The 72,089-nt window shown below is 36.3% G+C and overlaps 3 protein-coding genes and 2 pseudogenes across 9 annotated transcripts; 2 read left to right on the top strand and 3 right to left on the bottom strand.

Annotated features, from left to right (window-relative positions):
* Nucleotides 1-19,578: 19,578 nt before the first annotated feature.
* LOC110269425 (protein FAR1-RELATED SEQUENCE 5-like) lies at nucleotides 19,579-23,370 on the bottom strand (annotated as a pseudogene).
* A 3,821-nt stretch (nucleotides 23,371-27,191) lies between these two features.
* Nucleotides 27,192-28,000, top strand: LOC148570233 (E3 ubiquitin-protein ligase RING1-like; annotated as a pseudogene).
* A 4,228-nt stretch (nucleotides 28,001-32,228) lies between these two features.
* LOC148570232 (putative lipid-transfer protein DIR1) lies at nucleotides 32,229-32,871 on the bottom strand. The gene has a single exon (XM_088508981.1). The coding sequence runs from the start codon at nucleotides 32,771-32,773 to the stop codon at nucleotides 32,459-32,461; it is 315 nt and encodes a 104-aa protein (XP_088365107.1). The 5' UTR covers nucleotides 32,774-32,871; the 3' UTR covers nucleotides 32,229-32,458.
* A 2,842-nt stretch (nucleotides 32,872-35,713) lies between these two features.
* On the bottom strand, nucleotides 35,714-40,774 carry LOC107630232 (proton pump-interactor 1). Of its 6 annotated transcripts, none has more exons than XM_016333319.3 (8): nucleotides 40,550-40,774; nucleotides 39,313-39,726; nucleotides 38,271-38,459; nucleotides 37,993-38,172; nucleotides 37,688-37,882; nucleotides 37,350-37,448; nucleotides 36,702-37,205; nucleotides 35,714-36,214 (listed from the first exon to the last, which is right to left on the bottom strand). In XM_016333319.3, exons 2-8 carry the CDS (start codon nucleotides 39,688-39,690, stop codon nucleotides 35,903-35,905), a joined length of 1,857 nt encoding a protein of 618 aa, XP_016188805.1. In that variant the 5' UTR covers nucleotides 39,691-39,726; nucleotides 40,550-40,774; the 3' UTR covers nucleotides 35,714-35,902. The 6 variants fall into 6 exon arrangements, with proteins under 6 accessions (XP_016188805.1, XP_016188806.1, XP_088364446.1 ...); XM_016333320.3 differs by having other exon boundaries at nucleotides 40,637-40,772; XM_088508320.1 differs by having other exon boundaries at nucleotides 40,655-40,710.
* A 14,403-nt stretch (nucleotides 40,775-55,177) lies between these two features.
* On the top strand, nucleotides 55,178-69,473 carry PFT1 (phytochrome and flowering time regulatory protein (PFT1)). Of its 2 annotated transcripts, none has more exons than XM_016333323.3 (15): nucleotides 55,178-55,688; nucleotides 58,043-58,073; nucleotides 58,589-58,652; nucleotides 59,028-59,158; nucleotides 60,203-60,412; nucleotides 60,557-60,622; nucleotides 61,023-61,230; nucleotides 61,735-61,802; nucleotides 61,915-62,766; nucleotides 63,711-63,764; nucleotides 63,881-63,909; nucleotides 67,863-67,931; nucleotides 68,043-68,127; nucleotides 68,458-68,544; nucleotides 68,632-69,473. In XM_016333323.3, the coding sequence occupies exons 1-15, from the start codon at nucleotides 55,591-55,593 to the stop codon at nucleotides 69,190-69,192; spliced, it is 2,613 nt and encodes an 870-aa protein (XP_016188809.1). In that variant the 5' UTR covers nucleotides 55,178-55,590; the 3' UTR covers nucleotides 69,193-69,473. The 2 variants fall into 2 exon arrangements, with proteins under 2 accessions (XP_016188809.1, XP_020974299.1); XM_021118640.2 differs by having other exon boundaries at nucleotides 55,222-55,688; nucleotides 58,592-58,652.
* The last annotated feature ends 2,616 nt before the right edge of the window (nucleotides 69,474-72,089 follow it).

Below are 72,089 nucleotides of genomic sequence, written 5' to 3'. Positions count from 1 at the left end.
TAAGAGTTAAATGTTGTTATAATTTAAAAATTAAAAAATTACAAACATAATCAAATAACTTATAAATACGTTTTTTAATTATTTCACTAATGCAACAATATTAAATTCCTTATCTATCGCAATACATAAAGCCAATACATATAGTTGACCATGACTAAATCTGCATCATTTTTTTTTGTATATTAACCCAACGATAACCTATTTAGTAAAGCAAACTATATGGACAAAACATAGATAAAATTTGTTTTAAAAAATCAAATAAATTCCCACTTAAATGAAAACAGTGTTGTTAATTCTATTAACTTTCCACTAACATGCAAAACCGCTTTGTAACTTCTATAACCATAATAACACATCTTCCATTATCTCCATACACAGCAGTTTCGAATTTACTTTTCTATGTTTTTCTTGCTGTTCTGTTCTTCTCGTATCTTCAATTCTCTCGCATGCCTCCTCTTCCATTGGAATCATCCATTGCATTTGCAAATTTCTTATAGTAACTAATTTTACGCATATCATTCAAGTATATCTCTTCTTCTCTTTACTTTACTTGTCTAAAATAAAAGGAAATTAATTAGAAGCTAACATATGTTTAACTGGTGATGATAAATAATTTTCCTAATAGATCTTATTAGGATATGATGTATTCATTTACTATATACTTTGTTTAATTTTAGTTTTGGTCTCTGTTTGTATGTTGTTGTTTTGCGTATGTCTGTTAATACTGTACTCAGGTGGTCTGTCAAGCAGCCTAGCCTTATTTTAATCATTCATTTTAACAAATTTCATTGAGTTTAACTGCAGTTGCTACATCCACGTATATATGAAACCTACGCTTTTTCCTCTTTAATTAACTTACCCAATTAATAGTTTCATCATTATTTTTAGCTTTTTAATTTTTTCCCCACTATTTCACGTAGAAAGATAATGTTCTATATTTTTCTCTTACCAAGGATGACCTTATTTTCTAATCTCGAATGTATTATTTATTTTCTTAAATATCTAAGTACCTATCAACTAGTAATTTATTAAAGATGTTCGATATAAGATTAAAAAAAATCATTTTATATTTATTAGCATTGTGTATCTTCCAAAAGAGGGTTTTGAATATGAAAATAAATTTATAAATTTATTCCAAATTAAAAATTATTGCAAATATAAGTACACTTATTATATAAATAACTAATTTAATAATAAATATTAGTACGTCTTTATCTTGATTGTGTTATACATAATAACGACGTAATTATTTAATTTTTTTATGTTAATTTCTTTATTTCATATTTTTTACATATATTCAATCACCTAAAATTTTGTTTTTTTTTATAACCTATTCCTTAATTATTAATATTAAATTTAGACTTTAAAAAATATAAATTTATAAGTATTATTTAAACCGCATTTCAAAATTCAGAAAAAATTGTTACCATATGCAAATAATAATTTGAAATTGATCAATTACACTTAAAAAATCTGACTTGCAACACCTGGATAAAGATTTGTGGCCCATGCGGCACGAAACCGATTGGCTTCTAATAGAAGACTTCAATGAAGGCTGAAGGCACATTCTTTCAGGCACTGCATCTCGTAGTACGTTACCTCACTTAATGAATTAGATAAGATTCACAGAAGACATCCGCTGGTTTCGCACGCTATCCACTCTGTACGGGTTCTTGTTCCTCAGAATATCCCCTTCTTCGTCTGTGTTGGTGCCCTGACGAACAAATGGCCGAAACTTCCGCCAAAGGTGATTGATTGCCTTAGGGTTATCAAAGCGGCAGGAGAGCCGTCGCGGCCCATGGTAGGTTAACGATTCCGATTCTTTTATTGCGATTATTTGTCACTCTACTCTCCCCATCTTGTTTTAACTCTTACGCCGGCGCCTCCTGTGCCCTTATTTGCAGCGTTTGCCATTACCCAATGGGCTCCTCCCCAAAGATAGCAACCATCTGTATGTTACGGTCGCCGATGGGTCAAACCATACTTACAAGATTGCATGCAGCCCCAGGGGGTGGAAAGAGATCACTCTCGGTAGGGGATGGCAAAGGTTCTACCATGAAAACAAGCTACAACCATCTAACATTCTTCTGTTCAAGCACAAGGGCAGAGACGACTTCAGCGTTCGGATATTTCAGTCACCCGGTGTGGAAAGGACGTATGATACGTCCTGTGATGACTCCGGCACCGTCACACCCCCCAGAGTGCCAAGGAAACGTACACCCGCTACTCAAGCGCCCCGGCGTCGATCCGGCTGTATTAATGTCCCTAGGAGCGCAGCTGCAGCTGAGGTGGAGCAGACATTTCAGTCCGACCACCCCTTCTTCATCATGCACATCACAAAAAGGCTCTTGGGCATCCACTTCCTGGTAATGGCTTTCCCCCTCCACGATATATACACCTGTTTCATTGTCGAGCCTTCGGGACCACATTATCTGTTTTGTTTCCCTGCTGTTCCCTCAATTGAAAGTGAATTGGCGGCCAACCAGGTCTGCATCAAATGTGTCTCTTTCGTGAGTACTTACTTTGTTTGCCAATGTCGGTTTTTACGTGGGCCATAGGTTGTGTCTTGTGCTGTGTCTTTGTTGTCAATGGTTGGCTATCTGCTGGGGCAGTTTTTGTCTTCAAATTCATTACTGAAATATGCTAATAAATGTCTGTTTTTGTCAAATAGTTATATTCATTACAGAAATTTGTTGGTAATGTTTGTTGTTGTTAAAATCGTAAATTGCATTGTTTAGGGATATAGGCAGCGCAATGCATACTAATTGTTCATAATGCCATCTTCAGTAGTTGTGTTTGAATTGTGTTTGACTTCATGCACATTGCAACAAATTGTGACACATCCCCTTAACCCCGTATCATTCTCCATTTTGGTTTGCGCAGCCGAATGTGCCGCACTTTGGAGACGACGTCAACGACGATGTCATGGTCACTCTGAGATTGGGGGAGATCTCCGTCCGGGCCGTCTACAGAAGATACGTTGGCCAAAGAAGGCGCAATTGTGGCAGCATTAGCCAAGGGTGGGCGGAATTTTTGAGAAAGTGCAACATAACTGTGCCCAAGCTGGCCGTGTTTGAGATCTCCAGTACCCAGCCAGACGTGGAGCTGTTAGTCCAATTTGTTGATTTTGAATGAATCCCGCTGGGTCGAATGACATGCTTCATTTGTTACTTTGGATTGGCTATTTCGATTTGTCAAAAACTTTATGTCCTGTGTTGTGAATGCTGATCTGTTGCTACAGCTACACTTAACCCATTTTGTGCATGATCCAATGTTCTGTCCGTTAAGTAGGTAGTTTTGACACAGTCTATGTTCCGTAGATTAGTTTACAATTTCAATTCGCACAGCACCACTGTTTAATCTCTACAGTTATTTGCCTTTTCAATTCACACAGCACAATGCATGGTCTCCAGACTCATTGAATTTAACGTCACTGTCCTTTTCACTAGATTGTGTAGATTGTTGTTGCCCTTTTTATTTTTTAATCTTTTTCTGTTTTGTTAATTTGCACTGCAACCTTTAGTTGCGTTCCAGGAATGTTGTATCTGTCTGCATTATTTTTTGTTTGGTCCTTCACTTTGCGTATGTCAAATACGTCAAAGAGGAAAGTTTTAACTTTTTTACACTGGGACCTTGTCCTTTATCGTTACTCGAAGGTGCAAATTCGGATATTTCTTGTGATTCTGTCACCACTTTTTCACTAGAGAACAGAACATGTGTTTTGCGAGTTGTTTACTAGAAGAGAAACAGATGGTTTGCTAGGTTGGCTGGAAGCAATGCTTCTCTTCAAGTATTTGTTGTTAATCGTTTTTTTTTATTTCATTTTATTATGCAGAAAATCATCTCTGCTTGTTAGTTGTATGGTTTCAAAGAGTAGGTTCCCCTATCGAGTTGTTGAGAAACCATAGATGCATCGCTGCATTTAGTTGTTTATTGGTTGATTATCATACATCGCCACAACTTGCTTCCTCTATCAACGTAAAACTGCACTGTGCTATAAATTAATTAGATTTTCTGCGAAAGAAAGAAACTTACCTGTAAATAAGGTTTCAAAGAATGATCGTCTCGCCATTGCATCACACGATATCATTATCGAATTAACCATCTCTTTTGGCTGTTTCCCACGTATATTTGATCAGGGCATAGATGATATATACGTTTAGGTGTGGGTAGTTGTCATGATCTTTACTTCAAACCATGGGAGACTGCAATCAATCAAGCCGAATGTCGCAAATGGATTCAAGCATGTGTAACTTCGAGTCCAGCCTAGTTATCTCTTCCAGAAGATGCGCGCTTTTCCATCTGCAAAGCCTTAGCACGAAGGAAACAAGGGGTGGGTATTTAGGTGGGTATTTGGACGCTCCAACTTAGGTCGCATTAATTGAACGATTTCCTTTCTTTGGTGTGTAATGAGGTGTAGTTTTGTTCGAATTTCCCAGTAAGTGGTTTTGATTTCATTGTTTTTGAATTTTTTCATTTCTTTCAATTTGTTATTTTACGTTGTTTCGAATATCTGATAATTTGTGATTATCAGTGACATGTCCATGTTTCAGGTTGCAGCGGATAAAACATTCGGAGTGGCCAAGTTTGTGTCTGGGCCAAGTTGTGGGTTATTTCAAGTTTGGGCCAGACTGGTGTTATTGGATTATGCCAATGCTTAGTCTCCCTTTGTTTAGGATATGGTCTTATTGCTTTATGAGGCAATGTGAAGCTCAACACGTGAAATCCACTGGGAGGTTGTGGTTCGTGTTCACAGTGGTGTGATTCGGTGGCTAGGGTTGTGATTCAGGATAAGATTGCGTTATCTTATCCGAAGACAGAAAGATCCTAATGGGTGAATGTAGAAGGTTCCAAGCCACGATCAGGAATAATAAATAGCCTAACCCCAATTCAAGATAATTCAGAATCAATGGCGTCCTCTGCATCTGTTGTATCATCCGTTGGGGTTTGCTACCTAAGTCGTGGGGCCTATCTTCTGTCTACAATCAGGTGTGTGATATTTATGTTTGTTGCTGTCAAACTTCGTTTAAATTTGGTTATTCCGAAATCTTTTTGATAGAGGCTGAGAGAGATGCAGTCCGACACCTTAAAAGAAAGATAGTTACTTTGTCAGACCTGGTTCTTGAAGATGATTGTAACTTGTTGTGAATGTCTTAGAGAAAGCTAGCAACATCAAATTTAAGTATTCATTTTTTTGACGTCAAAGTGAGGAACCTGATTATATTTAGGCGCATTTGGATTGGTCGATGCAAAACCAAATAAAAAAAAATCTAATTGTTTTACCAACTTTTAATCAAGGCATGCATTTTAATTGTGTTCCTGTACTGTGTATGTCTGTTAGGTTGTTAAAAAAAAAAACAAAAGTCGTTTCTATACAGCTATGTCGTGTTGACTGTTGTTTTTGACATTCATACATCAATATAATCACTCATACATTCATTACATCACCAGGCACTTCCTGCTGCATGCCTTACCAGTTCAAAGCCTTATTTGAAGGGAAGGATAAATTAGTAGCTTGGTGGGAGTAAATAGAGCTTTATCTATAAGCAGGTGATGTTACACTTTGTATTCTACCTACTACATTGGTTATAATATGTTGGCATGGGTTTTGTTCCTGTCGCGGTCTCCTTTCTGAGAGTTTAAGTCGAAGCAAACAATTCAAACTTGTTGCATCTGGGATTTGTAAACTTGAATATTATTGGACCTACCATCCGGGGATAAAATAGAAGTAAAATGGAGGAAGATAGAAGATTTTAGCGTTTGTTTGAATGAAGGACGATACGGAGCTGTATTGTTATCGGAGTGAAAGCAAGACTATTTCGTTGTTTTTGAGTACAACGGGGAATTTAAATTTAAATTCACGGTGATTCATTTGAGTGACTCCGAACTTGATTATTCAAGTTTGATAAGTTTCCATGAAGATCACCACCGTGTGGGAAATAATTTTCCAATTCATATGATGGTGATCATAATGGAAACCTTTGAAACTCGAGTAATCAATTTCGGAAGCAGTCGAACGGATCTCAGCGGCTTTAAATTTGGATTCTCCTTTGTACTTAAAAACCACGAGAAACTCTTGCTTTGGTTCCGATAACTCTACAGCTCTGTCTCAGGCCTCGTTCATTCAAACACTATAATTTTCGTTCTTGCTCCATTTTACTTCTATTTTATCCCAGTTGGTAGCTCCAATAATATTCGTTTCCGCATGCTTTTCGTAAGTCTTTGTTTATAAACTTTCGATGCAACCTCGTGATGTGGCCAACACGGTCTAACACGATTGTTGTTTGCACGATATCCAAGTCGACTGCATGAAATTAGAAGTTATATGATTTATAACCTTTTATCCCGTCGACCGGTTACGCCATAGATATTAACAACGCAGTAACTCTTTTTAACGTGAACGTCTTTGTTACTGCCTTTATGAGGAGGAGGCATATAGGTGGGTCCAACAAACCGCTGCGTGCGCACCAAACGTATATGGAATGGACCAGGAAGAATATGAATGTCATGCCTCCATGTCGGTTGGTATTTGGGTTGGAATCTTGTTTTCGTCAGGCATGAACGACACGTTTTGCAATTTGAAGTGGCCAAATTTGACATTCTGGAGAGACATTCTGCGCAACATGAAAAAGGGGATTTTGTTGTAGAGGTACATATTTTCGCTGACCACAGGAGGCTACCCATATACAGCTTTTTTCCTCTGGTCTGTTGTGTTATTTGCACCTCTTTGCACAGTGGTCTTCCGTTTATACAATTTTTATCTCAAATGTGTGATTTGCATGACAGGTTGCCATTGAACGAATTTCTCCATTCATCAGAGAATGGTGGATCTATAGAGGAAATGTGGGTCTGCTACATATGTAACAACCCTGTTGAACTGAATTTATCTCATCCCCAGTGTTCGCTCCAAGGAAGAAATACATTCTCCATCGGATGCATGAATGTTGGCAATCTATCCAGCAATCAACTATGCTTGGAATTTTACTTGTACATTTCGTGTCAAGTTGTCAACCATGCCATTCCTTTTCATCATCACGATTTCATCAAGTCTCGTTTTCGACTTCCTAGCAGGGCTGAGAGATGAATTCAACTACTTATTGTACTACGTCCTCCACATTTGCACGTCTCGTTTAGCATCTGAAGCAATTATGCCTCTCCTTGTAGTTGTTTATCGTTTCCCTGTTTGCATTTAATTATGTAGAAAATCTTCTCTGCTTGTCACTTGTAGTTCTCAACCAGAGGGAACCAAATTTAGTGATTGATTTGGCTGACGTGCTTCATTGCATTTTGAAGTTAAATCCTTATTGATGCCTTTTGCATTTCATATATCCGTTTTGAGGTCATCGTGTATTTTTTAGGTGGCAGGGTATTTGTTGTCAAAATCTTCGTCATTTTTTGAAGTTTGGCTCATTCACAGTCCACGATTGCACCACATCTGAAGGTGCTGGTGGTTATCTTTTGTTAATTTCTACGACCTTCCCACATCATCTTAGGTAATGATATCACGATAAAGGCTACAGTGGAGTTCCCACACACTTACACATCTAATTATTGGATGCTTTTCGTTTCAACGATCAGTTAGTACGCATTACCCTGTTTACTTCAGGCTGAAGGTGAGTAAAAATCAAATACGTGGTAGCAGCTGAAATTTGGGAGCATTTCTCGCACATTCCTGTCATATTCTTAGGATATCAGACATCAGCAAAAATAGGTCTTTTTTGCTGCCCCGACAATTTAATTTTCGAACTTTTAATAGATTATTAGGCCGAACTACAAAAGATGTCAGTTAATCATGCTTGACAACACAATCGTTTGATTATTAATGCTCACGAGAGTATTTTCAAACCAACCACCCCTCTGAGCAGTTTCCCAGACTCATTTTATCAGGACAAGTTAAGATGTTGGCTGAGGGACAAAATACTTCAAACATAGCATTGACCTTCTTTACTAGGACCAAGACACACATACTACCAAGGGACAAAGAGTTGTGAACCTTACTAAGTTGCAACCACGAAACTCGTAGGCCTGGGTAGTTGCCATGCTTTTACGTTCAATCTACGGGGTGATGCATTCAAGGCTATTGTCGCAGATAGATTCCAGCATGTGAATCTTAGACTCTAGCCTTGCTCTCTCGTCGTGAAGATGCGCGTTTTCCCGCTGCAAGGACTTAGCAAGAAGGTAGTTGAAGTCTCTGATCTCATTATCACTGTTTGCCAAAAGGACCCTCAACATGCTGAAAGCAGCGTCCTCCCGCGCGTCATCCTCCAGGAACGTGTACCGACCCTTCGCCCGGACGTCTGGCCCAAAGGGGTTTCCAGGGATTATAACATTGAATGCATAAATGGGTCCCAGCTGGCGGTGAAATTTTTCCTCACGGAAGAAAGAAGGGCTTGGGATTTTAGCGTCGTAGCAATACATCAATAGCCAGAGCTCCATGCTGTTGCTAAGGGCGAAGTGATGCGACGCACACTCATCTGCTGGAATCAATGGTGCTCCTGGTGATCAAAACAAAACACGAAGAAGCTAAGGTGGTGTTTGATCCCTCATAAATCTATGGGAACGTTGTTACGAAGCTGTTAAATGGTTATTATGTATACATTCATGGAAAGGTATATCAAAGACTTACCACCAACAACAGATGCAACGCGTCCGTCGGACGTTGGGATCGTTCGGGGTGGCAGCGGCGGCGATTCCGCTGTGCCTGTCTCCGCCATAATTTCCATAGTTACCTCATCGTCCGCCCGCAGCGCTTCCATCCTTACTTCATAGGCGTGAAGTGCGAGGACGTAACTATTGAACCCGGTGTACTCCGGTTCGGGGTGGTTGACGATCTGCCTGTTGGCTTCTTCAAAGGAGACGTATACCCCCGTGTTGTGTCCCTTCGTTACAATGAAATATGTGAACTGCTGCATGCTTCGCTCCATTGGGGCCGGACAAGCGTTGCTCAGTTAGTATTTCTGGGGTTTTGGGGGTAGGATGATGTAGGGAATGAAATTTTGAGCGTTTTTTCCTACTCTCCCACTCAGCACAAATAATGCCCTTGTATGGTTATCGAGACTTCCTGAGGAAGCTTTGAAAGTGTTATTTTCGATAACAACACCCAAAAAGGCAGGAAGACAGCGTAATGTCTCTTCAAACGCGTCACATCAAATTTTTGGGGATGAATGATACGTCTGCCGTTATTCGACAAGCTTGCCCTTTCCGGATCATCTAGGATTAGGCGAGGAAATACTTGTGTACCCACGCAGTTTGCTTGCAAAGACATGAGCATTGGTGGCCCACGGAGTCTAGCTAGGGGGAAAGGGGATGTGGGTTCAAGTCCCGTTAATGGAAAGACGTCAGGAACCACCTCATCGTTGGTAATATAAGGATGTGACATGAGGTGATCGCACTCGTGTGTTCACTTGAACACGAATACAGTAAAACCTTTGACCAACGATTTTCCTATAGTGCATAAAGAAAACCTGTGTACAAGCATGTTGGTGTCGATCGATTTTTTTTGTAGGAGTTGTTTGTTATAGAGTTTTTTATAGCCTTTTATCTTATTACATAGAAGATTCATATTTATTTTTAGTGAGACTATTAGGAGGGTTAGGTGTAATTTAATTGAATCAGACTTTATATTAATTATTCGAATGTAAGCAAATTTAAAGTGTTACCACTTTAGGCTAAAATGTAAAATCTTAATCATATTTGAGCATTTAAAAAATAAATAAATAGTTGTTGTATCGAAATTAACATCATTTAAAGTAAATTGAGTGGATAATCTACAGGGCAATAGAGAAAATATTTTTTCTAGGGAAGATAGTTAATATACCATGTTAACAACAACGACCAAAATGATTTTTTTAATATTAACATTTTTAATGTGCGCCTAACAATCTTAGTTAGCTTATGGCGGAAAGTAAAAGTAATCACGGACAATATAACTTCCCATCATTCACGCTGTTCTATAAAGATTACTTTTATGCAGCACTCGAAAGCACTTTATTTAACCACGCTATATGAACTCTATTATGTAATGGGAAATACTCCAAACTTAAAAAACTCTTTTTTTTTTCCCTTCTTTCTTCACTGTTGTGTTTTTTGGCTTTTTTAGCGGAATTTGTTGAAGCGACACCGTTTGATCAGAACTACCGGAACAACATAATATCAACAACAATGAAGAATTTGCAGGAGTTATAGACGACATCGTTCATTCTTTAACGTGCCGTAGCAAAGACTATTATAATGGCCCCTTAATTATGAAATTCAACGGTATTTGAATTTTAATTTTACTGCGTGATTTTCTTACGTCAGAGATATTGTTTATTTCTTATATCCAATTTTGTATTCAATTGTGACGACTTCTACAAGATAAAGCGGAAGGGGTGAAAGGACAACAATTCAAGTTTGACATTTGTAAAGTTATGAAGAGGATGCAAAAAGTTTGTTTTTTTTTGTTATTAGTGTTATATATATATAAATAATTTTTGTTGAATAAAAACATTTGATTATAACAATTTAGGACAAATTAGGCACTGGTTGTATGCGAAATACCGACCAAGTTAGCCAAGAAACTTGTGCGGTTAAATTACCCATAAAGGTTCAATTAATGAGCATACTCCGACATCGCTCACATGCCCGTCGAACTCCTTAGTCGGGAATCGTGTTTTATTTTAATTTGGCATTGCTACCATTGTTCCCGTGACCATATCGGGTATCCAACCGGTCAGGTAACTGGGTTACTGGGTCCCTGATTCAACTAGTTGTGTTATGTAATATATACACTGATGAGCATATAGAATGACAGGTGAATACCCCCCCCCCAGCTTGGAGGCGTTGCGTGTTCGAACCTCCCAACGAGAGCTGGGTTCCACAACCCCTGAATTCATTTGTTGGATTTTAGGAAGTACCACAGGATCCTGCCGGCTTTGTTCAGTTTGTATGCCGGGGATTGCGCGGGTTGAATGATTCTTCTATTAAAAGAGTTTGCCGAATTAGTCAGTCTTAAGGGTCGGCGTTTTATTTTTCCAAACTGGCATCGCCGGTTCGGTCATTACAACTACGGTTATAGTTAAGCCTTCTCCGTTATCCATGTAACTTTAGTTAACGGTAATTAGTGAAGCAATCCTATCTAAATTGCAGAATCTAAGCTGTTCTATTGAAATAAACAGTTAATTTTTAATCAGAAATATCTAGATGGAAAAACTTGAGCTGTTATATATGAAAGTATCGGAGGGTCATGCATAGAATTTGCAATATCCAATTAAGTTTACATAATTTAGAGGGCAGGTCGAACCGGTTTGCGCCATCTGTCTTCACGTCCCCGACGTTAATGGATCGGTGAGGGAGGGCGGGCCCACTATGTCACTAAGTGTTACAAGGCTACTTATTCTTCTACTGCCTCTTGTAAGCGAGATGGACGGAAATCGTGGGAAGAGCCTAAGAACAAGAAACTAAGTCAATATGTTTTTAACAAACATTTATCTTTCTCCAAAAATGCATTATTTAAGATGTAGAATATAGTTTTCATGTGTTCAACTCACTTTATTGCAACTCCAATGTTCCATGGCAGATTAAGTTGCATTTCGAATTTTTGTTTTATAGTTATTCAGCAAAAAACGAAAATAGCCCTTCAATCATAATAAGATTTGGAATAATACTAGTTATAACTGCTTTTTGTGATGTTATGAGTAATTTTTGCTATACTTGGTATACAAAAATACTTAGATGTATAGCATTATAAATTTTTTATTAGGTTATTCAATGTATTTAATATTAATATTATTTCTCTTTAATAAGTTGAACTAAAAAGACAATCATATTTGTCTTGCATATAATGACTTCTTTCTTATATAATTGTATTTAAATATAATATAGACACTTCGATTTAAATATATTTATATAATATATTATTGAAATTTGTCTTTTTTATATATTAATATAAATAAGGAATACAAAGATAAAGAGAAAAAAAAACAGGTGATAAATATTAAATAGATCTCTACAATGAAAAAATAATTTTTTTTTTCATTCTTTTAAAATTTTCTATTTCTTTGCTTTTGTTTAGCTACTTATTTATGATATATTAAAGGTGAAATTAAATATTGTTATCTTCAAAAACAAACACATAATATAAGTAAAAAATATTACACATACATCTTAATAATAATGTTGATAAATTTTTTCTTTTTAATAATTTTTGCGTCCATCTTTAATGTACTAATATTAAGATCTTTTCTCTTCGTTAACTTTTATTAACTATCAAAGCGTAAGAAAAAAAATATTAACAACAATACTAATTAAATTCTAAATTAAAAGATGATTATTCTAAATAGATTCTAAAAAATCACAACCAAAAACTTCATAAGTGGTCATTTATTTTTTGAATCGAATTGTCAAGATTTTTTAAAATATTAGACTAAATTTTATCGTAGAATAAAATAGTATAAAAGAGTCAAAGAAAAGAATATAAATTTAGGGTAATTATGATTCTAAAATTTTTCTTTTAATCAATTATAAGTAGCATAAGTAATGACCATTAACTTACAAGTGTAAGCAATTAGTTAATCAAACTTAAGAAGATAGATTTATGATTAATTTTAAAGTTATTTACTAAAATGATTTTTTATATACAAAAAATTTATTCATTATGACTTTACAAAATTTGTGATTTTATAAATTAATTTTTTTTATTTATATAGGATTTGGTTTAGTATCGTTTTATTGAAGAGGTGTTTGTGCTGTTTAAAAGTACAAACTCTTCACTTTGTGTTTGAATTTGCCGTTTAAATATCTGTCTTTGATAGTTTTTTTAAATTTTAAAAGAAATTTTGCGTAACATAAATATTTTTTTTTTTGTGTTTATTATAAATTATTTTTAATTTTATTTAACAAAGATAAATGATACACTTTTTAAGAAGTAGGACCGAACGGATCTACTGGCATCGACGTCGAGGAGCAGTTGCGAGGACCGAACAATGAGAAGCAGGTGAGATATAGCGACCGAACGCCAAAGAGCTGCGGCGATGGCGAGGAACAGCGGCAGCAGATGCCCGTCCCCTTTTCTTTTCCATATTCCCTCTTACCTCTTATTCTATTAAAAACCCGCCTCCCGAGCATGATTAACTATCCCCCTGTTCCCTAACCTTGAAACTGTTTTTCTTTTTTTTATATTTTTTAAATAATGTTAATATAATAATAAAAATGAAAGTTTTCGTCAAAATGAAGATTTTACAATTAAGATAGACGTTTGAAACCATTTTATAGCGAAAAAATACCAAAGATAAAATAAATTTTCAGTTTCTGTGTTAGATGCAAAAATAGTAAACCCTTTTACCAAATTAAGTCTCCATATATCTTTCCCTTATAGATGTTAATTAATGACTTAAAATTTAATTCTTTTTAATAAAAATTTTTCACAAATACTATTAATAATGCACAAAAATTATTTTGTTTTTCATAAAAAAACTTTATTATTTATCTATTGTCAAATTCTAAGTTATTCTTGATAAGTCCCGCTCATGAAACTATCCTATATAGTAATTTAGTTAACAAGAATGATGAAATTAAATTATCTTTTTTCCTAAGATTTATCATTAATTAATTTATTGAAAATTATTTGACCACATTTATTTCATTAATTATTAAATATCATAAAAAAATAATTTATTGTGAAATTCTATTTTATCCTTATAAATTTAGCACATTAAATTTAATACTTATACTTTGAAATGAGTATAGTTGATAGAAGTAAAATACCCGTAATATTATTTTTGTACAATTCTTTATTAATACTATTATAGTGATGCTTATTTGAACAATTAAATTTAGCTAATGCTAGTCTTAAAATTGTCATATTTATTGTTCTAGTCATTTAAAAAATGTATATATTTTAAACTAATTTTACATTCAATTAATTAGATTAAAAATATATTTAGTGACAAGTCCAGTTAATATATCAATAGTCTGTTTTCAGCATGAATAGCTTCAAAATTAGGTATTTTTGTATAATTAACACACATATGAGTTTCGTTATTTAATTTACAGGGATGGTTATGCTAAATAATGGTAGAGGGAAAAAAAAGGAATTTTTATCTATCATCATGGAAAGTTGAGCAAATTATTGATGTGGTATCTTAAATTTATCAAATTTAGTATTGTATCGGAAGGCTTTAATGTATTATCGTAACCAAACAGGAAGTGTTAATTTTGATCCACTTGTTTTTTTTTATTAAACCGCATTGTAACGAATGCTTAAAACATTAAATTTGTTCCAAATTTCGTTCAAAGGGAAAAACTTTTGTATGGGACTTATTGTTGTCATAAATGATGAAAAACGATTTCATTATTCTGTTAAAAGTTTATGCGTAGTTATAGTGAACCATTCTAATTGGAATTACATGAATATTATTGTATGCCTATAGGTTTATGTAGATTAAATTCCTTTCTTTAGTTTCAGCTCCATTATTTATTGAGTTTTCGCGAACCAAGGGAATCGCTTGGTTGCATCCATGGACCTCAGGAGAGGTTTTATGTGTGTCATCCACTCGTTGGAAATGCAAACATATGAAAGGCATGACTTTTGGTTTTCTTAACAATAGAAAGGGAAACAAGGAGTATAGAGTGACGAAACAGTAAGGAGTATTTCCACAAGGGCATTGGGTTTGGTAGCACAGAACTAGCTGGGTCAACCTGATAGGGTCACATCAATCATTTTGCCCTTCCCACGCTTCACCCCAGGGATCTCTATAAAATCAAATCTTTGCTGAGCCAAGTTGGAAACACAGAAGCTAAAAGACGCCTAACCCCGGTACAGTAACCAATTAGGAAAGACATACAATAGTCTCAAACAGCAGATGGCTGGCATGGACGACTATGAGAATCAACTAGAAGACTCCAACGATCCTCACACCAATGATGCGTAAGTAGCGTTTTGCTTTCCTGTATATTGCTTCTTCGATGTTGGCATTCAGAAGCAACCATGTTCTTCGCCCCATTCGGGATGTCAAAATATAATCTTTCTTCCGTCTTAACTGGGTTGTGGCATTTACTAACAATCTACACCTTCTCTTCCAGTGTTGTTCCCGTGATAGATATGGGAACCGTCCAAAGCGTCGCGGTCGGAGATGGAACCTCGACGCTTAATCTCGAGCTGACGATGAACGTGGTACTAATGACGATTTCCTTTAGTGATGTCTCCTCTTAACTGTTGTTTAGAAACGCTAGGTGGTTAACCTTGTTTTGTAATCTCGATTTTGGGTATAGAGCGCTATTGGTGGTCAGGGAGAAAACCAAACCGAAGAGCCGAACCCCCAACACGATGGATTACTTCTCCTCGCAGTGAAGCTGCTCGAGGTACGTATGTAAAATAAAATTTCAAAGAATCTTTATCCACACTAGCTACAAGGAGATACTCATGAAATGTGCCTGGGTTTGGAACAAAGGGAGAACCTTTATCAATAACTATAGGGCGTGCCCTGTGTTGGTGAACATGTGGTGATCCCGTTTTCGTGAACAAAATTTTGTTTCAAGTGATTGACCCAATGGACAATGTTTAGCCACGTCAACTTGTCTTATCAAACCCAAGTTTGACCCATAATATCATGAAGGATAGATTAATAACTAGGATTGGATTGTGATATTCTATTTTTTTTTGTGTTTTGTGGTTTGTTGACTGAGTCCACAGAAGATCGATGCTCGGACAGTGGCTTTGGAGGAGCGCATGTCGGCACTGGAGCGACCCATGTGCCAAACGGGTAAGTCCATCACTGAGATCCAGTCAATACTGGCGACCCATGGGGGGAGCCCTACTGCAGCGGCCACTTTTTCATCCACACCTGCCGTGTATACAGCCAGTGTTGATAACCTCCTGGCCGAAACCAACATACCAGCTCAAAGGCAAAATAGAGCACCGGTGACTAACGACATTGGATCCTTAGCAGACACAAAGAAGATCTTGGAAAAAGGAAAGGGTTTGGCCCCGTCGAATGTTATGTCGTCGCTAGACATAATAATCCCAAACTCTCCTGGTTTCGACGACGACGTCATCATAGACGAGTCACTCTCAACTCCTCGCCCTACTAAGGGCAGGAACAATTCAGGCTTGCCTAAGCGAACCCTTGCGCAGTATTGGTGCTCTGGTGTGGCTAAGAGGACTACAACCTCTGGGGACACGACACATGACTCAGTTGACCGTGTTTGTGAAAAAGTAAGTTACATACTTCAGAGCTCCACTATCAGCCTTCTTTAATCTTTTATATAAATTGCTAATGCATGAAACCTGTGCGGTTCAGATTTTCAGGGACCTACCCAGCATGTCTACGCTTGATAGTACAACAAAGGTGTGTGAGATGTTCTCGATGCAGGAAACATGCCGCATTCCACTGAAAATTCCGAAACTGAAAAAAATTGACTCTAACCATATGACCGGAGAGGAAGAGATGGACAGCTGGAAGAGCGCAACTAATGAGCATAATTGCAACGCGAATGTTAATGGCTCGTCTTTAGGGGATGGGAGTGCATTCAAACCTTATGGAAGGGTGAATGTAATGCAGTCTCCCGTGCTATTAATTCCTCTGGTAAGGATTCGAACCACTAAATGCTTAGTGTATAAACCATCACGCATTTGATTTCTTAGTACCATTTTTAAAGTGAAGAGATGACATTGACTGGGTTTTGGTTCAGGGATTCCAAATGGTTTTTAGGCCAACAGTCCACATGGACCTAACAGTTGAAGAATGCAAGATGGCAGCTTACATTTACAGAAAAAATGACCAATATTTGTAGGCACAAATACTGGTTATTCATAAATTTAGAATGTGTAGTATATTTTTTCGAACATAATCTCGGTAATGATTCTGATTTTTTGTTTCACACATTCCAGGGAAATTCTGTTCAAGTTCTCAACACTGGAAGTCCCAAGAGCAGGATTCCACTCCTTATCACCGGTTTATATGCCCAATGTTGACGTGAGTTGCATCCAACCGTGCCTCCCAAATAAGAAAAATAAAACAGATGGGAATGCTAACACCTTTGTTTTGCCTGGTTCAACAGCTTATGAACATAATCCTTATGAGCGCGTCCATGAGAGCATGCCAGTATTTGCCTCCTCGTGTTTGGTACACACCTTCCGTGTTTGCTGAGGACGTCCTTGCTATGAGGCCATTCGATATCATTACAAGAAAATACATGAACAGATGGATGCCGGCAACTAGTCGTCTAGAACATGTTGTTAACCATCTCATTCACTCCACATTTTAAATTTTTCACTCAAGTTATAACCTATGATTGATCCTTCTTTACTGACAGGTCTTGGTCCCAGTGTGCGAGCCAACATACACATGGTATCTGATGGTCGTGGACGTTAAGCATGGAAGGGTGTACTATCTAGATGTGACGAGAGCTCCGGAGCACACGGAGCGGAGGGAACGCAACATGAAAACCATTGTGAGTGTTATCGAATTTGCCCAACATTTTGCCTCCATGCAAAATGCCACAAGTTTTACAGTTGTGAGTGCGACTAACATTCGGTTACGTGTGACCATTCTGACTTTCTTGGATGCAGCTGCTAATGCTCAGCCAGTTCTTCAAACTGGAATGTAACATGCTGAGCTTTTCCCATGTTAGTTCTGATCCAACCACTTGGGAACCAATTAAGTACCCCGATGGAGTCCTAAGTTACCCTGAATGGTAATAATTTTGTTTCTTAACATGTCACCTCACAAGCCCCAGTGCAAATATGATTGAAATGTGATTGTCCGATTTTGCAGCAACGATTCATGTTTGTGGATTCTGAACTGGATTCAAACAGAGGGAAAATTCAAAGTTTCCAACCTTCCTTGGCAGGTATGTGATGCCTTATGTTACCATGTGCCTCTTTTAAGGATTAGATGAATCTTTACCGTCTCCCTTTGTTACAAGCAGATGGACCGGCTCAAATTAAGGATGAAGACCGCAACCAAGATTGTGCTTTTGGATTGTAACGAGACCAGGGCAACAGTGGTCTCGAAGGCAGACGCAGCGTGGAAGAAGCTAGTTCGCATAAAGGAGTGAAACAATTTCCACATGACGCCGAACGATGCAAATCTGGAGCTTTTTGTTAAAGATAACCCTTTCATTTTAAGCCTGGAAACTGAATTTTGTAGTAGTAAACTTTTTTACTGGTGTCGTTAAATTATTTTGATTTAGTGTAGTATATCTATGTCTGCTTCTATATGTGTAGGATGGCCACTTTTGTGTGTGGATGCTAGTGGTCCTGTCGACAGACTAGAGCACAATATCCACACCCCCCAAGTTACGGCAACTGTTATTGAAAGGGGGTTTATGGCCAAAACGAGTTTGTACCCAGCTTGTGCCATTTTGCTTTGCCTTCATGGCATACATGTTTGGCTTATTTTGCTTCAAAACTATGTTGACCATAACTAATTATATTAAGTAATGAAGTTATTGCTAGTTTAAGATTAATAGCAGTACTTATCCCCACTCTCCATATGTTACCCCGTGAATGAACAAGAAAATGGATAAAAACTGTCAGCTGACTTTGGTCATGTTAGTTAGGAAAAGCTATAAGACTGATATCCAATTGTTGGGAAAGAACATGTGTAGCATGACCATGGTATGAAATGAAAATCATCATAACACTCTGGGCATACAAGTAAGTTGTAGTTGTAACTTTTAAATAACCTGGTTGGCACAAATCAGGATTTGTTTATTGTAATGGAACCCTAAAACCTGTTTGAACAAATTTCAAAAATAGTTATGCGTTCGTTTTTAGAACACAGAATAATTACCAATTATAAGTATAACAACGAAACTGAGGAAACAAGCAAGATTAGTTGACTTCTTAATAACGCTAGCTAATTTTGTTTAGTCTTTATTGTTTATTACTAAACTAACAATATAATCAAAATATATTCATTAACATTAATTGTTTATTACTAAACTAATAATATACACTGAATAGAACGAATATTTATTTAGGTTTGCGTCATTAAATTATTCTTTAAATTCAAGATCTCTAAGATTAAAGATTTTTTGTGCTCATGAAGAGATTCCAAATTGTTAAATTTTGATTAAATGCGTTTGAGGGGGGGCTTGATTATTTCTGAATCTTACATTTATAAATGTTGCAAAGCAATCAAACTAAAACTTAGGACTATTTGTGATTTACGGAAAGACAAACTTTTTCTTATAGGAAAAGTTCCATTTAAATGAATTGCTATAATACACATGTACAAAAAACTCTAAGGGTTTACATTAGCAAAATCAGAAGTTTCATGCATCGACACTGACCGCAGAGGGACAAAATCATTGTGAAAGTGTAGTAAAAATCCCACTCAGCAGAAAAATCCCGTTGGATAATGGAATTTATAATTCGAATCCACAAGGCAGCATTGGTTATTACCAATAAAAGGGAGTGAGGCCAGAGTGTAACATTGTAGCTATTAAATAACATATAAATTAGAGTTTGCAGTTTATGATTAACAATATCCACATATGCATACATAAGTTCTCAGAATAAAATGCAGTTTCAGCATAACATGTTCTTGGTTACAGCATAGTTGGAACAACAGCTCACAAGTCAGTCGACCGTTGTCACACTTCTCCATTCGAAAAATGTTCCCAAATGTAGCCAACGGGTTGACATGGATTTTCAGGCTGCGTTTTTTCTCCGACAACGACGGGTGCCTGTTGCATTGACAAGAACGTCAAACCACAGAACTGTTAACACCAACATAATGAAGTGATAACGGTTGGTAATGAAGCATGAACAATGCAATGGCTAAATAATGAGTGTGCACTCGGTAATAAGCAAGAACAAATTGGTAAGAAAGCAATTTAAGAAAAGCCCACAAGGCGATTTAGACTTTAATTTTATTACGACGATGACTGCTCCTTCCCCATCATCGTTACCATATCATATGCCTGCAAAACTGGTTACTTGTTAACCCACAACTCAATGGTAAACCAAAAAATAACACATCAACAATCCCCTACGTGCATTAATTAGTATGTTGATTTTATTTACCAACAGACTTATTTTTCTGAATATTGGAGATAAAAAACATTGAGACACAAATTAATGAAATAACTACTGCTGCTCCTGATACAGTATTAATTTAGTTACAGGAAATAAATTGCATTGGTATTGAAACTTTTTATGGAGTTAGTGTTATTGGTAACGTGTCATAGTAAATAGTCCATGCACGAAATAAGTAAGGCGGTAACCTTTGATCGCTTGCGTTTATTTATCTCAGCAGGTGATTTATCATTCCTTGGTGAAGGTTGCGCGCCTCCGTTGGGGCATCTAGTCCTCCGGTGCCCTAGCTTCCCGCATGTGCTGCACTTTCTTTTGGTTTTCGGGGCAGACCCACATGCTTGACTCATCCGACCCGTGCCTTTTGTTCTAACACGAATCGGGTCCTTCACCCCGCAATCTTGTGCTGCTGTGAGATCATCCGTTGAAGGTCTTAGGCCGTTCTTTATTTCAAGGAAGAGAGCATCACTCAGAAGCTTCTTTGAGTAAAGCTTGAAGTCTTCATCACTCATGCACGCAACACGCCCTAAACGTTTACAAAGCTGGGAGAAAGCACCCACTCGTGTCCTATAGGTCACACTTCGGTCAGCAGTGTGTTGCTCACCACATTGGTTATGAACCTCCATTTTGGCTGCCTTAGACCACCTGCGCAGCACAAGGCTTTCAGGGATTTCCACTAAGTCAAGCCTAACACACACGGAAAGGATATGCACACAAGGAATACCAAACGACTCCATACGCATGCAGGTGCAAGTAAATCTGTTCGCGACAGGGTCCCTATAAACCTTCCAATTCATCTCAGGCCTTCGATACTTCTGGAGAGTGTATGCATGAGGGTTCTCAGTTTCATTAAATTCACAAATTCTAACACGAACACACCGTTTCAGGCTATCCCAGAATCTGAGAAACATTTCGCGGGTGAACATCGTCCACCCGGACTTTTCCAGCTCAACAAACTCTGTTTGTAGCACAGGTGTTCCGTACCATGAACGAAAGTCTAGCTCGTTCTCGGTGTCACGCAGAAAATCCACACACCTTTGAAAATTTCTGACAAATTCTAACACCCCGTACCTGCTCTCGACAAACCTCCCTAGTTTGGCATGTAGTGACTCGCACCTAGAGGTAGTCCGGACTCCAGCAAAAAATCTACCGCGGATGTATGCGATGGCCCAAGCGTGCTTTTTGGTGTACAAGTCCTTAACCCACTCAACCTCCCTAACACCGCACTCGTTAAGCATTGCCTCCCAATGCGCTTCGTACTCATCGATTTCCATATCTGCCAACATGCAGTGTCTAAACATTTGTGTGAATCTCGGGTCGCTTACGTTAGCAGTCGCGTTCCTCAGCAGATGTCAGGCATACAACCGATGATGTGCATCAGGAAATACAGACTGGATTGCTATCCGCATGGCCGGGTCGCCATCCGTGATGACCGATTGCGGTGCCTTACCTTGCATGCATTCCAGAAACTGGCGAAGAACCCAAATATATGACTCCTGCGATTCGCATGAGACCATTGCTGTTCCAAATACGCATGTCTGGTTGTGGTGGTTTACTCCGGAAAAGACTACAACGGGTAGGTTGTACTTGTTGCGGCCATACGTAGCGTCGAATGCTAGCACATCGCCGAAAATCCCATAATCTTCCTAGCAACGACCGTCGCTCCAAAACAAGTTGCATAGGTGTTGCCCTGCCCCCAACTTGTAACGCCAAAACATTTTCCCATCCATGCGTGCCAGACCTTCCAAGTACCTAATAGCCGCACTTACATCTCCGCCTTGCAGACCTCTCTGTTTCCGTATCTCATTATACATATCTTGCTTTGTGAATGTTACCAGATTAAAACCCCCCAGTTGTGCTGCGAAAGACTCATAAATCTTAGGTATGCTAATCCTAATCTCCTTCATGCTTGTTAGCTGAGCAACTTCTACCTCAGATATCTTCCTGTGTGACCGAAAATAATCAACAAGCTTTCCATACGCAAGTTTGTGGTTATGCTCCTCGACAAAACGCGAAACATACCACCTCCCACTACCGTCTTTCCTCTTTATCCTCATCTCCGCCATGCATCCGCATCGGGTAACGACCTTATGCTCCCTTTTGCGATCAACCTTTTCCAACCATTTCTTCTCTCGAAATCTTTGCCTATTACAAACAAAAGTATACCGCACGATCTCTCCGGCAGTGTTTCTAACCGTCTTGCCTCGCCGTGATGCAAAGCCCTTTAGTCGGCTGTAATTGTTATAGAAGCCGCCTGCCTCCTGAGGTGAAGAGAACTCCATTTCAAGAACATCTTCTGCTCGCAACCCATCCAAACCCAAAAATCCGGGCAACATTGAAGCCCCCCTTCCTTCCCAATCGGATAACTCAGCATCTTCCTCCACTCTCGTATCAAACATTGTGTCCTGAAGAATAAAGACAAACATTTCGCAATCAACTTCATTATGTGGAATGAATTCTGTTTAAATATTGCACGTCCATGCATATTAAAGCTCTTGCCCATCAAAGCCTTTCATTTTAAATTTATTTCAAATTTAATTTTGCAAATGGAATGTTCATAGGCACTAACATGGTTATTAATTCAGCCCTGAAAACTTGACCTGAAAAACTCCTTTCAGGATTATAATATTACTATAATTATAACATTGTCATGTTATAATTTAACATACAGTTTACCCAGCCATCATAGTGGTTGGCCACAACAAGATCTTCATGCCAAACTATTTAATAAAGGATTTGCTTGTCGACTTTCATTGTCACAGATGCAAGTAGTGCATATTTCTTTAAAATGTGAAAGTTCAATTTTGCAAACTTAACAGATACTACAGCCACGGCTAACTTAACAAAAAAACACCAATCTAGCATTTCTTCTACGCATCAGACTCATCACATCATAGTCACCACATAGAATATTAGTTCTCACAACATAACCCTCACACCTGCTAAGAGTACAACCAACTGCATGAACCATACCACCGATATGGTGTATCAGACCATTCCCATCCAATTAGATCCCACTAACACACTATAAAAACAAAATGGCACGTATACCCATCGTACCTGTGCATTCGACACACCACCATTGCCCTCCATCCAGAAATCCGCAAGAGGCTCATTCCACATACACGCATCCTTCCAAAACTTGCTACTTGATGCCATTATTACCTAAAGGACAAACATGTCAAACTGTAACAAACAATAAACAAGGGATTGCACAAACTTCTTTGGCACTTACGTAGATAAAAAAACCCTTACTTTACAACCTCATCTACTATCCAACATGATTCCAACATCCTCACAGCATCCACTTGCCAACTACAAACAAAGACTTCGAATAACACCACATGCATTACAACTACGACACAGAGAAGCAAACACATTCACCACTACCTCCTAACATTGCTACCAATACAGCTACAAACCAAGTTGTCACAAAATAAATACCGAAGGATTTTACACAAACAAAACGAATTGTATAAAGCATTCTTTGCAGCAGCAAATTCAGGGGTTTGTCACGGGATTAAAAAACAAACTCTGTTACCTCAATGTTTTTCAAAACACAATTAATGCTCAAACACCTAATGAGGTCGAAAATGCGGTTAACCCAACATTAACACATCGCAGAAGTTTTCAACAAGATCGTAAAATATTTATCTCAATGGAGAAATTAAATCGAAAACGAAATGAAAATTGCCAGAGTGAGTCTCAAAGGTGGACAGACTTACACAGGACGATTGGAACACTACGAATACTCATATGCTTACATAGAACTTCAACTCAAACCAACAAATTAAGGCCACTATCATTTTGGCCAACACATTTAATTAAAATAACTTTCAACCGCAAAAACATCATCCTTTTCAGCTAACACATAACATTACTTCAACAACGATAAAAACATTCGGCAACAGATTCAATTTAGGTTAATGAAATCGAAAAATAGTTAAACATAAATTAACATCGCTAACGGACGCTTACTTGCCCGGATGACTACCGACGGCGATGGTAGCTGAGAACTTAACTGATCGGATAAGCAAAGTGACAACAACGACCACCACACCACGGACCGGTTGCTGGTTTTGTATGCTGGAGCTTCCGAGAAAGCAACAGCAGGCAGACAGCGACTGACCTTCAGAGCCTCACGCCCTGCCGCGACGAGCTCCACCCACCACCGGTGACGAACGACCTCCACTCCAAATAACTTTCTCCCCAGTTTAGACCTACCCAATCCTTAGCCGCCGACACTATTTCCTCTAGGGATTTGCTCTTCTTAGGCCCACTACTGCCCCGCCAAAAGCGTCAACAAAAAAGGACTAATCCACCAACATTGTACATCGGCTGGCTCAGCTATAAATTGGCTTCATTTTTTCTTTCGGCTGATGCCAGTCACCTGCCCCTATGGTGACTTTTAAATTTGTTCTAGGGATATCATGGATATTTCACAATGTGCTACAAGACAAAATGTTAACCTTTAACCTGACCGTACATAGATCTTCAGAGTTCCAATAAAGATGCCTGGACCATTTGAAAAGTTTCCTATACTATAAACAAGATAAATAAGATTCATGTTTATAAAAAAAATTGTTTACAGCATGGCTATTCATGTTACTTTTACATCCTCTTTAACTTTCTTTTTCTCTCATTTGAATATTTTTCTTGATATTCTTAAAGTGTTAGGATATTATGGCGATGTAGATACATAAAATGATGATATCAATTATCTGAACAAAACATGACACATTATTGGAGCGCTCGACTTTCAGGTCATTGTAGTTGTTTCCTCTTTTAAATAAATAAATACATATAGTTATAGTTAAAGTACTTTTATAAAATTTTAGTATTGTTATATATAACTAAAGTAACTTATGTTTTAGTAATATAAAATAAGTTAGGTGTCAGATTGCTTTTGTTAGGCGATAAATAATGTTATTAAATTATTCAGTTGAGTATTAATTGTAATATTAAATAAAATTTTTAAATGTGTGATTTAGGAAATTAATTTTTCAAAAGAGATTTACTAATTAATTTAATTTAGTTTGAAGAATAATAAGTAAAGAAATATGAAATAAATATTTATTACGTTTTTTTTTTTCAAATTTCAAATTTTAAATTTTAATTTGAAATATGGTATATAACTTATTTTACTGAATATTGGTTGTAATATTGTTAAAATAATTATTTATTATAATTTTTATCTTTTTATTTCGAAATTTAAATTTTTACTTTTGATTTCGAATATGTCATATATTAAATAGATCTTTTTAATTTATTAAAATGTTTTATATTTTAATAGAAGCTTCGTTTACTACTCCCTAGTGAGTTAGTCACACTTTCGCACCACCAGACGCCATTCTCCCTAATTTGAGGGAGGCTGGGTTTGGCGACACGGTACAACTCAGGAACTTTATATTTGACAACCTCCTGATTACTGCATTCGTGGAGCATTAACGTCCAGAGACCCACATTTTCCACCTACCTTAGGGTGAGTGCACCATCACTCTGCAAGATACTACATACCACATTGGATTATCTACGCACGGAGAGCTAATATGGGTGGGTACTTGCGTGATTTCTAAACATGGTACTAGTACCTAACCTGGGAGTGGGTAGAGGAATCTCTCGGTGCTACGCTTCCTCAAATTCAATAGCAGGGGCACAGAGGAAGGAGTCATTTTTCATCAAGCTAATATGGTTTAGGAACCGAGTACGGCATATGTCAGCTGCTGCAGATCAGCCACTCTCTGACAGTACACGAGGTGTTACATCCTGTTATTGATCGGAAGTTAGATGATGAAAGACAAGTCAAACAACCAGGTCCATATCAGGTGGCTGCCATTATTAGAGAACTTCGAGAGGTGCTGCAGTCTGTCTTAGTGATCCACTATACTCGCATGGACGTACTACTCGTTATGCTCTGCATCACATCAATCTACCACTAACATTGTTAGATGCACGTCACTACTAATCTCGTGGATATACCATAGATTTTTAGAATGGTGTCCACCTGATAGATAGATTCTTATGTTTCCACTAGTCATGACTCATGAGTTATATATTTTGATATACGATTTTTGTCTTTATCTCGTTTATAGTGCAAACGAATTAACTTCTTTAATATCTCATTTACAATGTAAATGAGTTGAGTTTAATCGTATTTCGTTTACACTGTAAACGAGATACATGAAGATCACTCTCTTCCATATATCACGTATGCAAACGTGATATGTGTGTATGGTGAACTGTGTCTTATCTCCTTTACAATGTAAATGATATACACTTAAACTTAACTTGTTTATACAATAAACGAGATATATAAAGTAATGCAAAATGGTAATTAAACTATAAATTACATATATCTATATATAAAATAATGGAAAAGTCTAGGGGCCAACAATTTTTTTAAATTCTGGCCAGCATGTAACCAACAAAGAAAAGTGAGTTATTAGATGAAATCTTGCACCATTAAAATCATTATTGATGACTATTTGATGGCTACAAATTATAAAAGTCGATGCCTCTAGCATCCCTCTAAAATAATTAAATTATTTACTGAAAAAATCCTTTATGCTATTCATATTGTCAGCCCATTTATTGCTACCCCTCGATTAGTTCATTGGGCTGCTTCGACTAAAAAGATTTTCAATCAAATACATTGTAGCTAACGAAAACACGAATCTATCTTCGACTTTTCTTATCACTGAAAGATGGACGGGGGCTTCTCTTACCTCAAAAATCCCTTTCAGTAGGTAAGGATCAACAAGATGGGTTGGGTAAGTAAAATAAGAAAGGCTTAAGAATTAATTTTTGTTTTTGATTAATATTCTTTTTTTTTCTTTAAGTATTTTTCTCCGTATTGGGTTATTATTGGTTAAACAAAAGTTGGTAACTAACAAAATTATTTTTAAAATTAAGAGTAATTACACAAATTAGTCTCTAAACATTTTAAAATAGATATTTTATTTCCAAAAAAATTAATACTCAGATCAATGTCAAATATTTTTTTCCGCCAGATATAACAGTCTTAATCAATTTTTTGGCATGACTCACTAACGGAAAATGCTGAATTGACACGTAAACTCGAACATACAACAGTTAAGTGTTCACGTGTGCAAGAAGGACAAAACAGTCCCTAGCGTAAAATTTCAAAACTGTGTCTCTAACCCCAACGAAAAACATCTCCTTCAGTTTTGGCCCCGATCCTTCCCCCGATAGATGCTCAACTCCCCTTCCATCCTTTGTCCTTCCTCCCTTTCCTGCTATCCTCCGCCATCGCCTCCTCCACAACCATCGACCTCCGAAATCTTCGCATCTTCTCAAGTTCCTCTGGATCCACACCAGGACCTAAATTCATTCGATCCGATGTGTTCGATCCGTTTACGTTTTTTTCAAAACCACCTCTAAGGCTTTTGCGCCGACGGAGGAAATATACAATTTGAGATCAACCACCCTTCGAACCAAGGGTTATGCCTTCCGACAAACACCATTGGCGACTACTTCCTCAGTTTCGGCCTCGAGCAGTTGATTCAACAGCTATCCGAAAATGATCCCAACCTTTATGGTACCCCGCCGGCACCGAAGACCACCATGAAGAATCTTCTGACGGTGACAGTAGACGACGAGTTGCTGAACTCAGAGCATAACCAATGCGCGATTTGCAAGGATGAGTGAGGCAAATGCCTTGCAAACACGTCTATCATAATGATTGCTTACTTCCGTAGCTTCAACTACACAATTTGTATTTTGATTACCCGTATGAATTGCCTATCGATGACCCAAATTATGAGAATCGAAATCCCAAGGGGACACTAGCGACAATGGTTCAAGGTCTAGCGATGGTGGTGGCAGCAATGATGATGTGTCTGGGGTATACCTATTCTGAGGACTTTTAGGATATCTTTGAGGTGCCCATTTGGCTCGGGTGGGTCTCCTCAGAAAAGTGGTGACAGGGGATGGGGAAGTAGGCAAGAAAATTTGGATTGAACCGAAGGATATGTAAGTTTGTTTAGGATTGAATCTCTTTTTTGTATAGTATGTTACTACTATTAATAAGTGATGCCATTTTTTGTAGTATGATAAGTTATTTTCTTTATTAAAACAACACAATTTTGAATTTTTAGGTCAGGGTTACTGTTTTGTCCTTCTCGTACACAAAGACATTCAACTGTCATATGTGCAAATTTATATGCCAATTCAGTATTTTTTGTTAGTGAATGATGTTGGATAATCGATTGAGGACTGTTATGTTTGACGGAGAAAAATATTAGAAAATTAATCTAGATATTAATTTTTTTGAGACTTAAATATTCACTTTTAAAATTCTTAGGAACTGATTTGAATAATTATTCTAAAATTAATGATTTATTAAACCATGTATTGAATTAAAGTGACTTGTATATTTGTGGACGAAGAGATAATTTATTTATTTCACACCAATTAATTTTAACTATTTGGCTTTATCAGCAAACAAAATTACAAGTTACTAAAAGTAATCTAGTAGCGACATGTTTGTATAATATATATGTAGACACTGAATTTAAACGAACCTAATATTCTTAGATAGAGAAAGTGTAAGAACCACGATTAATTAACCGTTTAACTAAATAATTAAATTGTCCAAAATAGGTTCCAAAAATTTACAATGTTAATTAGAAAATATAAATATGATAGTTGGATTCAGTAGATTTTTCTGAGTTGGAAAATGTAATTTTTTGCGGAAAATTGCGTAAAAATGTGAACCAGTAAATTAACTGACAGTACCGGCTTAAATCTGTCCGGTGCTGTGTGAGAATAATAAAAACAGTAAAAAAACTAAAAAATTAATTAAAGTTGAAAACCAGGTACTAATTTTAAAGGTTTGGCCCAACGTTGGATCAAACAGGCCAAAAACACTAACGGGTTGGACTGGATCCAAATTGGGCCCAAGCCCAATACATATAACACCATTAATGAACCATACTTAGCCACAAACACAACATATGTAGTTGAGATGGGAAGGAGAGAAACCCTCCGTTGACACTATTTACCTCTAACTTTCCAAGCTCATAACTTGAGTTATGGAGCTCCGATTGACGCACTGTTTGTGACCACGCGATCACCACGAAGAGCTCTACAAAACTCATACAAGAAACTGGTGATAAAATCTCATTTTTTCTCTCAGTCTTTCCTTCCAAAAATTCGAAAATCTAGTGTTTGGAGTTTTGAGATTTTGATGTTTTAATGTGTTTAGAATCAATCTAACTTGAGAAGATTATTGGGTTGTGATCCTATAATATTTGGAGACAGTAAGAACCCTAACCCTCTTGTGAATTTTGAGATTTTGAGTTTAGAAATTAATTGTAATGATATATGTGGTTTAAACTAAATATTGTTGGTGTAAAAATTAAATTGGAAGTTGAGTTTGTGGAATTGGAACCCTGGGAGCTAACTCTTGTGATTGGAAGCTTGTTTGGGCTCAAATTTGGTGTTTTACACATATTAAGAATGGGCCAAGGTATGGTTTCAGTTTTCTCTATGTAATTTATAATATTTCTGGACACTTAGGCTAGTGGACTAGGATAGGTTTGACTGGTTGATAGTTGATTATTATGATTATTGATGCTTGTGGTGACTTTGATAAATTATGATGATAATTGTTGATGTTGGAATGAATGATGATAACTATGTGAAATATAATGAGATGTGATGAATTATGTTGGTGAAGAGTTAAATTCTGTGAGATTGGGGAGGTTGAAATCTTGATTTAGAACTTGTAGAGTTTGTTGAATTATGTTGAAAAAATTGATTGAAATAGGGTTAAATTGATGGAGAAGGTCAATTGGTAAGTGGGAAAACATATGATTGTGATTGTGGACCTGAATGGTAAGGATTGATGTGCAATAGAATGTTTGTAAAATGGTTTTGGTTAGGAGTTTGGAAAATTTAAGAACCTTGTTGATTTTGTGAAAACCCTGTTTTATTGAATTTTGATGGATCATAACTTGAGCCTCAATTTTGAAATTGGTTTAAATTTATTTTAAATTAAAGGTTGTTTTGAGATATTTAAATTGATATAAAATTTGATGAAAATGGGTTTTTGTAGAGGGAGTTATGACTGTTTAAAGTTTGGTGTCAAAAAGTAAATTCTGCAACTTTGAAATCTTTTTGAGTCTGGTGAGGGTCGCGTACGCGACCTAGTGCACGCGACACGACCAAACCCTTCGAGTTGGACATCTCGCGTACGCGACATAATGTACGTGACGCGAGCAACCCATTCGGGTTGGGTATCTGGCATACGCGAGCAGGGGGTTGCGTACGCAACCACCTTTTTCAACAGCATGCGTATGCGAGGCAGAAGCTTGCGTACGTGAGACCCCTGTTTTGTTGAAACATGATTTTTTCTAGTTTCAAAGGTTCTCCAACTTTACAAACTTCCTTAAATTGCAGTTTAAGAGTAATATCTTGTAGTTAGGCCTAATAACTAATAGAGGAGAATTAGTGACTTAAATAGGTAAATTTTACATGAATTTAGAAGACGGAGGCTTAGGTTTCTGGAGTATTGAGGAAAGATTTGTTGAGTGAGATGGCGGAGTACTGTAATGAGGATTGAGGTAATGAGTTATGGAAGTTATGAATTGATGATTTTTGAGATGAGTCAAGGACTCAGAGTGGAATAATGGATTACTGATGTACTGAAAAATGATTTATAAAAACTATTGCTATATTATTTCATATTGAGATTGTTGAGACGCTATGCGCCTGGCAAGGACGGTTGGTTAATCCCGCTTGTCGAGGTCGCGGTGGCGGCGTAAGAACGGTTGGTTTATTCCGCTTACGGTGAGATGTGAGGTCTGTGGCAAGAGTATCATACTCGCATCCTTTCGGAATTACTAGAGTGTACAGGCACTATATCCTGGACTGTGTTCCGGGCACAATATCTCGGGGGTTCTCATTCTGAGACCGAAAGGTGACGTTCCCATGGGAATGTGTCGGGTTGGCAGTTGAACCGACGATGTGATATCACAACCAAATAGGACAGGCATTCATCATGTGCATTTTCTATCTGTTTGCTTGCTTTGCCGACTTGAATTGCTTGCCTAATTGTATAATATGATTATTTGCTTCTTGAAATTCTTGATATACATGCTATACTTGTACTTTACTTGCATTGTTATTACTTGAGTTTTCTATTAGGATTGAGGAGGTTCGGAAGGCAGTGGCGATGGAATCGCATGGCGGTTAGGCTGGTGAAGGTTGTGGGACAGCGGTGAACTGATAGTTAGAAATTCCTTAAGATAGTTACCCCGTTTTCATAAAGGATTTAAAGTTATGGTTTTAATTTTAGTTATGCTTTAAGTTGAATCTTATGATTGACATGAAGCTCTAGGATTGTCTTTGGCGTCTCGGGGTCTTATATCTTATATTATTGGATACTGTTACCATACTGAGAACCTTCGATTCTCATTTTATACTTTGTTGTTGTTTTTCAGATGCAAGTCGCAATACACCTTGGTGAGTTGCTTGATGGTGACAAAGCGGAGGACCTTTTTCATGTTTTGGAATCTTTTGGTTATTTTGGATTAGTTTCTCTCACTTTTGTATTTATATTTGCCCTAGAGGCTTAATTTGAGAGAAATTTTGTATAAGCTATTTTACTTTTAAAATTCTGTATGTCTGTATAACACTAGTCGGCCTAAACTCCGCGGCTGGAGCTAGTACCTTATGACTATTCTACTTATATATCTATATACATTTTGATTATCTTGTATATATATTTTGTGCCTTAAGTTTGTAGCTTCGTGTGAACGTTTCGCGCTTTTGAAATTCTGTTTTCGAACTTATTATTTCTTCATCAGGCTTCTAAAATTATTATTCCTTCTATATATATATTTATGTATAAGGATTGTCGTGACCTCTGATTAACCTTTGCTTTATGGCACGAGGTAAGGTTTAGGGTAATTATGGTGTTACAGAAAGTCTAGGGGGTCAGCATTTTTATTAAAATCTGGCCAGCACTTAACCAGCAAAAGAAGAGTAATCTCACACCATTGGATGAAATCTTACGCTATTAAAAATATCAATGATGACTACAAATCACAAAACTTACTGGTCCTAACACTCCTCTTCTTAGATATACTAAACAACTCGATTGAATATATAACACGTCATTAATTGTGTTATTGGAAAACATATATAATATACAAAAAAAAATGAAGGAAATAAAAGTCAAGTCTCATGAAATAAAATTATCTTCAATGGAAGGGTGGCCTTTATGAACTTCAATTCCTAACTCATCAATCATACAAACAAATTCAGTTCTTGAGCATTCAAGTACATTATGGCATAGATAAAAAGTAGATAGTAGATGCAGTACAATTGATGCCTTAATTGCGTCTACATAAGGACATAATGACATATATAGGCAGCAGGGGAAAAAAAGTACACACATTATATCATAGAAGCTTAGCAACCAACAGGAGTTTGGAGATTGCACTTGGCGGGAAGTGAAATAGCAAGATCTGGATCAATCCCAAGAAAGGGCAGCTCTACTGAGTTCTTGTAAGAGCAAAGGCATTGCAAATCTGCATTACTAACAGCGTTGCAGCATTCTGTTGTTGGATCAGTTGGGTTTGGCTGAGTCACCGATGGCTTGCAAGCCATCAACCCATCCTCACTCATATTACATACATTAATACCACTTGAACCTTTCGTAATATTTGCGGTCATCAGTACTGCCGCCACCACCATTAATCGCAGTGCGACCCAACTGCCATCCATTTTTGCTCAATGAAATGAAATGCCGATGGTGATGGCCAGTAACTATTGATGAACAAGCGTGAAAGTGAAAACTGTGGGTATTGTTATTTAAAGAGGAGAGGATCGGAACTTCGTAGCCTCACATTTATGGACCCGTGAATAAATGGTTTGGCGGGACCTTAAGGTCACGGGGTGGTCGGATTCTTGTTTCTGTATGTTGTCACTTCGTACGTAAAGTGGTTTGATTTTGTAGTTCATGGAATTACACGTAGTAACAATATGTACAGGAAAAAATTTAGGAAATTCTATATGCACCAAGCAACTAACTTAAAAAAAAAAGCGCCATTCGCATACAGATGTTTAAAATTTTTTTTTAAATGTTTTTTATTAATTAAAATTTAATATATATAATTAATTAAATGGTATTATTTTTGTCAAAATTGGATCAGACAAATTGATTTAAATATGTTTGCTGGGTTTCAACACGTTTAAACTATTAACCGACACTAAACTCACTATCTTCTCGCCAAACGGGTGCTGACTTACAATTGCATCCGCTTCATTTTGTACCGCCAAATTGTCTATCAAGTCTCCGTTATCGTTTTCATCATCGATTTTATAGTTGGCTTCGAACTCCTCTTCACTGTCATTATTATCTTCTTCCCAATCTATATTCCCGAGCTCATCAACATTGACCTCCTCCCCAACCGCGCCCAACCCCGACTGCTATTCGAACTCAACGTACAGCTCTATCATCGGCACGTGAAATCGGGTTTGTTGATAAATACATAATATCTGCTGCATATTGCCATCATTAGTGAAGGGCATCATTTGAAATTGTATCAACCTACCAAATACTTGTACATGATTCCTATATAAAATGTTGCTCACCCTTTTCGAAATGTGGCTTTGAATGTTATTACAAAACCCATTTTGCAACTCTACAAAACTCATGATACATGGAATAGCGAATGATACGGACATTCACAAACAAAAGTCACTCCATGTGTGTTTGGTATAATCGAACCGTTATAATACATTCGCAAATTTACAACTTTCCATAATTTCAACCTCACCTAATCCGATTTTTTAACACAACCTACTGCCAAAAAAATTTTAAACTATCACAAATGTGCAAATAAGAAGAATAGGAGTAGAAATGGAGTGAGACATTTTGAACGAGTATTACTTCGTATTTATAGGGAGGATTCTCGAATAAAATATTTTTTTGTACAAAACGCAACCTATTTTTTATGTTTTCCAAAAATAAACCTGACATCTTCAAAACGCAATCCGCATTTTCAGTCTTCCAAAAATAAAGCTGGTGCAAAAAAGAAAATGCATCCTGCGTTTTGTTATGTCCAAAAAAAATAAAAAAAATGCTAATCACTAAATATAGGCTGTGTTTGGACTTCAATGAATAAAAAGAAAATTTAAAAAGCTTCCAACAAACAAAACGCACCCTGAGTTTGTTTTATATGTTGAACAAAAAAAATAAAAAAATAAAAAGTAAAACACGGGCTATGTTTTGGAGTGACACTATAACAGTGAAAATTTTGTCCATACATTCATTTTAATCCACTTCACCAATGTATTTTCCATAACGAAAAAGATGAGTCCCAACATTAATCAATATTTTATTTCAAAAATATTTTAAAAATAATAAAAATTCAATCCAAAACTAACACAAAAATACCTTAAGTCATTGTCTCCTAGCAATAGCATTGCCCATTTTATTCAGATTTTCGTGCCGACTCATACGCATTGCTTTCACTCTCTTTGGCATAACATACACGATTTCCGCATCCTCACTCCTTTTCATTCATCTCTCTCAAACTTCTAATATATCATTCATTCATTTCCCTTAATTGCAATAATGCCGCTTAAGTGATATTTTTAGAATATCACTTTTAATATTTTTAAAAAGTGAATTAATTTAAAATTAAAATTTATATTAAAATTAATATCATTTTAAAAACAGTATTATTTTAATAAAAAATCAATAAAATTATCACTTATATAATTATGTTGATGAAATAATAAAAAAAATATAAAATTTTAAATGACTAAAACAAAACATTGGATAAGTAAATTTTATTTTTAATTTTAAATCACTATTTATAAAATATAATCCAAACAACAACAACAACAAAGCCTTGTCCCACTAAGTGGGGTCGGCTACATGAATCAAACGACGCCATTGTGCTCTGTCATGTATCATGTCTATAGAAAGACCGTTTACATGTAGATCTCGTTTGACCACCTCATGGATGGTCTTCTTAGGTCTTCCTCTGCCTTTCGCCCTTTGTCCATCTTCCATCTCATCCACCCTCCTGACTGGATGTTCTATCGGTCTTCTTCCCACATGTCCAAACCACCTGAGACGCGATTCAACCATCTTTTCCACAATGGGTGCTACTCCAACTTTCTCCCTTATATCTTCATTCCTTATTTTATCCAATCGCGTATGACCACTCATCCATCTCAACATCTTCATCTCAGCCACACTCAACTTATGTTCGTGCTCCCCTTTAGCCGCCCAACACTCCGTACCATACAGCATAGCCGGTCTTATAGCGGTGCGATAGAATTTACCTTTAAGTTATAAAACTCAAAATAAAATTAAAATTAGAACTAACATTAATACATTATATTAAAAATGCTCTAAGGCATGCTTTTTCTTCTTTTTACTTTCTTATGTACATTCTCATAAAAGAAATATCTGAAAAATCAAGCAAAATATGCAAAACCCTAACAAAAGAACATCTGAACGGCATGCAAACATTTTTTTAATGAATTGGAATACAGCATCCCGGATCTGGATAGTGAAGACTATTATTGGATATTGGCTTTGTAAGTCCCAGCTCACAAGGAGGAAGGGAGGGAGGTGAGGTTTAAGAATGCGGAGGAAGACAATGGTACTTTTTTAACAAAGTTAATACGTAGTTAACAATTTGTTAATTTTGTCAAACGAATTTTATCTTTCATAAGTATTAAATTAATATTATGGTTAGTTTTGTTAACATCTAAACATTTTATGGTCAGAAACGGTGATTTACCACTTCTCATCAAAAGAAAACAAGGCAAAACAAGTTGAGTTTGATCCAACATAGAAAGCCAGATCACAGGCTCCTTCTAGGCCTAAGCTTCTCAGGGTAGCTGGTTGTATGTAAGCACCAAGAAGAGCAGAACTAGCAAAGCAGAAACTGCAACCCATGCCCAGTAATTATTTGACCTTTTCCTCTTAAGTATCGCTTTTGGAATTGCTTCAGGAACCTTTGTTTTACTCCTGTATCTAGCACTACTCTCCTTTGCCACCTTTTCCTTCACTGGCACAAGACCTTCATCGCTGTCATTAACCTTCTCCTGCACTGTAGCCTCAGCCACTTCATCTGCAGGTCCCTCAAGATTGGGAAGAGTTGATGAGCCCCCAGCTCCCTTCTTTGCTTTCTTCTCACGATCCTACAGTAAATCAAGTGCGATTTTCATATTTTAATACAAAATTGTATATTCATGAATCATAAGAATCTTATTCATAAGCAAGATTGTAACATCTGACTACTTGAATTTAAATAAACTCTTGATAAAATATCTAATTCTGTTTTCACTTTTTTCTTTACAAAATATAGGAAACAGGAAACACTAAAAATAGAAAATAGAAAATGAAACAAAAACCAAATACGTACTAGGAAAAGAATCTTATAAAAGAAAATAAAAGTAAAAAAAAAAAAAATCTTTACTTCATCAAAAGATCTTATACGAAAATATCTCGTTGAAAAAGATCTTTTTGAGAAACTCATCCAAAGGAGTCCTTTGTTAAAGTTTCATTTGACTGAGAAATGTTTAATAAAGAGTTTATTTCTGATTAACTCGGTTTTGCAAAGTAGCATTAAAACTAGTTATCAAGCATTTATATTAGAAAAAACAAAGGAATTAGATCAATCATCACCTTAAGCTTCTTTTCAGCTTCCTTTTGTGCTCTGGCTGCTGCTTTGGCTGCAGCTTTCTCTGCTAACTTCCTCTTCCTTTCCAAGGCCTGCTTTGCTTTTGCAATTTCCTCTTCCCTTTTAATTTCTTTCAACTTTGCGGGATCAATTGCAGGCTCTTTGTTCTCCTTTTGTGGTATTTCAAATTCATATTCATCAGCATAATCTAAACCCTTACCGTCCGGATTAGATTTCAAATCTCTAGCTTTGTTCTTGGTTTCTTTCTGAACCTTCTGTGTGGGCAGTGTTTCATGTGGAGAAGCCTTCGGCTCCTCTTTTGGCTGCTTTAAGCTCATTTTTGCATCAGTATCAGCAGCTTTAGGTTCCTCCAGCAGTGGGTTTTCATCTGGGTTCCTCATCCGTCCATCCCTACTCAATTGCCGCATATCCAACGATGGCAGAAGTCGTTTCTCATAGTCATCCCTAAAAGCTTTGTCACTGCTCCAAAGCGACATAAATTTCTCGATCTAGTAACCAGGGGAAAAAATGACATCACAACCGTCAATCATCAAAGTCATCAAAGAAGGAAAAAAAATTATCAGAAAGTTAAAGTGCAATCCCATTATTAATATCAGATGGTGCTCCGAAGAATTAATACTTTGCAGACAAACCTCTGTTTGTGCAAGTTCCTCAATAGCACTGAGATCTTTCTTTGCAGCAAGCTCCCGTGCTTTGTTCAGAATTGCACGACTTTTGAAGAAATAAGAGTTCTGTAAAATAAATAAATAAATATTAGTAAGTTAAAACGCAGAAAGTATCCAGCAGTTCAACATCAAAGAAATTGTAAAAGATAACAAAGTTTGGGAACAGAAAATGAATAAAAAACTGTCTAATAGCATGCCCAGACACCCTAATGAAGGAACAGCAAAGAGGATGGCAATTATTTTACGAGTCAAGATAAGGATACATATTAATACCACAAGAAGAATCACACAAAGGGATAACATACCCCTTCATCCCGCTGTTTTCTTAGTTGCTGAATACTCTCATAAGCCTTCTCCCTCTTCTGAGTAACATCTGCTAGTTCTTCCTGCAAAGATTGGATATCCTTGTCTATGGCTTTCACTGAATCATCAAGTTGCTTGATTTTGGACCGAATTGCTTGTCTCTCTTTCTTGGCACCATCTAAGTCCCCACCTATAAGCTGCAATTGAAACTAATAGCTAAAGAACTGTTCCAATAAGACAATTACAAATTTATAACAATCTACAAAACAAGATGTTCTATAGAGAAATGAAAACAAAACTCTCTCACCTTAACCTGATCCTGTATGACTTCTTTCTGCCCAAGAGAATCTTGTACTTTGGCCCTCATGGCAGCATTGGCAATAACTTTCTCCCTTGTCCCCTCAAGCTGTTTGATTTCTCTAAGGATTTGTTTCTCCTCGGTTAACGGAATGCTTTCGTGTTGCATGCGGTATTTCAAGCTATATATCTGCATCATCAAAACATATACAGCATTATACTAGGATTAATTACAATAGAAAGAACTGATCCAATATGCATTGAAAAGAACATGGACTTGTAACAAACAATATCATTCAGTTCCTCCTCAGATGAGCATAATCCTCCACCTCGACCTCCATTGTTAGCAGTACGCAGCTTGCCAAGCGCCTGCTGCAGAGGTTCAATCTCTTTTATTTTTTCATCCACAATACTCTGAAATTGCTTGTTTTCATCCCGTAGGGACTTAACCTGAGTAATCAACTCTGCCCGTTCGGACTGCACAAATACCAAATATACAATTATATTTAGATGTAAATCGTGACAGACCTACAATGCCTTATCAACAAAAACATAAAACATTCATGAATGAACAGCCCATTGATGTGGTACGAAATCACCATGAATTTTCACTTATGTCAGATAAACTTCCAAACAAGAACTTATTTTAACAAATGCAGCTTTCACACTCATTAACTCCTGTTGATAAACCTAGCAAGTATTTAGAGTAAACAATGAAATCTTTTTATCAACGGAAATTGATAGAATCAATAGCTTGGAATATCATTTTTACTATAAACGTCTGTGAATCAGTACCGCTACCATATAGTAAAGGAGATTCCACCAATAGCCTTTGTTTTTATGAGGGTACTATATTCTAACAATTCAAGTATTCAACTCAGTTGAATATACAAGTCAGGTAGGGATAAATAAATATCATGCACTAATTAGGTTAGATAACAAATGTACCAGAGAAACCGCCCATAAAGTGCTAATTAAGTTTCAAATCAAAACTTGTATATTTTAGGTTAGTCCTTTTTTCCCAAAGTAGTTTGTTTTTCAGTCGTCAAATTACAAAATCGTATCCATTTTTTCCCTGTAGTGATCCTGGATTCAAATTAATTCGGTCAACAGTGATGTGGTGAATAGTTACTCATGCTGTGGTCTTTAAAAATCCCGATACTACAAGTCATCATTCGATAGAATGACATAAATGTAGATTCAACATCATAAAAGCTTTAATCATAATCGGACAACCGAGAGACACGAGTAAACAAATTAAAATAAAAAGGACAAAAGAGCCCGACACAAATCTTATCACGCAACCATGACGAAAGCATTCTTGACTCACCCGCTTCACCCTTAGAGTATCGGTCAGCTTAATCCGTTGTTGATTTTTCTGGTTTATCTCCTTGTCAAGCTTATCAACTTTGGATTTAATGTTGGGATCATCGTAAGGCCGACACCTTGCAAAATAAAAAGAGTGTATCATCTTAGGCGCAGGCCAATCTTCAACTGCGCCTTCTGGGACACTGGAATCTAAAGCACCATTCCCCCGAACTTTAGCATATTCATCTCCATTGGACCCTAATTTTACGGGGTCAGCAACTACTGAATTTTGAACCAATTTCCCATGTTCCTTGTCACCCGACACAGATTTGTCTTGTTCGGCTGCGCCGTTTGCCACTTGCCCTTGAACCACCTCAAATCCCGTGACCTCAACTACCATGTCAACTACAGGATAGCCTCACAAAACACAAAGAACCTGATTCGATAAAGAATAAATAAAATAAATTAAAAAAAAAAACTGATGAATATACGGAATATTCAAAGGATAATGTTACACATCCAAGTCTTTTTATGAACTAAGTCTAACCAAGTTAAACAATAAGACTTGGAATAATGCTAGTCAACTAATTGTTATGTTAAACCAACTTGGTTGGACTTAATTAACAAAAAGACTTGGTTAACAAAAAGACTGGGTGTATAGCATTATTCATATTGAAAATCATGAATAATCCAAGTATTCAACTGTTTGATCCACAGGCCTAATGAGCAGATACGCAAAACCCATCAACCAAAACGAAGAATTTTACAATTCTTGATCATAACTACAAATTATTCTTTTTTTAGGGGAAAATTAAAAAAAAAAGCAGGGCAAGCCTTAAATGAACGATGAACACCTCATTCAGTGGAAAAACACAACAGTTCTATCAACTTGATCAGCAGCAATTAAATTTCAACGGTGCATGTCAAAATAAACAAAGGAATCAACATAGAATCATCACAATCTCAAACATGCAAAATAATTAACCAAGAGAAAATGTTCAATTTTAAATGTTTAAGCAAAGATAAGACCTCGTTCTATGAACAAAACCAAGCATGCAAAAATGCAACCCAAAGATAAACGAGAAAATTACTAGAATAAAAAACACAAAAACAAAAGCGCATGATCAGTGTACCATGAATGATCACACCACCACACCTGATACGCCCCAGAAAAGGCACAATCTTTGGACACAACAGCTTCAGAAAATGAAAATTTGAGACGAGTAATAATAAAAGGGAGCTACAACGATGAAACATACCAGTGTGGTGATGGAGTGAGATATAAGCTTAAGCACCAAAAATATTTGCTAAATAACCCTAACGAAAGCGACAGAGAGAAGAAAAACCGTTTTCACAGAGAAGACCTCCAAAATCCAAACTTCAAAGTAGTCAGATCTCTCTCCAAATGTGAAAGACTTAATCCAAACCGATGTTAGAGAGAGAAAGCCTAAATATATGCAATATACACTGCCGCTATTTCTGTCAACAAAATGTGTGTTTTTTTCTTTTTAAAATATAATTTTTGTTCGGTTCAGCAGTGGATTTCGCTATCTTAAATTCTACACGACAGTGAAAAGGTTGGACTTCCGTTTTTCTCTTTACACTATTTATTGTTTACGGTTGTTTTAATATTTTTAATCCTTTATTTATTTTAAACAATCCATTTTTATCCTATTCAGGTAATTCCAGAAGAAGGGGGGGGGGGGGGAATCTGTACGTTTTTATCACTTTCATGGTTTTGCTCCATGACATAGGAAATTGAGAAGAGAACTGTTCTTTTTTTTTTTTGACAATGAATTATTATTTAATAAAATTCTTTTAAAGTGAAAATTTTAATAAAATAAAAAAAATTAGATTTCTGTTCTTTTAATACTATTTTAGAATTTATTTGGATGAGTTTTTTAAGAAAATATTTTTTTTAAATTATTTTTTTTTAAATCTTATGAAAAAGTAAAAGTAATTTTATGTTTAGATATTTTATACAAAAAGATTTTTTTATCTATCAATTATGTTTAGATATAATAATATAAAAATATATTTTTATTTATTTATTATGTAAAAAATTTATTTTTAAGAAAAAAATATTTTAAAAAATATGTAAATTATAGCTTCTCAAAAAAGATTTTTTTTCTATATTTTTATTTTTACTACTAGAAATTTGTTAAACACGTTAAAAAATAATTAAAAAAAGATATATTTTCATTGAAAAATAATTTTTTTTATTAAGATAATAGCACCCAAATAAACACTTAATTATTTTTGGATCAAAATAGCATAAAATAATAAGACTTATATGATAAAAAGTAAAAAATAATTCATTTCTTATTTTATTATTTTTCTAATCTTCTCGATTAATTTTTTTAAACTACTTATCAATATTAGAGTCAACCCAAAATGGATTAGATACACTCTTTTTTTGTTCTTAAAATTTTCTATAGTATTCATTAAATAATATATGAATCTTTGCTAATATATATTTTAAAGAATATATTTAACAGCAGCAAAAAAATATATTTAATTAAATTATTAAAATATTAAATACATATTATTTTTCAGTACGTTATTATGCTTTTAAAATGTAAGTTATTCAAAATGGTATATGGTTTTTTTTTTTTTTTATTAAAAGATGGTATATTCAAATTTTAGAAGGATTTAGTTAAAATAGAATATAAATATTTCTTAAATTTTTTATGTATTTTTTTTACATAATATCTACTTTTATTTTAGAAAGCAGAAACACGTTTTAAATTATTTTAGTGTATTAGACAAATTACACATACAAAGACACTCGTTTGACACCTATGACTTTCTATTTAGAAGTGTCTTATCCAAAAAAAAACAAAAATATTTATCAAACACAATGTATTAGGCTTAATTTTTTGTCTAATTTTACAAAACTTAAAATTCCTTTTACTTGCTCAACACGAACATAACTTCCACGTCCTTCTTCTATTTCACCTCCAAACCTAAGAACTTTGATCGATGGCACTTTTTCATCACCTGTGGCGCCTTTACAACCATGATTGAAGGCATGATTCCATCCAAATGACGTCACTAATCCTAGGTATTGGCATTGCTCCTCTGCAACAAGCATCAACTGGGTCATTGTGACATTGTAGCTATTCCCAAGTTTTGCGTCCTTATAATAAATACTTTGACTAACTAGACCTTTACTTTTAGATATGGTGATAATTTGCTGGTGGCGATTTTGTTTATTGAAGTCTTTTCTTGTGTTGTTGTTCTCACCCAAATAAATAGTCAGCACACATTTTATTTTGTTGATAATTGCTTCTACTCCTCATTTGTGATATTAATTTCTCCCATAGAAATTTTTTTAAATTATTATAGGATTATGAAAGATAAGCTATGCTAGTGATCAACATGATAATGAAAAAGTAAAGATAATCTCCTATGAAAAAATATAATAAAAAAAGATAAAATTAAAAGCCGTGGAAATCTTGAGTTTGAATGTAAATATTACAATGTTTCATATAATGATTCTTACACTAAAATAAAAATATATTTATTGAAGATTTTATGTTTTGTATAATGATTCTTACACTAAAATAAAAGTATATTTATTAAAGATTTTTTGGAAAAGAATTAGACTTGTACAAAAACCTTATTTTTAAAACTTGAAGAACTTTAGAAATTTAACCGTAAAAGTATATTATTTTATAAAAATAAAAAAAGGTAAAAGTAATTCCACCCTTATCTATTAATATAAATATAAGTGAATTTGATTCGAGAAAAAGAAAAGTTACTAAACTTTTAGGAATTAATAGTCAAAATCATTCTTGAAAATATTTCGATCTCTATTTTTGTTTTTAAAATATAAATTTAATTAAAATCGTCCTCGAAAGATTTAAAATTAATCACGTTAGTCTTTTCGTCTATTCTGTCACTAACAACGTTAATTTTACTGACGTGGCATGTGAGTTTTGTTTTATTTGTCAAGGTTCAAACCATTAGAAAATTGGAGTCCCAATCCAACGACCCGACCCGGAGATCACAGACTCTCCTTCTCCCCTACACATCTCAACCTCCATGCCAGTTCCAACAGTTGCTGGCTCCCCGTCGATGTCGTTTTTCCCACCGTCACCTACATCGGCGCCTTCGCATCAGCTCCCATCAGTATTTATTTCCATACCCAAACCCAAACCCCAAACTGACCCTCTCTCTCTCTCTCTCTCTCTCTCTCTCTCTCTCTCTCTCTCTCTCTCTCTCTCTCTCTCTCTCTCTCTCTCTCTCTCTCTCTCTGAGTGTTTAGGTTGGGTCAGCATCCAAATTTAGAGCAATCTCTAGCCTAGCAGCAGAGGCAGAAACAATTAGGAACACCATGATACTTGCAAACAATTTGGGGCTACAGAAAGTGCTTATTAAGTTAGATAGCTTACCTCTAATGCAGAATTTGAAATCGAAGAGCAGGGTTGAGGACATTGATCCAATATTGTTGGACATCCTACAGTTAGCAGGGGAGGATAACAGGTTCGGGTTCACTTGGACGTCAAGGGAGGGAAATAGATTGACGTCAATTAACTCGGTAGAGCGCTGGAGCAATCCTGGATGATTAACCCGCCCCCTGAACTCAGGGTAGTGATCGGACGCAATGTCGAGAGTCGTCGAGGAGCAAGGATCGAGCAGCGTCAACAGAACCTACAGCAACAGATGACGTCAGGAGCCACAAACAGAGGAGCATACATCCGAGGAAGCTCAGATTAGGGGCGGAGACCGAACGGGCATATCGTTCAGAAGACGATGATGATGGCGGAAGTTTGAAGTCATCCTCCTTGGAGCAACGACGACCGCATTCCACAAGTAGTGCTTTGTGATGCAGCTAACCGAATTAGATTGGGGGTGGAAAGCGAGCACTATACCATTGATGCGGCGGTGGCAGCAGCAGTGGAGCAGGGGCTCTAAGACGCTTGATAGGTGGCGAAAGTTGACATTCAGGCAAGGCGTGGTATCTCTGCAACATCCGGCAACGACGACGGTGGTTACTGGAGACAGTGCACAGCGTGAAGCTTGAAGAACCACCATTGTGGGAGTTGTATTGCAGCAGGACGGGAATGGAGGCTCGAAGCTACTCAGATGGGTTGAGGAGAAATTTTCGGGGCGGGTACGGGTGGGTCGGGGTTCTGGGTAGTTAGGGTTCTGTTTCTGTTTCTTAGGCTTAACAGCCCATGACAAAAAAAAAACTAACGTGCCACGTCAGCAAAATTAACGTTGTTAGTGACAGAATAGGCGGAAGGACTAACGTGATTAATTTTAAATCTTTCGAGGACAATTTTGATTAAATTTATCTTTTGGGGACGAAAATGGAGATCGGGGTATCTTTTAGGGACGATTTTGACTATTAACTCAAACTTTTAGTGAATACTTTAATATGAATGCAAGGGAGACTCTAGATTTACATATTGTTAGAATATTTTTTTTATCTGAGTTACTTTTTTATCTAGCAAGAAGTTTTTATTTTGTCAAAATTTTCTCTTATGTTGCCACTAATTATATTGTTGGTTATGTTTCTGCTAGGTACTTGTGAAAGAAAAGCAACGCATGAAAAAAGTGTTAGAGTCTACTAAAAATGCATAGAATAAAAAACGAGTGAGCATTGTAAGTAATAGATAGTATGATTTTTAAAGAAAGAATCTTCTTAATTTATAGTGTCCCTGAAAGTGGGCTTATGTTTTTAAAACCTGTAGATTATTCAGATGAGAACAAGGTAAAAAATTATGTTGCAAAGAGAATGAGAAAAGTGATCATAAAAATTGATGTTTCAAATATGGTGCTAGTTGTGAGTGACAATGCACTAGTTTGTAAAGTAACTATTTATTGGACCCTTATTCGTCTTTTGATTACCCCTACAATGTGATTAGATTTGTTGTCTTTGTCGCTTTTAAAGACATCCATGTTACTCTACATTAATTATACGATTAACTAGAAGTTATAAAATGTGCATAAGAAAGAGGTTGAATCGTGCTTTAAAATCTTTTATCTGAAATAAAAATTTAAGAAGCTTTTCAAAAGGTAGACTTACTTAAAATTCTTTTAAAAAATATATACCGAGATTTTGAACTTTTGAAAAGCATCTTTTGAGGTTTTAAGAGACTTCAGATAACTTTTTGAAATGATTTTTTAGGTATCTCAAATATAACTCAGATACTTCTAAATAAAAAATAAAAAAAAGAGTAAATAGACAAAAATACACATAAAAGAATTTGTCATGAATAAAAGTACACACTAAAGTTTATAAATACCAAAAGTACACTCGAAAGACTGATTTTGATGGATACAATGCCATGTTGGTAGTGGATATGTAAAACTCAGGGTGTACTTTTGTCCAACGAAAATAATTTTTGGGCAGTACTTTGATATTTATAATTTTTTGTGTGTATTTTTATCTACTCCAAACTCTTTCATGTGTACTTTTGTCCATTTACTCAAAAAAGAACTACAAATAAAAGAGATAGTGTTCACAAGAAATACACAAGTGATATTTACTTATTTTGTCTAAAATGCTTGTGTCCAGTCCTTATGTATCCTGAGAATTTCACTAATAGAATAAGTGTAAAAGGATATTGTTTCCATAGAGCCTTATGAGGCTACAGTTTTAACTCAAATTGAATCGCAAACACAATCTAAGAACCTTTGATTCATATAACGACCTAACTTCTTGCACGTCCTGATCGTACTAGAGGCAAGGTGCCACCAATTTGCTTCTCTTAAACTTTAACTTTTATTAAATATAACATATGAGCCTGATTCACCGTTAGAGACATAGTCATATTTTGGGGGGTAATTTAAAAAAAAAATAACATATGGAACGTAATAAACAATACACAAACAGAATTAAAAACATCATAGAACATAAAAACAACCATAGGGAGGATACAGTTTCATTGAAATTCCCAAGCACCACCCATGGATGCTGAATGCTTAAGGAAATATCCACTAAATGCTTCCACAAATTCTCTCTAAGGGAGTTGTGGGCTTCCATATATAGTACTGCAAACCCAAGTTATGCCACTTCTATTAATCTCTATAGTCAAACACTGGTCAAAACTTCAGAGAATATTACAAGAGAATTTTATGTTATAAGATAAAAACCAAATACCACCCTTTTATCCATTAGCTTCTTTAATACCAACTAAGGAGAAACCTAAATTTTTGCAGAAAACCTTCATTGAATCAAAACTAACATGTGTTTCAAGAAGAATAAAAAAGGTTGGTTGGAATTTTCTTACCAACTCCTTGCAATGCACACGAGATATCTTATTCAATACTCCTCTAACATTCCAACTTATGATGTTTAAGCAATACATACGAACACCAAGAAAGAAGTTGGAATGTGGCTGACAGTGACTCATGCCACTAATCTTCTGTCCCCGAGTTTCGATCCACCACCCTTTGTTTTGACAGTGTGTTGAGTTGCTGCAGCCACATCTCTATGGAGTTCGGCTTCAATAGGTGAACCTTGGAAGGATGTTGGTATTCTCCTTTCGTGATTATTGGAGCTAGTGATGCGGAATTTTATAAAATCACAATTTGATAAGTGCACCAAATCGTATCAAGTAATATCACGGTAAGTGAGTTATCATTTCTACGAGGATTAAAGGACTAAGCAACAATGATTAATTGACTATTCGAATTAGACAAATTATGAAATAGAGGAATGAGTGAGGAATTAAAAGCAAACGTGTAAACAAAGGCAATAAAATAGCAAACAGTGAGTGAATGAAAACAGTGATGAGGAGAATATAATGTTAAGGTTTCAGAGATATTCACCCTTTAGGAAAACAATCCTTGTGTTCATTTAATTGGGGCATGTAGGGATCAATCACGACAAATCATAAATAATCAAATTCCAATTCCTTGACAATTCAATTTCTCTTTAACCTAATTAATCGCTAATTCTTTAGTCAACTATTTAAGAAAAGAGGTGAAGCACAATTCCTGATTTAATTTCAAATAAAATTCAAGAATATTCCTAAACAATTAAAACTTACAAGAAAGAATGATTTCCAAAAGTTTTCTAATCCAAACTTATGTCACTTATTTAAACTAGAGAGATTAAAAATCACAAAGTGTCGCACACTCTTTGAAACACTATTCCTAGTTATATTAAAAAGTAGTGAGAAAGAGTTTTCAAGCTAATTCTAATATTACTTTTTTCAAAATAATATTTAGAATCTAAAATGGAGTTAGAATATTTTCCAACCATTCTAAATCTTTAGGAATGAAGAACAAAAACTCAATCATAAAATAGATCAAAGCATGAACCTCAAATAAAGTAAGACACTTAGATTAATAATTCATAAAAAGATTAACAGAGCTCCTAACCTTAACAAAGGAGATTAGTTGCTCATGGTGTGTTGAAAAAAAAACTATGAATTCCAAAACAACTAGGGGGATTTGGCAAGGAATCACAAGCCCTGGAAGTGGCCCAATTTGGTGCGTAAGGTGCAAGGTTGGAGGCATGAAGCGTAAGCCCAAAAGAGGAGGAATTGGAGGCTTCTGTGAAGCTACGTGAGGTGCATGGACAGCTATGTGAGGCACATGGTGGCTGCATGAAGCGCATCAACTCATGCGTGAGGTACAGGCATGGAGGGCAACCCTTGGAGGGGAGGTTGGGGCTTGCGTGAAGCGCATGGTGGTGAGGCATGAGGCACATGAGGAGTGGCATGAGGCGCATGCAAGGAAGGTAGCCCCTGGGAGTGGGTTTGGAGGCTAGTTGTCTTAGGAGCTCTTTGTGATGTACACAAACTCCTTTGTCCAGAAACTTCTCTTGTTTAGCTCATTCCATCCTTGTCTTGCTTGTTGCTATTGTTTGCTCTTCTTCCTTCTTGTCTTTACTTGATTTCTTTCAAGATTCTCCTGTAACAAAAGAAATTCACACACTCAAAGTAATATACACTAAACTATGAATTGATTACTTAAAATAACAAGAATCATTAGTTTATGGACTAAAATTAAGAAGAAAAAACTACTAAAGATGCGGATGCATCAGCTAGCAGTTGGTGTTTTGTGCAGCACGGCATGCCCTTCTTTCTTCTCTTTGGAATTGTTCACAAGGGTGGTTTTTTTTATTATAGAGGTGTACCTGTGGACTTGACACCAGGCCCGTGATTAGAAGATTGTTCGCCTAGTCTTCTTGTCACGTTGGCCTTATTTGGTGAGAGCCCAACATTTGAAATATGGTTAACCTTTTGCATATTTTTACAGTTGACTTGGACTCACCCATCATCATCACTTACATGATTTTTACCATTAATATATGAATCATGCAATGTTCCTCCCTTTAAATCTGCAATATCCTAATTCTTCTCTAACACATCACCATTAATGCCAAATTCAAATAAAGGCTTGACTGGCATTGCCGTAGGAGGAGCACTTGACGTTGTTAGAGTGGTATGATCATTCGATTTGGGAATTTTTGAACTTGACGGGACACTTGCACTACTCGTAGGGGGTATCTCTTCCGTATTCCCTAGTAACATGTCCAAAGCAACTGCATTTGGCACATACTTTTTTTTTTTAACAAAAGGAGCTCAATACACTAAGGTGGAGCAGGTAGGACTAAAGGAACGCAAAGAAAAACACAAGACAATAGACACAATAAAATAGATTATAATCCATTGTTATCTCCAGCATTGCCATCAACAACTAAACGGATCAACACCACACCATTCCCTGTAACTAAAAAATGACTTATCCTTGATTCCATCAACACCTGTCTCTGAGTTCTGAAACACTCTGCTATTCCGTTCCAACCAAATGTTTCAAGTAACCACAAAGAACCCTATCAACCACTTCTTTTGTTCAAAGTTACGACCAGGCACTCCAATCTGACTCTCAAAAAGTTCTTTGACAGTCCCCGGAATAGCCCAAGTTCTATCAGCACACGTCAACCAAGCACACCACACCTGCCATGTAAACTCGCAGCCAAGAAACAAATGATGCACATATTCTATTTCTTTCTTACATAGAACATAAATATTATCACTATGATGAATAATTCCTAGCCTGCTCAGTCTGTCTTTAGTGTTGATCCTACCTACTAAGGCAAACCATGCAAATAGTTCAACTTTTGGGGGAACCAATCCTCTTCATATGGTACTAGTGAAGCTATAGCTTGTGATGTCCTCCGAGAGAGTCTCTTTCTGCAACACCTACACAAATAAATTAGTAGAAAAAAATACTTGTTCTGTCAACTTTTCATATAACTGTATCCTCTCTACTAGACAATAACCTTACTAGTTGTAACCAGACGTGAAGTTGATTGAGCAACTCTAACTCCCATTGGAATAATTCTCTCCTCCACTGAAAGTTTCACACCTACTCTAACCCATCCCAGAACCCACAATCCCCTATGACAGATCCTTGTTGATTTGAAATAGAGAAGAGTCTCAGAAAACTATCTTTCAAAGAGCCACTTTGTAACCAATCATCCTCCGAAAATCGAATATGCATGCCGTTTTCCACCTCCATAGACAAACCACTAATCATCATATCTCTTATTCGTTGCTCCTTAATATTAAGCTGGCAAATATCTTTCTACGGGCCACCATTTGACGGTAATGGTTGTTTTGACAACATAACATTTGGGTTCAAATGATTACAAGAACATACAATCTTCTTCCACAACAGGCAATTCTCCTTCAAAAAGCGCCACCACCATTTGAACAGAAATGACGCATTTTTTATCAATGCATCTCCCACCCCCCAATCTACCTAACTTTTTCGAAGCTTGCACTACCTCCCATTACACAAGTAGTATACCGTTATTTCCATCTTCTTTACTCCAAAAAAAATCTTCTCTGTAACCCAATTATCTTTTCTGCAACCGCCTTTGGCATCTTATAGAAGCTTAAGTAGTAAACCGGCAAGCTATTAAGAACATATTTTATGAGACCCAGCTTACCAGCTTTGTTGAGAGACTTCCTTTCCATAAACTAAACTTATCTTCCACCTTGTCTATGATTGGTTTCCAGGTCTTCACCAACCAAGGATTCGCACCTAGGAAAATTCATAGGTACCTGACAGGTAAAGCAGCTTCGGCACATCCCAACAAACCACACATATTCGTCACCCATTCCTGCTCATAATTAACTGAAATCAAGTTGGACTTATCAAATTTAATACTTAGGCTAGACATCAACTCAAAGCAACGCAAAAGCCTTTTATAATTCACGAGTGTTTTCGTTTTCTGTGGACAAAATAAGATTGTGTCATCTGCAAATTGGATATATGACAACTCTATGTTGTCCATTCTCACCAGTAGTGGAGAAATGCGTTCATTCCTGACTGCCTCACCCACCATCTTGTGTAAGATGTGGACGACAAGAACAAATAGAAAAGGAGAAAGAGGATCTCATTGTCTAAGACCCTCTCCATCCTGAACGGCTTTGATGGTGACCCATTGATCAACACCGACATAGATGTTGTAGTCACGCATTCCTTCACTTATGTCCTCCATCTAAGTCCAAAACCTATCTTTTGTAGCACAATATCCACAAAGCTCCATCTCACCTTGTCGTATGCTTTCTGAAAGTCTAGTTTGATAATTGCCGCCTGCTTCTTATGCAACTCCAGCCATTGGACCGTCTCATAAGCAATGAGAGCACCATCATGTATTTTCCGACCCTTTACAAATGCAGACCGAGTCTCCCCCACTAAACCTAGCATCATCATTAAACGCATTCTTCTCACCAATACTTTGGATATCACCTTATAGACACAACCAACCATACTAATTGGCCTTAGGTCTTTGATTTCCTTGGCTTTTACAAATTTTGGAGCTAGCGCCACCTATGTTACATTGGCATCCGTTGGTAGCTTCGCACTTAGGAAAAATCCCAACACAGCTACAGTAAAATCCTGGCCAATCTCACCCCAACATTTCTTTATGAAGTTCATATTGTAACCATCACTACCTGGCACTTTACTGGACTCACAATCCCATACTGCCTATTGTATTTCCTCAGGTGATGTCATCACCTCCAACAATGTTGCCTCTTCGTCATCAATCTACTTTACCAACCCATCACGGATCCCAATCATAGAAGCATATTCTTGCCGATACAGATCTTTATAAAATCATGTAATCGCAACCTTTATTCTGGCCTGGTTCCGCACCAATCTGCCATTAATTACTAGTGAATCGATTCTGTTGTTCCTCTTCCCAGCCGACGCTATGTTATGGAAGTACCTAGTGTTCTTGTCCATATCTTTAGCATGTTGAGATCGAGACATTTGCTTCCAATGAATCTCCTTTTTGGCATACCACTTCTCACAATAAGTCACAAGAGCCTCACGTCTAGCCTCCACTGTTCCATCATAACTACCAACACTATCGTCAATCTTCTTAATCTCTTCCTCAAACTTCTTTATCCTGTTGTCCATGTCCCCAAAATTGTCCTTATGCCATCTCAATGGTACCGTCAAGACCTTTAGCTTATTAGTGAACTGAACATCACCCAAGTTCCTCCAGTCATCCTTCACCATCTTCAGAAATCCTTCATGTGTAAACCAGGAATCCAAGTTTCAAAAAGGTCTTGGAGTCGCACTGAGCCTTGTATCTTCTAAAATCAATAGACAATGGTCTGATAGACCTCTAGGTCCCCTTTTAACCAAGTATTTGAGAACTCCTCTAGCCACTCTAAACTGACGAGAATCCTATCAATGTGGCTACAAGATCGACCTCAAAACCATGTGAACTTCCAATCAATTAGCGATAAATCCACTAGCTGTAAATCTTGCACCCAATCCTTAAAATCTTCCGCAGTTGCTGGTAAACTTTTCTTTCCTCCAACCTTAGTATCTCGTTAAAGTCTCCCATGAAACAAAATGAAACCTGACATAAATCAGTAATATAGCTCAACTCCTCCTGCATCACCAGTTTCTCACTCCACACATGAGCTCCATACCCCAAACAAAATGCACAGTGAAAGTTATTTTTTGTCAGCAAACTTATAAAGCATAGCCAACCATCTCTTTTATAGCAGTTCGAACATCCCACATTAACAATAAACCGCCAAAGGCACCTACTGATTCCATATAATCCCAACCCACCGTGTCACAACCCCATACTCGTGCTACATCAAACTTAGTCACTACCTCCCTCTTAGTTTCAATCAATCCTAGCATATTCAACTTATAATTTTTCTTCAACTCTTTCACCATACTTAACTTCCCATTCCCTCCTAATCCTCTAATATTCTAACAACTATAAATCATTTAAAAGTATTTCTACACACCTTGTTATGTTGTTTGGGCCTGATCCTCCTCGCTTTCTCCTTTTGTTTTGTCATCCTTTTTTTTTGCCGTAATAGCTTCATTCTGACTTTGTAAAATCGCCATAATATCTTCTTCTTCATCATAAAAAACTGCACCAGATTCGACTGCTAGCTTCCATGTTTCCTTATTTTCTGTTAACTGTGCTTCCTGCGTAGCCCTCTGATAACCATTTTAATTTATATATTTTGTTTCGATTTCGGATCCAACATCCTCTGTGACCCGTTCTTTAACGTTCTCATGTCTTGCAACATCGTATTCACCTCTTACCTCTGCCACGTTGTTCCCTCTTTTCTGGAATTGCTTCTGTTGGCCTCCCTGTTTATCACAGTCCATATAGCTCTCCAACAACCCCTCTGCTTTCGTTCCCTGGTCCTGCCCCTCCACCATGTGTCGCTCCTTCAAGCTCTCGATGATCCCGCTGCATGGACCTCAAGCTTGGCTTCCATTCCGCGCTTCCTAACCGCGAGGACAAGCCATGCGTCCCCTCGGTGCTAGGGAACGCAAATCGCACTCCGTAGCCGTGGCGTGATTATCCTCAACGACCTCTGAACGTGGTATGGCGCAGCTCATCTCGTACAAGCACTCGCTGTTTAAGAACGGATCCACTTGCCCTGGTCTGAACCCGCTGCATAGTGCCTGACCCAGTCTTGCCTCCCTTGGTGGCTTTGTTGCATCTTCTCTCCACCCAACAGGCCATCACCTCTCAATGGCCCATCTATTTCAAATTCTTTCAAAGGCCTACCAGCTTTATGGTCCAAAAGGAGGCTATCCTTATAGTGATGTTTGTGGCCTTCCTTATTTTTTAAACCCAAACCGCTATCATATCACCCTTGTACACCCGTTTTTAATTTTTTGGCCCCACATCCCCTTTCAAAGCGTTCTTCTATCACTGTTCTTTTAGACTCAATTTTCACACAATCATGAAATCCCTCATAATCAATCTCTCCATTAATTCCTTTGATTTTGAATGAAACCATTTTCCGTTACACATGATACGAAATTAAATTCTCTTAATTGCATTCATTCAAAAACAAATATTTGGAATTACCATTCTACCCTTATCTTCATCACTGTCCCTAGCTCATGTCATGATGAGCTCGGCCGCCGGATTCTACACCGCTGTCATCGACAACATTCCTTCGGCATGTGAGCTAGAGCTTTCACACATTGGCCTGACGCTTGCATCTTCCAAAAAACAATTATCTCCATATATCTCACGTCCCACCACCTTTACAAAAACATCGAAACCACTAATTCCTACAGTTATATGAACCCATTCTTTAATTACGTCAAATACACAAGTGTCAATTAACACTCGGCCAACACTGAATGATATGGTGGACTTCGTTAGTTCATCACACTCGACTACTTCCCCCTATAGACCGCCTATTGTGTTAAACGTCTTCATTGACCAAACATGTAAAGGCAGTCCATAACACTCTAACCAAACTCTTCTAGTCTCACTGTGTTCCAATTCCTCCTATCTCCATACACTATGAAAGAATTGTAGGAAACTATTCATTTTGAAAGTAAAAGCTTCCTCCACATTCTTCACAGTATCAAAAACTAATAGGACTTTGTATGCTCCAAACTCTCTGACTTCAACAACCTGAGGAAAGTTCTTACTGATTGCTCTTTGTAACGATTTGAAGTCGATGGCCATCATCGTTCTTCCAACTAAACTTCTTAACAACCAATCGAATTTCTCTTTTGCAACTGGTACTTTAACCTTCTTTGTCCAACCATTCTCATGCGGGTCCTTGATGGACGTAATCTTCTTAGTTCCTTCCATTCTTGTAGAATTTTCACCTGTCTGTGGTTGGCTGTTCCCCACATCAGTTCTTGCAATGTCCCCTCTGCGTAACCCAGTGTTCTTTCCCTCCACAGCCCTTCTATACTTAGCCTCGCTTACGGAGATTATCTTTCCCCTTATACTTGTATGGTGTATTTCTGCTCCCCCTTTCATCGTATAACGAACAAACGCGAACAGATAAACTTTTTCATTTTTCAGCTTTCGAGTTAGCCAGCTAGGTAGATTTATTGACAAAAATGGAAAAAGAATCATTTTCCAAACGTTGATACTCTTCTCAATTTCAAATCCTAAGTTGTAAAAATGTAAATTCCTAATTGTACCTCTCTCACTCATTTTCTCTCCCATTTTTGAAATGCATTTGGCACATACTAGGTGCAGATTTTCATATTCAATCTCGTAGACACTTTCATCGACACCAATCTTCTTAATTATTAGCAAATCAAGATCAATTTGAAAACATGTTTTGCGTATTTTTATTTTTTATTTTATTTTATTTTTAATAGCTAAATCTACCCGAACAATCCTGAGCATGGCTTCCTCGTCATAGTACCAAATGTTTAGATGTATTATCTTATTATCTTATAATATTAAAAGATATAAATAATTTATCATTTATAAAAAATCTTTTTTTATTTTAAATTGATCGATTTCTAGTTTTGTTTGACCGATTTATTCGATTTTCGAACAGTTTTTAATCAAATAATTTTGATTTAATAACCAAATCGTATAGTCAAATGGTTTTCGATCTATGTGGTCTAATTTTGAGAATATTGATTAAAACACATTTATGTTGAAAAAAAAGACATTTATGATTTATGTAACATCCTTTGCAGATGTGAATCAAAAGACAGTGTAACTAAAGTAGACAACAATTAAAGAAAACCAATATTCTGGTGTTCTCCCTCTTCTCCTTACTACTGCACCTTCCGCCACCGAAAATCTTGTTTAGTTTCAGAAATTTTTAATTTAGGCAAAATTTCCAGAGAGAGTGAGGGTCACAATGTTGAACTCGTCGTCGATAACCTATTCAGCCTTTATCCGGACCTGCTAAGCCCAGACGGAGTCTCACCGAAGGAGAGCTCGTCGGCCGCCTCGCCTGTCGGATCTACTGCGACTCGGCGGACATCACTTCCATTACCAAAACCCCCTCGTTCTCTTGAAATATTTTGACCGTTTTACCCTTCCGAAAGCATGGCAGAGAAACAGGTCATCATAGTCGTCGAAAGCACCGCTGCTTTGGGACCCTATTGGGATACAATTCTCGTGGATTACATTGACAAGATCATCAGGTTCCTTGTCTCTGTTCCTTATAATGTTTTGTTTGTCTCTCTACTTAATCACAATTAGGGTTTCGTATTATTGTCTGGATTTGAGTATTTTATTACCATGTCTCAGAGTTGATTCTGGTTGATTGTTAATCCCGTTTTCCGCTTTTGATTTTCTTGCTTTTTAGTTGTTGATTAATGGATGGTTCTTTTATGTATTTGGTTCCTTTTCGAGAGAGAGTGAAGCTATGGGTAACTGGTTTATGAGACTGGAGTTAGTTTTGAAGTCTCACATCGAGTAAGAATGAATTAAGTGAGGCAATATGATATGGAGCGTTCAGATTAATTGCTTTAGGGCTTGTTGTCATGAGTTGGTGTCGTGGTGAAGTACAACATTAGCTTAAAATGAATTAAATGGGGAGTAAATGACATGGAGAAGCCCACAATCCCATTGTCTCAAGGGTGTTTTTTTTTTTTTTTTTTTTTTTTAATATTCGTCTTCGGAGTTGTCCAGAGGTTTATGCAGTATCTTTTATTGCTTGAGGGTTTTGATCAGCTTTATCGTGTGGCAATGATGGGCTATTCGTTTGCATGTTCCTTTTACGTTTAGTTCCATGAAAGTTTACAATAGTTTGTTTGCTTGTGTCATAATATTTGGTTTGCTTGACTCCCATATAGCTTTTACTGTCTAGGCATAGAAGTTCTTTCGAATGTCTTGCAATAATTACAGTTTAGGTAATTTTCAATGGAGAATCAAATGTGGTTTCATGGTAAGAGTGGCATGAGGCAAGGAGATCCTTGATCCTATTTCTTGTTCACTTTAGTGGTGGATCTTAGTTGCTTGACCTCTAGAGCAGTGACAACTGTGTCAAATTTAGTGGTGTCAATGTCAGGTTTTAAAGGTATTATAATATCTGATTTGCTGTTTACTAATGACACATGTTCTTAGAAAATGATAAGAGATAACTTTTTGAATTCCCCCCTAAATTTATGTTCTGAGTTGTCCTTTGGATCGAAGATTCAGGATTTTGCTCTTCTAAAGTGCAAAAGTAAGGGGCTAAACATCACTAGATTATTTAATGGGTTGCACTTGCAGTGGAAAGTATTGATTCAATGGTGTATATCTTCTCACTTTTGAACTTATGATTTTGTGCACTTTAGAGGAAATCCAACAATCTATCTGTATTAAATCGGTGTAGCTGGTATTATATTGGTCTGCTCCTACTAAGGTGCAGGCAGATTGTTTAGCCATTATTGAGGACATAGATTGATGTTGTTTCTTACCACAGGGTTTTTCTTTCCCTTGATTATTTTTTCTCTCTCCTTGTGCTTTTCTGGCTCCCTTTTGTGCGGTTTGTGGGGTTTCTTATATCACCTGAGTTGTTATTCCCTTTCTTCTGTACCTAATAAAATTTAGTTTAACTCAAGATTTCGAAATGTTGAGACTTTTTGTTCCTCTAAAGATAGCTTAGATGCAAAAGTAGTTTTATTTTATTCGAATATGTAAGAGAATCTACAAAAGAGGTTAAGCATACTTTCTTGGAGAAAGATCTTCTAAAGTGAGGAGATTGGTAAGTGAGAAAGTGAAGAGTTAGTCAATATTGAATTTGTAACTTTTATCACATGTGAGCCACACTACTTTGATTCAAAGGGTGATTAGACCCTCACTTTTTCACTTTACCAATTTCCTCAGTTTAGAGGATCTTACCATATTTGCATATATACAAAAGTCTTAAAAGGCTTAGCCTGGATCCCTTAAATATCAAGTCATTCTTTTCCATTCAAACAAATCAATAGGTAGCATAGGTAGATAGTATGTGTGCATACCGAGCTTCCTCTTCCCCCCGTGTCAAAACCCAAATAAATTGTTCCAAAGTCACAAATTCATGAAACAAAATATATATATTTTAGTTTATTGTTCACTTTTGAATTAGGCTTTTGGATAACCATTCAAGTAAAGGGTGTCAATGTTAGATAATTTTTCTAGTGTGGCAATACATGATTAGATATTCTTTTAGATTGATGAGACATACAAATGAAATCCTTTTTATTTTATTTGAACATTTTGAGTGGAAGTGGTCGATAAATAATGCCAAAGAAAGATTGGCGGTGTCTGATCGGAACCAAATATGACTCATTTATCAGTCTTGTAGTTATTTAATGTTTTCGGAGTTGACATTTTATGTTATAACTTAAAATAGCTAGGCTTGTTCCTCGCCAGCTTAAGATTGTGGTATTCGATAGAATTCACGTTTTGCCTTAGTGGTTTATAATATCATTTTCAGTATACTCCTTTGCGTGGATTTTAAGTTACTTTAAAGGTTACACATCATAGGTTACATGATTGACACATTTCGCCTGTTGTGGTTTTGTTGCAGGTCTCTTGTTGGAACTGACTCCACTGGCCAGGTATATCATTTTGGTTTGACTAAAATTTCACAATCTTTAAAAAGGGAAAAAAAGAAGAAAAATTAAACTATGTATTATGGAGAATAAATGAACTAGCAAATGTAATTACAACAAGAAATAGCAAAGAAATAGTAAAATGTGTATGGTACTTCACGAGGCCATTCCTTTCCCACTGTTACACTTGGAGATGCCACAACTCTAGATTATAGTCTGTGATGCACACCGAATGGAATATTTATTCATTGCAAAAGCAGCAAATTGATGCTTTCATCCTTGCCACATTATTCAATGCTTTGAACAGTACTTTTAAGTTTTGTTTTGATTAAATTTTCTAAACTTATTGCTGGATTTTCGTTTATGTTCCCAGTTACCTCATAAAATTGATTTTCTCTTAATCATGTTTATATTATTGTGTGCATTTCTTCGGCCCAATGGAAGTTAAAGTATTCCTTTAATCATGGCCAATTTTGATCTTGCGGTTGGTCTATTGATTTTATTTTCCCATTCATTTGCAGAAGCCTTCTGTATCCAACGTTGAGTTTGCCCTAGCCACCTTCAATACTCACGGATGTTATTCTAGTAAGGGTTGATAATTTTTTTTTTTTTTTTTTTTTTTTTTTGTGTTCAGTGAATAATGTCTGTTTAAAAGCTGCTTGTTAACTTTCTGCCGAATTATAGAATTAATCATGATGATGAATTGATGATGATGATGCTTCTTCTTCTTAACCCCATGTTACATTTTCAAATAAACACGTAGCTAACAAAAAAAGAAAGTAAAAAAGAAGAGGAAAACATGCAACAGTCTTTAAAATTTCAGCATTTTGTTTTCTTGCCTCAATAAAAAGTTAAACTAGAAGACGGAAGTCCTTGTTTTCTTCTCATCAATCCCTGTTAGCAATGAAAATAATTGCATATGAAATGAGCAGCTGCTTACATAGGCATCATTAAATGCAGGTGTCCTCGTGCAACGGACTGGCTGGACAAGAGACCCCGATATTTTCTTCCTCTGGCTATCAGCGATACCCTTTACTGGTGGTGGTTTTAATGATGCAGCAATTGCTGAAGGGCTTGCTGAAGCTCTGATGGTACGTATGCTGTATACTATAGTTTCCTTTTTGTGTTCTGTCACTTTCCATTTGATAGGTGTATATATTTCTGATCTTGATTCATCATCTTTATTGTGTTTTGTTTTACTCCTAATATGGATAAATATGTCTACATATCTATGTGTGAGGACATGCTGGATAACAGTTTTTAACCAATTTCTAGTAATTGATTGCACCGTGAACTAATAGTGATATTGTTCAGTTTAAATGTTTAATGTACATGAAGCAGAGAGTAAAATGTAAGATAGATAAAATGAAATACAACTACAGTGAAGATAGATTATTAACTTTTAACGTGTTAGGTGAAAAATATATTGCTTTCTAAATGCATTTTATAGTCTTATTAAAATTCAATAATTCATAAAATTCGTAAAACTTGATTGCAAATATATTGATTTAAATGATTAATTATTGAATGCATATGCAGCATTCTTATTTTATTTAGCAATAATTTCTTAAAATAAAAGAATATTGACTTCTTGAGGTTTAATATGTTATTTAGAATTATTAAATATATTCTACTTTTATCTATGGATTTTATTCTGAAAGTCAATTTAACTTTATTCATTTCAGAACAATTTTAATTAAGTTTTGAGAAAAGCGATGTAATTTCTCATTGAATAGAATCTTATGAATTGAAACATCAATTGTATGTTTGGTTTTTATGCATGAAGCTTTATGTTTGGTTTCTATGCATGAAGCTTTATTTATTGTGATGTATTTTTTGCAATTATGCAATCAAGGGTTGTCATATTTTTTCTTCTCTTTTTTGATTTCTTTTATTTATTTTTTCCTTTCCCTCCTCTCTTTAATGTTCAATTAATGCACATAGATTGATAGACATCTTTGGAAGAATGCCTTGGTTGCACATACGTTTAATCGTAAAGGCTTCAACAATTTCAGTTTCATTTCATACTCTGTATTTTTGCAATTATGTAATCAAGGGTTGTCACGAGACCCTGTTATTTATGAGCTTTATGGGCATCTCTATTGATCCTCTTACCCCAATGTGCGAATGTCTAGATGTTCCCAAGTTCTCAAGATGGTGGGCCCAATCAGCAAAATGTGGACATGCACAAGCATTGTATCCTTATAGCAGCAAGTAATCCTTATCCACTGCAGACACCAGTTTATGTTCCAAGACTGCCCAACATAGAGCAGAGTGAAACCATTGACTCAGATGCAGGGAACCGTTTATATGATGCTGAAGCTGTAGCTAAAGCATTTCCTCAGGTACTTATTGCGTTATTTGTTTATTTACATCTACTGTTTTAGTAACACACTTCTTGTTGCTATTGTTATGATTATTTATTTATTTATTTATTGTCTTTCTGCTGTTAATCTTTGTTCTGATGGAATGTGATCTTCTGCATGCAGCTTTCTGTTTCTCTGTCAGTCATCTGTCCAAAACAACTTGCAAAAATTAAAGCCATCTACAATGCGGTAAGGATGACATAGCATGGGTGTACTGTAATCATAATCTGTCCTTTATAAACTAAATCAATCATGAGTCTTAACTTTAGACTAATATAAAACATCAAGATGGTCTGCTTTCTAAACTAAAATTAGAGAGAATCAATAGTATAATTACAATATCAACTAATATTCCACATTTCGAAATGCACACTTCCTTAGTTATTGTCACTGCTTTCCATTTTGAGCACCGAATTGATCTCTTACAAAAGATCCTTAGTCCAGAGCAAATACATGTGCTGATGGCTAGATTTTTTAATTTTACCAGAGTTTTCCTCTTTTGTGATTTGAGCAGACCTGATTAAATTAAGAAAGTGTTTTCTCCTGTGTGAATTTGTTTGATGTTTATTTTATTTCTTTGGTATTGGAGGGGAAGCGTAACAATAGAGCAGCTGATCCACCAGTTGATGTCAAAGTTAGTCATTTCCTTGTTTTAATATCAGAAAGTTTCAAGGAAGCACGCGCTGCTTTGAGTCGATCTGGGGTAACAAGCGTGCCTTCAAATCAGAGTCCTGTTAAAGTAGATGCAGTTTCTGGCATACCTGTTACAGGCGCACCACCGACTTCTATGCCATCAGGTATTCAGGATTCAATTAGCACTGAAAACTACTTTGCTTTCTGTAGTTATATTTCTTGTCTATCATGTCACATACATAATTTTAAAGAACAACTAGATAAATCATAATACATATATCTAAAATTTTACTCTAATTCATTGATGTGGGGGCAAGGATAAAATTAGTCAACTATGGATCTGTTACTCAGAGGTTTCTGAGTTAGCTTTGGATCATCACTTCTTCATATTAGCAGTACCAGTTCAATTTTATAGATCAAATGGATCTGGATACCCTTTATACATTATCTACATCTAAAGAAAAAAGATAGGTTAAATTCTCCGTCAATATAGTATGCACTGTCTTCTCTGTTTGGTCGACAAGATCAGTCTGAATTTCTTGCCTTATGTATGCCATGTTTAAATAAATGGGCATCAGTTAATAACAATCTTAAGTGGCTTGGTTGTTCTTTTGGTCTTGTGGTTGAATATCTAGTATATTTATCATGATATTTCTATGAATTTTCAGTGAATGGATCTATCCCAAACCGTCAACCAATTTCTGGTGGGAATGTGGTCCCTGCTACCGTGAAAGTGGTAAACTTAACATACCATTAAGTTTATAGAATTATATCTATAGTATGGTATTGTTTTCAGTTTTTCTTGCTTGTTTTTCAAGTGATCCTAGATACATATAATACTTCTACAGGAGCCAATTCCTGTAACAACAATGGTACCTGGACCTGGATTTCCTCATAATTCATCAGCTCCTCGTGCTACTGCTAATAATCAAGGAGTACCAAGCTTGCAGACATCTTCTCCATCTTCTATGACTCAAGATATTATGACAAGTAATGAAAATGCACAGGATACAAAGCCTACCGTATCCATGTTGCAGCCCATGAGACCAGTGAATTCTGCTCAGGCAAACATGAACATTTTGAACAAAGTGTCTCAAGCACGACAGGTGATGAATTCTGCTGCATTAGGCAGTGGAACCTCTATGGGAATTCAGTCAATGGGTCAGACTCCTGTTGCCATGCATATGTCAAACATGATATCCAGTGGGATGGCTTCTTCTATACCTGCACCTCAAAATGTATTTTCATCTGGACAGTCGGGAATAACATCAATCTCAAGTTCTGGACCTCTTAATGGTCCTGCACAAGTTGCACAAAACTCAGGTCTCAGTTCGATAGCTTCAGCCACTTCTAATATGACTGGAAGTCCAAATATTGGGATCTCACAACCAATGGGTAATGTTCAAGGTGCTGTCAGTATGGGACAGCAGGTACCAGGTATGAGCCAAGGAAACCCTTCGGGAGCGCAAATGGTGCAAGGTGGAGTCAACATGAACCAAAATATGATTAATAATGGCCTTGGTCCATCAGTTGTCTCTTCTGGAACTGGCACAATGATTCCTACTCCAGGAATGTCTCAACAAGTCCAACCAGGCATGCAGCCGCTTGTGAACAACAATGCAGCTGCTAATATGTCTTTGCCACAACAGACATCAGGTGGTATGCAATCCACACAATCCAAATATGTGAAGGTCTGGGAGGTATGCCCATTACCCCGTTTTCATTTTAGCGAGTTTTTTCCTCTTTTTTCTTGTAAATTTCAGTATATATAGTGTGGAATAAATAATTTCATTTTATTTAGAAATAACCAAAAAAAAATTTTCCATTTTCTATGTGAAAACCATTTTCTTCTCACGAAAAGGAATAAATAGTATCTTTCTTATAATTTGCATTAATTGTTGTAATCATTATCCATATGGTGGGCATTTTGAAGATTTTAGTTTGTATCTTTCAATGCTATGGTGTTTAAGTGCAATTGAGTGTAAGACAAGTAATTCACACATCTTAATTCCTTAGTTCTTTGTAATCACCTTAAATAGCATGCAATATCTTTTCATATGTCAACAAAGATTCACAGTGATATTTACAAGGTCTAAACTACTATATCAAAGTTATTATATTTATGTTGTTTCTAGTTGCGGCTGATTACCAATAAAGAGTAAATACCCAATACAGTCCCTCTGTCAATTTTCACAAAGGACGATGCGGTCCGTAACCAAAAACAAATGAGTCAATGACCCCTAACCATTCGCTTTTGAGACATACCTATCCTTTTTCACCCAAGAATATATAGAATGTAAGATCAGCACGAGGAAGAGAAACACTAACATAGAAGTAAAAATTAGAAAAAACACCCTACCGCAAGTAAAGAGATTTAAGTTTCTTGGATACATTATATAGGATAATAGAAAAATCGAAGAGGATGTAGACCATAGGATTCAAGCGGGTTGGTTAAAGTGGCGGAGTGTGTTTGATATTGTGACAAAAAAGTACATCTAAAACTTAGACTAGATATGTTATTTGGATTGGAGTGTTGGGTGGCAAAGGTTGAGTTGCTTGATATCGGGCGGTGGTGGAAAGTTTTTGGATTTCACTTTAGCTTTATTGTGCTTTGGTCAAAATTTAATAAGTGAAATTTTTGCAGGGAAGCTTATCTGGGCAAAGGCAAGGGCAACCTGTATTTATCACTAAACTTGAAGTATGTTTATCCCTATAGTCTTTTCCATCTCATTATGGCAGTTGATGTAATTTTTTGGCATCTGGCTTCTTATTCACTTCGATTTTTAAACCTGATGTATAATTTTTGTCATACAGGGTTACAGGAATGCTTCTGCCTCTGAGACGTAAGTTCTTGAATTTGCTCTCTCTTCCCCGAATACTATTGTCCTTCATATTTTACATCCCGGCGTTGAGTTCCTTTTGAACTTTAAACTGAATTTTTAAAGAAGTCTTTACAACTTCATCCTGCACTTTATTTCATCACAAGTATTGAGTTTATCGGGGAAATATGTGGAAGACCATATGTTTACTAATAACACCCTCAAGCTGATATCAATGTAATATCAGTTTTAAGGAAGAAAAGAAAAAAGAATTGGAATTGCAAAAACTGGAAGAAATCCAAATTAGAGCACTATAGAAGCTCTCTCCCTAAGCCTATTCTCAAATGGATGCCTTCCTCCTAAGCTTCTTCCGTCAGCCCTCTAATTTAATTCCACAAATAGCTTCTCATGCCAACTCCGGAGAATTGGTTACAGTTCATGCACCCACTACTTCCTATCTAAATGTGTATTGCTTCCATTTACCTGTTATTTCCATACACTATTAATATGTAGGTACCTAAAATACTCCCCGCTTAGAGAATCACTTTGTTCTCAAGTATTTTAACTACGGGGAATAATACAACAACAACAACAAAGCCTTGTTCTATTAGGTGGGGTCGGCTACATGGATTAAATGATGCTATTGAACTCTATCATTTATCATGTCTATAGAGGGACAGTTTTCACATAGATCTCGTTTGACCACCTCATGGATGATCTTCTTAAGTCTTTTTCTGTCTTTCATTTCTTGTTCATCTTCCATCTCATCCACCTTCTTGACTAGGTGTTCTGTCGATCTTCTTTTCACATGTCCAAACTACCTGAGACGCGATTCTATCATTTTTTTTAAAATAGGTGCTATTTCAACTCTCTCTTATATCTTCATTCCTTATTCTATCAAATCGCGTATAACCACTCATTCATGTCAACATCTTCATATCTGCCACATTTAACTTATGTTCGTGTTCCACTTTGGCCGCCCAACATTCTATACCATAAAGCATAGCCGGTCTGATAGCAGTGCGATAGAATTTATCTTTAAATTTTAAAAGTTTGTCATATATAAAATCAGACGCACTCTGCTATTTTGACCAACCTGCTTGGATCATATGATTTACGTCCTGTTCAATCTCTCCATTATCTTGTATGATGTACTTAAGATATTTAAAATTTTTAATTTTTCGTAAGATCTTTTCTCTAATATTCACCTCTGTATTAAGGTTTTACCTTCGGCGACCGAATTTACATTCCATATATTCTGTCTTATTATAACTTATGTGCAGACCATACACTTCTATAGACTTAAGGATGATCCCTGGTGCAATCCTATACTAATAGAAAATTCTTCTGTCACACCACATTGAGTCTTCACACTAGTTGTAGTCCCATCATACATGTCTTTAATTGCATGAATATATGCGATCCATACTCTCTTCCCTTCCAAAACCTTCCATAAGACCTCCTTGGCACCCTATCGTATGCTTTTTCCAAATTAATAAACACCATATGTAGATCCCTTTTATTATTATTATATCTCTTCATCATCCTTATTAATAGGTATGTAGCTTTAGTGATGGATCTCCCCGACATAAAACTAAATTGGTTCTCTATTACTTGTGTCTCGTTTCAGCCTCCGTTCTCTCACCCTTTTCCATAACTTCATGGTATGACTCATGAGCTTGATTCCTCTATAATTTTCGTAATTCTGTATATCCCCTTTATTCTTGTAGATAGGTACTAAGGTATTTTTTCTCCACTCATCTGACATATTCTATGACCTTAAAATCTTACTAAAAAGCTTGGTTAACCAACTAATATCTTTCTCTCTAAAGGCCTTCCAAACTTCAATCGGAATATTATCGGGTTCTACTATCCTGCTATTTTTCATTCCCTTCGGAGTGTCTATTACCTTGAAGTCTCGAATCCTTCAATTATAGTTGAAGTTTTGATATTCTTCTCTCATGCATAACCGACCAAGGCTCGGAAGAGTCTTCTGTCTTTCATTAAATAACTTGTAGTAGTAGTTCTTTCACCTTTCATTGATCTTCTCATCTTGAGCCAAAACCTCTCCGTCTTTATCCTTTATGCACTTAACATAATCCAAGTATCTTGTTCTTCTTTCATGGCTTTTTGCAATTTTATATATACATTTTTTCTCTTTCCTTCGTGCCTAAAGACTAGTAGAGACATTCATATGTTTTTGTTCTTGCTTCACTTACAACCACTTTTGTCTCTTTTTTAGCCACCTTATATTTTTCCCAACTATTTGCATTGCGGCACAAATATCACTCTTTAAAGCACTCATTTTTTGCCTTTATCTGTTCTTGTACATTCGTATTCCACCACCAGGACTCCTTGTCTCTCGGTCCTATCCCTCTAGATTTACCAAAATTTTTTTTGCTGTTCTTTTAATAACTTTTGCCATCTCCCTCCACATTTTCTTCGCTCTTCCATCCCCTTCACTTTGTCTCTTCTCCTACCCGTTTTAGGAAGTTTTTTTGTTCCTCACCTTTCATTCGTCACCACCTCGTCCTTGGGTTCTTCGTATGATGTATTTTCTTCAACTTTTGCTCAATGCGAAACTCCATGACGAGCATTCTATGTTGTTAAACTCTCTCCCAGAATAATTTTACAATTAATGCAAAATTTTCGGTCGACTCTCCTCAACAAGAAGTCGATTTAAGAGTTTGTCATGCTACTCCTGTAGGTTATAAGATGTTCGTCTCTCCTTTTAAAACATGTATTTGCAATGAGAAAGTATCCTATGTATCCTGCGGTACATAGCCGGTAAGAGGAGGGTTGTGTTACGTCTTCGACAACCAACATAACAATTTAATCGAATCTTCATGACATGGAACTACAGGGAATAATAATGTGGGAAAAATGTAATGTTCCCAGTTCCTCCGGGGTCCCAAAACTTGAAGAAGTCAGAAGCAAGTGTTCTCACAATCTAGAACATATACATCTTTTAAATAGAGATAGATGGAGACCCAAAATAACCATGGAAAACTGTAAAGGGACATAAAAAGAAATTGATTAATCTGGCTAATCCCTTTTGCTGTGTTTGGAATGAGATAGAGACAGATATACAAAACATAGTGTCTCTGTTTCTTTTTTTCATAATGAAGTAAATACAAGACAAAACAAACATTTAGAAGTCCCTTTGGCCTGATCTTCTTATGCTCACCATCTTCAATTGATACCAGACCACCACCACCACCAGCATTCCTCTTCCACCGCTGTTCACCAAGAATGAACTATCCAAACAAAAAATCACACTTACTATCACCATCTTCCACCACCATTTTTCACCAAAAATCAGCAATTCAAACGAAAATTATAAGAACAATTTTATTCTAACATAAATCTTATTTATTTCTTGAAATTCCAGAACAAATCCAATAATATCAAAAAATTGATCAAGAAACAAAGAGAACAGAGTCAAGTGAAAGATTGTGAGAAAGAAACAAAGAAAACTTAGCCAGTGGCATTCTGTCACTGATGCCAAGAAAAACCAAGTGACATGTTGTGTGGTGGTTCTGTAGCCACTGCTTACAGATCATCTTGAATCCCTCTCTCCCTTACTGGTCTGCTCACCCTTCTCCCTCTCCCTGTCCGTCATAGATCTGCTCATAGAGAAACCAGCGACACTGCTGCCTGAGAATCTGCTGCCACTGCAGTTACAGACAAGGGAAAATATGGAACCATGGTGGTCATGTCCGATGAGACAGTGAAGAAGCTTATGCCTAGTAGTACTACTAGACATTTTTAGGAAACAATGAAATTTAGGAAACTCTGTTGTAGGTCTTATGGATCTAATAATATCTTCGTCAAAGTAGGTCTTTAGGTGTCATGCTTTCTGCGATCAGTGAAGCTTAGAGAGTGCCATGCAAATTTAAGTTTTGCTTGTTTGATTAAATCGTCATAAAAAACTTATTTTCAATAATTTACTGACCGATCACTTTTGGTTGTCCCAGGCTTGCAGCAAACTGGCCCCCGGTAATGCAAATCGTTCGGCTTATATCCCAAGACCACATGAATAACAAGTTAGGCTTCATTTAACTTATGTTTTGCTTGCGCATTTTCACGTCTGTAGGTGTATCTTACCTTTTAACATTTTCTATGCGAATTTTTTTTATTTAAAACTGTGACATTAGGCAATACGTTGGAAAGGCAGATTTCCTAGTTTTTCGGGCGATGAACCCACATGGTTTTCTTGGTCAGCTGCAGGAGAAGAAGCTGGTAAGTTTTGCTTTCAAATATTAGTGAATGTAGCGACCTTCTAAGGCCTAGGAAATCAAGAAATATCTCATAATATAATATCGTAATTGTATCTCTAAAATATTAGTGTTAATATCATGAATCATGTCTTAGGATTAGTTTCCATCATTCTTTTTATTGCATGATTTGCCTTTATTTATGATCTAGATAGTTAACTTGTTATAATGACTTTCAGATCTCACAAATTTCCAAATTTAAACCATGCCAATAGATCTAGACCACTAATTTCATAACTTTTGGATAGGAACTTATATTTGGTGTGATTTTTCTTCCCTCTTATTTTGATTTCAGTGTGCGGTTATCCAATTGCCATCCCAGACGTTGCTGCTATCTGTTTCCGACAAAGCTTTCCGCTTGATTGGGATGCTTTTCCCTGGGGTAACATTTGTTTCCAACCAAATACAAATGGAAAAAACATTTGTTTGTTGAGCTTTGAGCCTTTATTAAGCTTTCAATTGCAAACAGGATATGGTTGTATTTAAACCGCAATTAACCAGTCAGCAGCAGCAACAAATGCAGCAGCAACAGCAGCAACAACACCAACAATTGCAATCAGGACAGCATCTTCCACAGTTGCAACAACAGCAGCAACTTCCTCACTTGCAGCAGCAACAACTTCCTCAGCTACAACAGCAACAGCCGCAGCAACAGCAACAACAACCACCGCAGCAGCAGCAACTTCCCCAGCTTCAACAGCAGCAGCAGCAACTTCAACAGCAGCAACAGCATCAACAGCTGCAACAACAGCTTCCTCAGCAGGTCCAGTTGCAGCAGCAGCAGCAGCAACAGCTTCCACAAATCCAGCAACAGCAACACCCCCAACTCTCACAGCTTCAGCCTCAGCAACAGCTTCCGCAGTTACAGCAACTGCAGCAGCATCAACAACTCCCTCAGCAACAACTTGTTGGGGCTGGGATGGGACAAGCATATGTTCAAGGACCTGGGCGGTCTCAGTTGGTTTCTCAGGGACAGGTTTCATCACAAGGAGGAACAAACATGGGTGGAGGAGGGAGCTTCATAAATTAAATGGCTTGAGTTTAGGCATAATTTGTAACAGGGTAGAATGACGCTTAATGATTCATGTAGCTGACCCAAACCAAACAAGGGAAATGTCTTTTGGGGACGCTATTTATATAGGTCTGGTAAGTCTTACTCTTAACCAGATAACATGTTAATAGTATATAACGTAAATTAAGAGCACGTTAGAAAGTTATTTGGAGGGTAATGTTAGCTGCTAAGTTGACTTGAAAATCGTGTTAATTATGAACCTAATTGACAGCAAATATTAGATGAACAATCTTCACAAATAATGCACAAAATGTAAATGTCACTCATTTTTTGTTTTTTCTTGGACATGGTGAATGTTCCGCCTTAAATTTTTGGCCTGTCTATGTGTCTTTATTATGTTAGGAAGAAAGACCGTTGTTCCAAGGTCTTTTTTGAGTTTGCAACTTATTCGCTCAATTTTTACATAGTCCCAAGTTTGAATAAGAGAGATTGGTTGTGTTAGGCTTTGGATGGTAATATAAAATTTTATGGAACCTTCATGACATGAATCAAATATAATATGGTGCTAAAGCTACGTCGTCCTTCACAAGACTGTAAAGGGACATAAAAATAAATTGATTAATCTGGCTAATCCCTTTTGCTGTGTTTGGAATGAGATCGAGACAGAGATACAAAACATATTATATGGCTTCAATACGATGTAAAAGGAGTAAGGGCCATTGCATTGATGTCATTTATTGGGAACAAACAAGCGTAATTAAGTTAATTCACAAAATGTAAAGATAAATGCAACAAAAAGTTGCGGTTTGAGACATGTAATATAAGTACTTAGAGGAAAATATATGGAAGTGGTAGATACTATGAGAAGGAAAAAAAATTAATATAATATGCCTATAAGAAATGAAGTGTGTGAGAGCAAAGGCAAAGGAGTTGGATACCTCTAATTTTAAGTTTTGGGATAAAGAAATGATGAAAAATAGCAATAGGTAGGCATTCACATGGATAACTAGTGGAAGAAGGATGTTATGAATGCTAAAAGGATGGACAAATGCATCATTGCAATAAAACTTGTTGCGGAGTCCGAGGCCTTTTATTTGATTAGGGCCTTTGCCCCACAAGTTGGTTTGGAATAACACCATAAGATAAGGTTTTGAGAAGACAAAAAAACATTTAATCTAAGATATGTCATAGGAAGATAAAATTTTCTATCGGGGTCATGGTTTTATAGTTGTCAACACCATGGATAAAATTATCTTGGACTCTTCAATTTTTGATCTTATAAAAAAAAATTGGTTTAAAAAGAAATACGAACATCTCATAATTTACAAGCGTAAGGAGATAAAACTGTTAAATTGATTTTCTTTTATTAAGGAGGGTTGACCAAAAATTTTGCACTAATTATAAAATTATTCTGATAAGTTTGAGCTTTGGACTATGAATTATTCTAATAAGTTTGAGCATTGGATTATGGATTATCTAATCGAAGGAAGACTCTGCCAAAATTTTTAAAGTATCTTATTGGTGCTGTGATAAGGCATGAGGTGGATGCCCATTAATGTTTGGGCGGCTAACTTTTTCAAGTGAAAAGTTTAGATTATCAAAGGAAGACTGAAATTAATTCATTTACCTTTTATATGCATATAAATAGGAGGTTAAGCCTCAGGCAAACAACATATAAGCAATAAACAATTCTCTCTCTTTTATGTTGCAATACTTCTCTCTCTTTATATTTCTTTATATTTGTTACCTCTTCCTTATTTATTTATTTAGTTATTTTATAACACGTTATCAGCACGAAACTCTAACAATATTTTAAGAAGACTTCAGGTAACAATTTTTTTTATTATGTCAAAACTCTTTCATCTTGAATATAATGCTTTTGATATATTTGGAAATAATTATTTATCATGAATACTAGATGCTAAAATCTATCTTGATTCAATGGATCTTGAAGATACCATTAATGCTGAAAATAATACATTCCAGAAGAATAAAGCCAAAGCCATATTTTTTTCCCTTCGTCGTCATCTTGAAGTATGATTGAAAAATGAATATCTCACATTAAAAGATCCTGCAGATCTGTGGAAAGATCTTGAAGAAAGGTACAATCATGAGATACTTCCTCAAACCCGATATGTTAGGGAAAATTTTGTCGACCTTCTATGTCTCGAATGTTCTCCTACAGCAGCAGTATCGAGAAAAAAAATTTAAAAATATTCTGAGTTAATTTCTTGCTTTCTTGTTACTGAACGCAACAATGAGTTACTCTTTAAGAATCATGAAGCGCGCCTAATTGGCGCCGCCCCATTTCCTGAAGTAAATGCGGCAAATCATTACCCCAGAAAAGGTAAATGACAAGGTTTTAGTAGCAAGAAAAATTATGGAAGGAAAAAGGATTATGTTCACAAAGGATCTCACCAGAAGTGGGATAAAGAAAGAAACAATGGGCAAAGTAAATCAATTGAGGATAAATGCTTCCGTTGTGGTGGAAAGGGCCATTGGTCACGTACCTGTCGTACCCCAAAGCACCTAGTTGATCTTTATCAAGCATCCTTAAAAAAGGATGACAAAGGAAAAGAAACAAATTTTGTTTCAAATGATGAAAATTCCACCACTCATTATGATGTATCTAATTTCTTTAAGGATTCTGAAGGAAATATTGGCTATTTGATCAATGATGGAATAGTTTGATATATGTATGTGTTTGTTAAGTATTCATGTGAATAATTTTTCTGTGCATGTACTTCTACTCATTTTATTATTATTATCATTTGTTTTTTAAGAAAAATGGTAAGGACATATTCTGAAGATATTTGCCTTGTGGATAGTGCAAGTTCGCACACTATTCTTAAAAGTGATATATATTTTATTCATCTTGTGCCAAAAGAAGAGTATGTTAATACTATTATTGGCTC

The sequence above is a fragment of the Arachis ipaensis genome, chromosome B3, assembly GCF_059453495.1.
Source record: "Arachis ipaensis isolate K30076 ecotype BB chromosome B3, ASM5945349v1, whole genome shotgun sequence".
NCBI lineage: Eukaryota > Viridiplantae > Streptophyta > Magnoliopsida > Fabales > Fabaceae > Arachis > Arachis ipaensis.
The sequence above is the reverse complement of the archived record's forward strand: the minus strand, read 5'-3'. Positions and strand labels throughout refer to the sequence as shown.

Coding starts and splice junctions, on each gene's coding strand:
- LOC148570232 (XM_088508981.1), bottom strand. CDS start 32,773: ATGGATGGCAGTTGGGTCGCACTGCGATTAATGGTGGTGGCGGCAGTA.
- PFT1 (XM_016333323.3), top strand. CDS start 55,591: ATGGCAGAGAAACAGGTCATCATAGTCGTCGAAAGCACCGCTGCTTTG. Junction 62,767..63,710: donor AATATGTGAAGGTCTGGGAG/GTATGCCCATTA, acceptor AAATTTTTGCAG/GGAAGCTTATCTGGGCAAAG. Junction 63,765..63,880: donor TATTTATCACTAAACTTGAA/GTATGTTTATCC, acceptor TTTGTCATACAG/GGTTACAGGAATGCTTCTGC.
- LOC107630232 (XM_016333319.3), bottom strand. CDS start 39,690: ATGGTAGTTGAGGTCACGGGATTTGAGGTGGTTCAAGGGCAAGTGGCA. Junction 38,460..39,312: donor ATACTCTAAGGGTGAAGCGG/GTGAGTCAAGAA, acceptor GTATTTGTGCAG/TCCGAACGGGCAGAGTTGAT. Junction 37,883..37,992: donor TCATACAGGATCAGGTTAAG/GTGAGAGAGTTT, acceptor TTTCAATTGCAG/CTTATAGGTGGGGACTTAGA.